This window comes from Bufo bufo, chromosome 4 (genome assembly GCF_905171765.1).
Source record: "Bufo bufo chromosome 4, aBufBuf1.1, whole genome shotgun sequence".
NCBI classification, from domain to species: domain Eukaryota; kingdom Metazoa; phylum Chordata; class Amphibia; order Anura; family Bufonidae; genus Bufo; species Bufo bufo.
In genome coordinates, this window is record NC_053392.1 from 503,223,212 (window position 1) to 503,284,159 (window position 60,948).

The window sequence follows — 60,948 nt, forward strand, 5'->3', positions numbered from 1 at the left end:
AAAGGAAGTTGTGCCAAGTTTTGAAGTTATCCCCTATCCATAGCCCAGCCCACTCCTACCAAGAGATGAGGAATGGGATGGGTAGCCCCATTCCTGATGTCAACCATACCTCACCTCCTGGTTTACAGGCCAAACATTAAATAACATTACAAACCAAACATTTGCAGATACCTCATGTACTGGGGTACTGTACTATTATATGGTAACAGGGCAACATAATATGTTGTCACCAATGCAACTGTACAGTCTTGTCACCTGGGTTTTCCAAGACCCTTAACAGCAAGTTGATCTAGCTATATGAAGGGATTTATCACTACATAATTAGGCAAAGTCAGCAGTCTGGGAAAGCTGGATAGCAACCTCTGCAGAGATAACCATGACTATATACTATATACAGTACAGACCAAAAGTTTGGACACACTTTCTCATTCAAAGAGTTTTCTTTATTTTCATGACTATGAAAATTGTAGATTCACACTGAAGGCATCAAAACTAGGAATTAACACATGTGGAATTATATACATAACAAACAAGTGTGAAACAACTGAAAATATGTCATATTCTAGGTTCTTCAAAGTAGCCACCTTTTGCTTTGATTACTGCTTTGCACACTCTTGGCATTCTCTTGATGAGATATGCGATAAAATATACACCATAGGATGCATCAACAATACAAAACATATATAAGGGGTTTCTGTGATAGATGCCCCACTGCTGGTAAAGCTAAGGTAAGCAATAAAACTGCTGCGTCTGAGTGGACGCACGCAGTCTTACCTAAAGCAAAGGTAAGTATTAAACCGGCCGCGCTCTGTGGACGCAATCAGTCTCACCTGACCAACAACAATACAAGACATAAAATAAAGGGGTTCCAGGATAGATACCCCACAGCTGATTGATACAATGGTAAGTATAGAACACTGCTGCGCCTGTGTGGACGCGAGCAGTCTTACCTGACCAACCAGGTGACCAGGATCGGCATGACGGGGAATGATGCTGTGATGGAACTGGGTGTAGAACAGAGATGCAGTCACGGGAGTGTGAATACTGTGCCCTAATTAGCCCTATACACTTGGTAGGAAGGGGGCTGCTCCCATACTGCCTGTCTACACAGAGCACCCGTCCTGAAAAGGACGACCCCGTCAGGATACCTGTCCCTAGTTATGGACCTGATCACTAGTCTAACAACAATAATTATAACTACAGACCTCCCGACGTGGCACGTTTCTGTCGTGTCGACTCCTCAGGGGGATTCAGTACATGTAGAAAAAAGAGACAGTGTGTACCACCTTAAACTGCAGATAGCAGGTAAGCATATCCTGCAGTAAAGTGGTTACACTACAAAGGTAAGCTCAAGCACTCAATATAGGAGCCTGAGGGCAGACATACAAGGTGCAGGATTGTCATGCTGCAGAGGGATAGATGCTCCTCCGCTTGTTGGTGTGTGAGGATATAGTGATCCTCGCCAAAGGTAATATCCCTATGGTTTAGGGGGTTCCTCAACCAATACCAGCCACACTGACACATACCTTGTTGGAGTTTAAATAGAGCCCAAACGCGCCTCTTCTTGGGAGACCGCCCTGTCAGCATCTGCGTCGGCGTCTGACGTCACGCGCATGCGCCGCGACGCACCAGACGCCGCCGCCCATACCACATGATTATGGCGACCCATCCGATCCAGGGGAGGAGGGTGTGAGCGGTTACGTAAGAGACTGTGTCAACAGGAAGTAACCACACAGCACGACTCATGATAGAGGCGTCTGTGATAACGCTATGACACAGAATCATAGCAAGATTAGACTGACATTTTTTGCAGGAAATACAAGAACACGGACAGGTTACAGAGAATTATAAACATGAGGCAAAGTGGGTTTGAATTAATAATGACATAGATGTTTCAGATGTGTTCATCCCATCACTTAGAACGGGATGTCACCGTTAACCTGGGATGTATCCTTTTTAAAGGGGCCATCACCGCAATCTATATGAAGCACCCATAATCAAGCCTTCATTAAGGCCACGAGGTGCAGATGTTTTGAGATGGAATATCCATCTGGATTCTTGTTGAAGCAACCGCCTATCCCAGTCACCCCCTCTCAAGGGGGGTTTGACAAGATCGATACCCAGGAACTTCAAGGAGGCTTTACCATTATGCACAGTATGTACATGTTTTGAAATTGGGGTATCTCATTTGTGTGAGATATCCCCTATATGCTCCCCTATCCGTCTCCTGAATTCCCGTATCGTCTTGCCTACATATTCAATCCCACATTCACATTGGATCCGATAAATGACCCCTCTAGATTTACAAATAATGAAATGTGGGATTGAATATGTTTTGCCTGTAACATTGCTCACAAAAGATTTGGTAACTTGTATGCGCTTGCACGCTATACAATCACCACATCTATAACAGCCCTGGATCCTACATCGCAACCATGTGGTCTTAGTGCGATCAGGTGCATAGTGACTGTGCACGAGTTTGTCACGGATATTTGGTCCCCTACGGTAGGTGATTTGTGGTTGATCACCCAAGACATCTTTCAAGTCAGGGTCCATTTTGAGGACTTCCCAATGACGTTTAATAATCTGTCTGACTTGTTGGGACCCCCTATCAAAATTGGTGATTATTCTCATGATCTTGGTTTGCGAGGTGGATGGTGGGTTAGGGGTGAGCAACGAGCTTCTTGGACGAGACAGGGCTGACTGGAACGCTGCTCTCAACACATAGTCGGGGTAGCCCCTGGACAGAAATCTCAACCTTAAATCAGCTGCCTGGTGAATAAAATCATGTTTGTCTGAGCAGTTGCGTCGTAGTCGCAAGTATTGGCCCCTAGGAATTCCTCTCCTGAGTGGGAGGGGATGGTTACTCTCCCATCTCAGGAGGGAATTCGTGGAGCTCTCCTTCCTAAAAATTGACGTGTCAAGTTCCCCCCTTGCATTCTTGGAGATTTTAATGTCCAGGAATGGCAATGATGTAGGGTGCGACTCACACGTAAAACGCATGCCTATGTTATTCTGGTTGATATGTTGGACAAAGGTTTCAAAAGTCCCTTGTTCACCATTCCACAGTATAAAGATGTCATCAATGTATCGCGCCCACAAGCCAATTTCATAGGTATCCAACGCCTCCTCTTCCCTAAAAACAATGGTTTCCTCCCACCAGCCCAGGAATAAATTTGCATACGACGGGGCACACGGACTCCCCATCGCAGTACCTCTGAGCTGGTGGTAGGTCCTCCCGTTAAAGGTGAAAAAATTACGTGTTAGGGTAAACTCGAGAAGACGCAGGACAAATTGGCTGTGGGCGCGATACTGACATCCCCGTGATCGTAGAAAGTGTTCTACTGCGGTGAGGCCCAGATTGTGCGGTATAGATGAATAGAGGGCCTCCACATCGATGCTGGAAAGAAGGCATGTCTCCTCCAATGTCAGACCCTCCAGACGTTTAAGGAGGTCAGTAGTGTCCCTGACATGGGAGGGGAGAGCTGTAACAAAGGGTGCCAATACCTGATCGATATAAATACCCAGATTCTGGTTGAGATTGTCCACCCCCGACACTATGGGTCTCCCCTTCAGAGGACTAACCCCCTTATGCACTTTGGGGAGACTATAGAACGTAGATTTGCGGGGATGCAAAGGAAATAGAAAAGCAAATTCCTCGGCAGTGATGACATTGGAGGTTTTCGCCTCATCCAAAATATTTTTCAGTTCCCGCCTATAACCCTCAGTAGGGTCGTGATTCAAAACTTCATATGAACCTTTGTCTGACAGTATGTTCCTGCACATATTCTTATAGTGCGCCGAGTCCATGACCACAATATTTCCCCCCTTGTCAGCAGGTTTAATGACAACCTGGGGGTCATCTGCTAGTGAAGAGATGGCAGTGGTCACAGACTCGGCGCAGTTGGACTAATGTGTGGATACTTTAAGGTCCTCCAGATCCCTGGTGACCATGTTCAGGAACACATCAATACATGATAATTCGTTCGCAGTGGGTGGCATTGTGGTGCTTTTGACTTTTAAATTAGTAAACGGACCGTTACCCTGGGTTTTACCCTCCTCAGAATTCAAGGAATGTAGAAGTTGTACATCCTTCAGTAGGTCTGTCGGAATACCCAATTCGAGGCATTCGCGGCGGTCCATGAGTCTAAAGTGCTTATGCCACCTTAATTTGCGAATAAATAAATTAATGTCTTTGACAGATGAAAATCTATCGAATTTGGGGGTCGGTACAAAAGTCAAGCCTAGTTCTAAGGCTTTAGTCTCGTCACTGCTGAGTACACGTGAGGAGAGGTTGATGACTTGTGGTCCTAGAACTAGTTGGGGGGCTTCTGTGTGCGACTGCGTAGCGGATATTCCATTGTCTGATTGAACTGACCTAAAACTGTCCTGCGTCTTCTCGAGTTTACCCTAACACGTAATTTTTTCACCTTTAACGGGAGGACTTACCACCAGCTCAGGGGTACTGCGATGGGGAGTCCGTGTGCCCCGTCGTATGCAAATTTATTCCTGGGCTGGTGGGAGGAAACCATCGTTTTTAGGGAAGAGGAGGCGTTGGATACCTATGAAATTGGCTTGTGGGCGCGATACATTGATGACATCTTTATACTGTGGAATGGTGAACAAGGGACTTTTGAAACCTTTGTCCAACATATCAACCAGAATAACATAGGCATGCGTTTTATGTGTGAGTCGCACCCTACATCATTGCCATTCCTGGACATTAAAATCTCCAAGAATGCAAGGGGGGAACTTGACATGTCAATTTTTAGGAAGGAGAGCTCCACGAATTCCCTCCTGAGATGGGAGAGTAACCATCCCCTCCCACTCAGGAGAGGAATTCCTAGGGGCCAATACTTGCGACTACGACGCAACTGCTCAGACAAACATGATTTTATTCACCAGGCAGCTGATTTAAGGTTGAGATTTCTGTCCAGGGGCTACCCCGACTATGTGTTGAGAGCAGCGTTCCAGTCAGCCCTGTCTCGTCCAAGAAGCTCGTTGCTCACCCCTAACCCACCATCCACCTCGCAAACCAAGATCATGAGAATAATCACCAATTTTGATAGGGGGTCCCAACAAGTCAGACAGATTATTAAACGTCATTGGGAAGTCCTCAAAATGGACCCTGACTTGAAAGATGTCTTGGGTGATCAACCACAAATCACCTACCGTAGGGGACCAAATATCCGTGACAAACTCGTGCACAGTCACTATGCACCTGATCGCACTAAGACCACATGGTTGCGATGTAGGATCCAGGGCTGTTATAGATGTGATGATTGTATAGCGTGCAAGCGCATACAAGTTACCAAATTTTTGTGAGCAATGTTACAGGCAAAACATATTCAATCCCACATTTCATTAATTGTAAATCTAGAGGGGTCATTTATCGGATCCAATGTGAATGTGGGATTGAATATGTAGGCAAGACGATACGGGAATTCAGGAGACGGATAGGGGAGCATATAGGGGATATCTCACACAAACGAGATACCCCAATTTCAAAACATGTACATACTGTGCATAATGGTAAAGCCTCCTTGAAGTTCCTGGGTATCGATCTTGTCAAACCCCCCTTGAGAGGGGGTGACTTGGATAGGCGGTTGCTTCAACAAGAATCCAGATGGATATTCCATCTCAAAACATCTGCACCTCGTGGCCTTAATGAAGGCTTGATTATGGGTGCTTCATATAGATTGCGGTGATGGCCCCTTTAAAAAGGATACATCCCAGGTTAACGGTGACATCTGGTTCTAAGTGATGGGATGTACACATCTGAAACATCTATGTCATTATTAATTCAAACCCACTTTGCCTCATGTTTATAATTCTCTGTAACCTGTCCGTGTTCTTGTATTTCCTGCAAAAAATGTCAGTCTAATCTTGCTATGATTCTGTGTCATAGCGTTATCACAGACGCCTCTATCATGAGTCGTGCTGTGTGGTTACTTCCTGTTGACACAGTCTCCTAGGTAACCGCTCACACCCTCCGCCCCTGGATCGGATGGGTCGCCATAATCATGTGGTATGGGCGGCGGCGTCTGGTGCGTCGCGGCGCATGCGCGTGACGTCAGACGCCGACGCAGATGCTGACAGGGCGGTCTCCCAAGAAGAGGCGCGTTTGGGCTCTATTTAAACTCCAACAAGGTATGTGTCAGTGTGGCTGGTATTGGTTGAGGAACCCCCTAAACCATAGGGATATTACCTTTGGCGAGGATCACTATATCCTCACACACCAACAAGCGGAGGAGCATCTATCCCTCTGCAGCATGACAATCCTGCACCTTGGATGTCTGCCCTCAGGCTCCTATATTGAGTGCTTGAGCTTACCTTTGTAGTGTAACCACTTTACTGCAGGATATGCTTACCTGCTATCTGCAGTTTAAGGTGGTACACACTGTCTCTTTTTTCTACATGTACTGAATCCCCCTGAGGAGTCGACACGACAGAAACGTGCCACGTCGGGAGGTCTGTAGTTATAATTATTGTTGTTAGACTAGTGATCAGGTCCATAACTAGGGACAGGTATCCTGACGGGGTCGTCCTTTTCAGGATGGGTGCTCTGTGTAGACAGGCAGTATGGGAGCAGCCCCCTTCCTACCAAGTGTATAGGGCTAATTAGGGCACAGTATTCACACTCCCGAGACTGCATCTCTGTTCTACACCCAGTTCCATCACAGCATCATTCCCCGTCATGCCGATCCTGGTCACCTGGTTGGTCAGGTAAGACTGCTCGCGTCCACACAGGCGCAGCAGTGTTCTATACTTACCATTGTATCAATCAGCTGTGGGGTATCTATCCTGAAACCCCTTTATTTTATGTCTTGTATTGTTGTTGGTCAGGTGAGACTGATTGCGTCCACAGGGCGCGGCCGGTTTAATACTTACCTTTGCTTTAGGTAAGACTGCGTGGGTCCACTCAGACGCAGCAGTTTTATTGCTTACCTTAGCTTTACCAGCAGTGGGGCATCTATCACAGAAACCCCTTATATATGTTTTGTATTGTTGATGCATCCTATGGTGTATATTTTATCGCATATCTTATAAAAGCTATATTTTAAAAGGATATTTCCCCACACTTCACACTGTGGGCCACCGGCAGCTTTGAATCTTGAAATATCGGTGAGACTTTTGTCACCATTAGTCCCACTCAGGTACCATTCTCTTGATGAGCTTCAAGAGGTAGTCACCTGAAATGGTCTTCCAACAGTCTTGAAGGAGTTCCCAGAGATGCTTAGCACTTGTTGGCCCTTTTGCCTTCACTCTGCGGTCCAGCTCACCCCAAACCATCTCGATTGGGTTCAGGTCTGGTGACTGTGGAGGCCAGGTCATCTGGCGCAGCACCCCATCACTCTCCTTCATGGTCAAATAGCCCTTACTTTCAAAGTTTTCCCAATTTTTTGGCTGACTGACTGACCTTCATTTCTTAAAGAGGACCTTTCACTTGTAAAAACAATGTGAACTATGCTGACATGTAGAGCGGCGCCCGGGGATCTCACTGCACTTACTATTATCCCTGGGCGCCGCTCCGTTCTCCCGTTATGCCCTCCGGTACCTTTGCTCTGTAAGTTATAGTAGGCGGTGTCTGCCCTTGTCCTGTGGGCGTCTCCTTCTCCTAGGCTGCAGCGCTGGCCAATCGCAGCGCACAGCCCACAGCCTGGGAGTTTTTTTTCTGAAAAAATAAAGAAAACTCTTTGAATGAGAAGGTGTGTCCAAACTTTTGGTCTGTACTGTATGTAGTTTGGTCTCCAGCTTACCTCCACATGCTACCCAGCTTTCTAAAGCTGCTGAAAGTCAAATCTGCACAATTATGCAGTGAATGGAGAAATTATCACTGCATAACTGAGCAGATTAGCTTTTCAGCAGTATGTACTGTATGAACTGTGGGTGGTACTATATATATATACTACAGCTGGTGCTGTGGCTGGTGCTGTTATCAAGTCTATTTTGTACTATTAGTAGCTAGAAGATTTCTTCCAACAAAATGGCCACACCCACTGTGTAGAGAAAAATTACGCAGACTAAACCCGACCCCCTCCTCCTGAACTTCCTGGCTCACGTGCCATGGCATCAAAGGGGAGGAGAGATGGGGGAGAAGACATGATATTACACAATTGCAGAGCAATTTAAAGGGTGTGGTGTGTCTTAGATGGCTTCAGCTGGGCACAGCATATTGGACACTAAAATGCGTAGAAAACTTGCAATTGTAATTTTGCCCTGCTCCTTAAGTTCTTCAAAACACCTCTGGTGCCAGATTGCTCACTCCTCGCTCTACTCGCTCAAACACTTAATAAATAAATTGAGGAGTTTAGTTTCCAAAATGGGGTCACTTATAGGGGGTTTCCACTTGAGGTAATAAATATTGAGGTTTGTTTGGCTGTTAGCCCTTGTTGTGTTACAGGAAAAAGGTGATTAGAATGAAAAATCTGCAAAAAAGTGACCTTTTGAAATTTCAGCTCCATTTTCCATTAATTCTTGTGGAACATCTACTGTAAATGGTTAACAAAGTTAGTAAAATCAGTTTTGAATAATTTGATGGGTGTAGTTTCTAAAATTCTGTCATTTTGGTGGTTTCTATAATGTAAGCCCCACAAAGTGACTTCATAACTAAACTGGTCCTTAAAAAAGTGGGTTTTGGGAATTTTCTTGAAAATGTTAACAATAAATGTTAATAATTGCTTCTAAAACTCTAAGGGGGTCATTTAGCAAACAGAAATACGCCTAAATTAGTCATATTTCTGCCGCAGATTGCAGCGCAAAGGTCCTTTGCGACTTCTCCCTGCTCACACCAGGTCTAAAAAAGTGGGTGCGGCATGGGTCTCATTTACTATATTCTACGACTGTTTTAGGCTTAAAAAAAGGGTCTAAATGTAAGACAGCAAGGAAGCTGTCTTACATTTAGAAGTGGCGGAGGATCCGCCGAAGTTATGTAGAGGCCGGTGCCTCTTCATAACATCGGCGGATCCACCGCCAGGTATACAGGTAATTAAAACCGGCGTCTAAAATGCTGGTCTTAATAAATGTGCCCCTAATCCTTCTAAAAACCTAAAAAAAAATAAAGTGACATTTACAAAATGATCCTAACATAAATTAGACATATGATGAATGTTAAGTAATAACTATTTTATGAGGTATCACTATCTGTCTAAAAAGCAGAGAAATTCTAATTTGAAAGTAACTTGTTCTAAATTTACTGTAAATTTGGGTAGCTGTTTTTTTGTATGTTTGTTTTTGCAAATAGATTGCCACCAACATAAAATATGTTACGAGAAAACATTCTCAGAATCAATAAAAGATAAGTAAAGCATTTAAAAGTTATTACCACAGGAATGTGAAAAATGGCTGTCTGGGATGAGTTAAAGTGATACATATCCTTCAATATGGCTGATTTCTGCTAACACAGCATCAGTCATACCAGTCGTTCAATAATCAGCCATTCACATGATCCTTCATAGCTTTGTGGTTTTGGGGTTTTTCCTTGGATTTCATTTTGGAAGTGTTAAAAAACGGATGAGTCATAAGGTATTTATAATACAAATACCAGAGTGCACTGGCTTTAATTGCTGAAATGGGTAAACATGGAAGGGATGGTCTGTTTGCGCTCACTTTCTTAAGTACACACATTTATTGGTTAGAAATCAGTTCTGGCATTACAGTGAAAGGAGAGGCTTCACCAGCCTTAATGTCTCTGGAATTTATTAAACAATATTGTGACACCCAGGCCACATATTCTGCAAGACATTGTTGTAAAGAAGAAGCACTCCGGGATATTTCTCTTTGTCTATACAGTGCAGAATAGGCCATTCTTAAAAAATATAATAGAGGCTCCTGTGTATGCCTTGTGAATACTTGTTTTATTTGATGTATCTTGATTCCTTCTTCCCCAGATATGGTTTTGCTATTGAATCCTATATTCCCCATTGTTCCTGGCTCTGCTGAGATAGAGGGGCGCAGTCCCATCACAATCCACTGCTCTGTGTAAGGGTAGCAAGTAAAAGATCAGTGACACAAAATTTCTGTCCCCTTACACTTCAGGATCTCCATGTTCTCCAATGTGATGCAGGTTGAGCCTGTCTACCTTCTTATCTCTCCCTCCCCTGTCAGCTTTCACATACGGGAGACAGGGAGAACAGTGTGAAGATACATCTTATAGAACTATACTGGAGGGTCAGTGCAGCGGCCGGCCGACCTAGGGGTGATGTGTGAGCGCAGTGGTGGTAATGATCCGAGTGGGTGTAGTAGTACTCACAGTTCAGTTTTCCCCTGGGGCCGGCGTGCAGTGGATGGGAAGACAGCACTAAATCCTCCGGGGCACTCTCGGTTGCAGGGAACACCAGCCAGATGTTGATTGAGGTGCCCTTGATGGTAGTGGGTATGCTTAGGGTGCTTTGGTTGGTGGGCCCCTGTGTTCGTGACGCCAGCACCGTAAGGTGCAATTAAGAGATGGAGCAAAAGAAGGAGGAATGAGGCAGTAGTTAAACCAAACAGGATCTTTACTTGTCAGATGTAGTAAGGCATCCAATATCATCACTTTGTCTTGCATACAGATGGCAAAAATGGTAAAGCTGCAAATCCAAATCAGCAGGCATCTTGAGGTGAAGTGTAGAGGTTAACTCCAGCTCACTTTAGTAAAGGTGATGTTCTTACTTATACTTGGTTCCTGAACTTGCTCTGATCACTCAACCTTTCAGTAGTAGTTTAGATCCTCTGTAAATAAGTATTCTGACAGATGGCCTTTCTGTCCTTAATTATTGTGGGGCAGCCAGTAGCTTAGAAACTCTCCACCTAATGCAAAGGTGACTAAAACCTGATAAACGGCAGTTATCTTCCTTCGCCAATAGTCTATAATTCAGTGATCCGACAACCCAAGGGCAATCTTCCTCACGGCAGGCAACTCTCTGCTTCATTATTTGAAAAGGTTGCGGTCCTCAAAGTGATAATCCCCTTTATACCCCGGAAGGGTAACTTACAGTGTAGGATCAGATAGTCCTAATCTTGGACTCCAAGGTTGAGGTAAATTGGTTGCCCTGGGCTAGTCTCCTCTCCTTCCTCCTAACTCCCAACTCCTAATCTCAACTCCCTCTAACTTCCTGTAGCTGCAGTATATTAATGGTGTGATGGAGATCTCTAGTGGTATAAGTATGTAGTGCATGTTACCAGCCTGTAATGTGGACTTAGCAGCATAGTCAAAGGAATAGTGCAAAATGACATCATACTATACAGGTAGTGTGAGTTAGGGTGAGTTAGGACGTTTATATAACTGCAACTTATCACAGTATACACTTAACTACTATGGTCCTTTTTATAGGGGAGACATTATATCTTCAACAGAATACAGGGTATACAGAAGAACATGGAGGGTGCGGAGGGGCCTGAGAGCTTCCAGGCGGGATTCGATTAGTGATGATGTTATCCTGTAGTTCCCAGGAAGTCAGTCACATTGGATAGACAGAGTTTCTGTTTACACGTTAGAGCCGCTAGTCAGACTTGAGATCCCATGACCAGGTCCCCATAATGAAAAGGTTTAATATTTATAGTGGCATGCAAAAGTTTGGTGTGGATGGACCTCAAAAGAGAAGTGCATGCAAGACAGCCCAGGAGTCTTACAGAACTGGAAGACTTTTGCAAGGAAGAATTGATAAAAATCATTGGCTACAAACAGCATTTACAAGCTGTGATATTTGCCAAAGGGGGTGCTACTAGGTACTAACCATGCAGGGTGCCCAAAGTTTTGCTTCAGTCCCTTTTCCTTTTTTGCTATTTTGAAAATTCAAATACTGAAAATAAAAAGGTCAGGGTGTAACAAATTAAACTGCTAGAATACTGGTGGTGAGTTAGCAACAAAAAGAACAGAATGCTTCTTTAAAGGTCACCTGGTTTAAGCTTTGCATTGCTGTGGTAGTCCCTCAACAAATATTGTTTCTAAAGACTGTTCACTTTATAATTAGTAAGAGACATTCCATTGGTGTGCTGTTGTGCCTGTCATGCTGTGGGCTGTATTATACTGTTCATGATGAAAGAAATGTCTATTGCACAACCTACCTTAGTGTCGCCAACCACCTGCATTATTCCACTCTTGCTGCCAGAGTCTTTCTGCTGCACAAGGTCAGCAAGGACTGCAGTATTAATGTTCATTTTCCGTATTTTGCCTCTACAGGGAGTGCAGAATTATTAGGCAAGTTGTATTTTTGAGGATTAATTTTATTATTGAACAACAACCATGTTCTCAATGAACCCAAAAAACTCATTAATATCAAAGCTGAATATTTTTGGAAGTAGTTTTTAGTTTGTTTTTAGTTTTAGCTATTTTAGGGGGATATCTGTGTGTGCAGGTGACTATTACTGTGCATAATTAGTAGGCAACTTAACAAAAAACAAATATATACCCATTTCAATTATTTATTTTTACCAGTGAAACCAATATAACATCTCAACATTCACAAATATACATTTCTGACATTCAAAAACAAAACAAAAACAAATCAGTGACCAATATAGCCACCTTTCTTTGCAAGGACACTCAAAAGCCTGCCATCCATGGATTCTGTCAGTGTTTTGATCTGTTCACCATCAACATTGCGTGCAGCAGCAACCACAGCCTCCCAGACACTGTTCAGAGAGGTGTACTGTTTTCCCTCCTTGTAAATCTCACATTTGATGATGGACCACAGGTTCTCAATGGGGTTCAGATCAGGTGAACAAGGAGGCCATGTCATTAGATTTTCTTCTTTTATACCCTTTCTTGCCAGCCACGCTGTGGAGTACTTGGACGCGTGTGATGGAGCATTGTCCTGCATGAAAATCATGTTTTTCTTGAAGGATGCAGACTTCTTGCTGTACCACTGCTTGAAGAAGGTGTCTTCCAGAAACTGGCAGTAGGACTGGGAGTTGAGCTTGACTCCATCCTCAACCCGAAAAGGCCCCATAAGCTCATCTTTGATGATACCAGCCCAAACCAGTACTCCACCTCCACCTTGCTGGCGTCTGAGTCGGACTGGAGCTCTCTGCCCTTTACCAATCCAGCCATGGGCCCATCCATCTGGCCCATCAAGACTCACTCTCATTTCATCAGTCCATAAAACCTTAGAAAAATCAGTCTTGAGATATTTCTTGGCCCAGTCTTGACGTTTCAGCTTGTGTGTCTTGTTCAGTGGTGGTCGTCTTTCAGCCTTTCTTACCTTGGCCATGTCTCTGAGTATTGCACACCTTGTGCTTTTGGGCACTCCAGTGATGTTGCAGCTCTGAAATATGGCCAAACTGGTGGCAAGTGGCATCTTGGCAGCTGCACGCTTGACTTTTCTCAGTTAATGGGCAGTTATTTTGCGCCTTGGTTTTTCCACACGCTTCTTGCGACCCTGTTGACTATTTTGAATGAAACGCTTGATTGTTCGATGATCACGCTTCAGAAGCTTTGCAATTTTAAGAGTGCTGCATCCCTCTGCAAGATATCTCACTATTTTTGACTTTTCTGAGCCTGTCAAGTCCTTCTTTTGACCCATTTTGCCAAAGGGAAGGAAGTTGCCTAATAATTTTGCACACCTAATATAGGGTGTTGATGTCATTAGACCACACCCCTTCTCATTACAGAGATGCACATCACCTAATATGCTTAATTGGTAGTAGGCTTTCGAGACTATACAGCTTGGAGTAAGACAACATGCATAAAGAGGATGATGTGGTCAAATACTCATTTGCCTAATAATTCTGCACGCAGTGTATGCCCTCCTTTGTTTTCAGTGCTCTTCAGATTCTCCAGTGCTTGAACCTTTACGGTATGGTCACATGTAGCGTAAATGTTGCAGATTTTCCACAGTGGATTTGCATGAGAAATATCTGCAGTATTTACAGTACCAGTGGAGCAAATTAAATTTTCAAAAATGTAATCCACATGCTGTGGACATTTTTTTTTTATCAAGAAAATCAGGGCCTAAGGCTAGTTTCACAACTGTGGCTGACCTAGAATGCCAGGAATCGGCCGGACAAAAACCTTTGCATGCAGCTGCATTTGTCCAACCTATTTCATGTTTGCCGGGTAGTGGCCGGATCTCTGCCAGACCCCATTATAGTCAATAGGGTCTGGCAGGCAAGTGGCGGATCTGGAGTATTCTGGCAGGCTGTTCTATGCCAGAACAGCCTGCCGGAAAAGGCAGTCACAGATGTAAAACTAGTCTAGCTTCAGCTAAAGTGATGAAGGATTGTCAGTAATTTAGTCTACCCTAACCCCCTCCCCCAATCATGAGCTAGGAGCGTAAGTACATATGACAAGACGTCTTTTCACCGAGTAAACGTAACCTAACAAGAAATCTAAATAACTGACGACTTTATATATCATTTTCTGATAGCTTATGTTTGTCCATCTAACATAAGACATGATGTAGCCATAAAAATACAGGCAATTCAGGTTAAATGTAAGTTAAAATGTTTTATTGGTGAAGACGACAAGGATGCATCATGATGGCTTTTTTTGGAGACATTGAAAATAAATTACTGGATAGATGCCATCAAAATTTCCCACTTTGATGCCTTTATAGGGCACCTAAACTTTTAGAAATCCAAAACTGTAAAAATCCAGCACCGATATAAAAACAATTATTTATTTCTTCATGTAACCTAAACCTTTTGTGAAATCATGATCATGCAGCAGCGCTTCTCAGATCTCTCTTCACTGTTGGTTTCATCTACTGTACACTGATTGTCTTTCCAGCATGCGGAGTACGGATCCTATATACTTTCTATGGGTCCATATTCCACATACTGGATAAGCCACGTAGAGCTGATGAAACCCAAACGTTCTGCGAAGAACTGCTGTATGATCGTGGTTTCACCAAAGGCTTAGGTCCCTTTAATGTGCAGTTCAATAGGAAATTTGATTACAGTGAGCCTACCTATAAAAGTAGTATTCCACCAATCATAACAGGAGAATAAATGCTATTGTTTGGTGATTATAACTTATAGGTAGGAAAACCCCTTTTATTTCACAGTCCAGTCCTATCTTACTATACTCCACCAAAATTATTAACTGATCTTAATTCTACACCACTGCAGTTTTCTGAAGTCATAAATTAGGGGCTGGTTGGACATACAGTACAGACCAAAAGTTTGGACACACCTTCTCATTCAAAGAGTTTTCTTTATTTTCATGACTATGAAAATTGTAGATTCACACTGAAGGCATCAAAAACTATGAATTAACACATGTGGAATTATATACATAACAAACAAGTGTGAAACAATTGAAAAAATGTCATATTCTAGGTTCTTCAAAGTAGCCACCTTTTGCTTTGATTACTGCTTTGCTCTTCATGAGCTTCAAGAGGTAGTCACCTGAAATGGTTTTCACTTCATAGGTGTGCCCTGTCAGGTTTAATAAGTGGGATTTCTTGCCTTATAAATGGGGTTGGGACCATCAGTTGCGTTGAGGAGAAGTCAGGTGGATACACAGCTGATAGTCCTACTGAATAGACTGTTAGAATTTGTATTATGGCAAGAAAAAAGTAGCTAAGTAAAGAAAAACGAGTGGCCATCATTACTTTAAGAAATGAAGGTCAGTCAGTCAGCCGAAAAATTGGTACAATATATAGGGTTCGGACCGCGCTTCTGGTCCAGGTCAGTATGCAAGTTCTTTAATCCTTCTCACTTCCTCGTTTGCAGAGAGAGCCTGAGGGCTGCAAATATCCCTCAAGTAGATATCCTGTAACCAATGGAATTATAATATTGAGGAGAAGTCAGGTGGATACACAGCTGATAGTCCTACTGAATAGACTGTTAGAATTTGTATTATGGCAAGAAAAAAGTAGCTAAGTAAAGAAAAACGAGTGGCCATCATTACTTTAAGAAATGAAGGTCAGTCAGTCAGCCGAAAAATTGGTACAATATATAGGGTTCGGACCGCGCTTCTGGTCCAGGTCAGTATGCAAGTTCTTTAATCCTTCTCACTTCCTCGTTTGCAGAGAGAGCCTGAGGGCTGCAAATATCCCTCAAGTAGATATCCTGTAACCAATGGAATTATAATAGTGTAAATCCGTATGTAACAGTAACCTGCATTGCACTGATTGTACTCACACACTGCGTATCACACAAGGCGTAAATGTAATCTCTCCGTGGTAGGTTGCTCTTATTCTGTCGAAACAGCCACATTTCCATACAATCTGGTTCAGTCCAGTCCACGGACTCAAATGGTATATACCACAGACAAATCTGTATATCTTTTCTTCAGATTCCTGGAAGTATTCTGTGGACACTGGGAATTTTATGTGTTTTAAAAGCTGTTTTAAGAAAGTTGTCTTGTGAGTATGGACAAATAAAAAGTTTTAAAGAAGTATTACGGAGCTTCACTATTGCAGAAGCCATTCTTGTCCACAGAATACTTCCAGGAATCTGAAGAAAAGATATACAGATTTGTCTGTGGTATATACCATTTGAGTCCGTGTGGGGACTGAACCAGATTGTATGGAAACGTGGCTGTTTCGACAGAATAAGAGCAACCTACCACGGAGAGATTACATTTACGCCTTGTGTGATACGCAGTGTGTGAGTACAATCAGTGCAATGCAGGTTACTGTTACATACGGATTTACACTATTATAATTCCATTGGTTGCAGGATATCTACTTGAGGGATATTTGCAGCCCTCAGGCTCTCTCTGCAAACGAGGAAGTGAGAAGGATTAAAGAACTTGCATACTGACCTGGACCAGAAGCGCGGTCCGAACCCTATATATTGTACCTGTTTATAACGTGATTGAACCCACATCACTTTTCGGACCTGCTGCATAGCATTATTGCGGACTGGTGATATATTTATTTCTTTAGCTGAAAAATTGGGAAAACTTTGAAAGTAAGGGCTATTTGACCATGAAGGAGAGTGATGGGGTGCTGCGCCAGATGACCTGGCCTCCACAGTCACCGGACCTGAACCCAATAGAGATGCTTTGGGGTGAGCTGGACCGCAGAGTGAAGGCAAAAAGGCCAAAAAGTGCTAAGCATCTCTGGGAACTCCTTTAAGACTGTTGGAAGACCATTTCAGGGGACTACCTCTTGAAGCTCATCAAGAGAATGCCAAGAGTGTGCAAAGCAGTAATCAAAGCAAAAGGTGGCTACTTTGAAGAACCTAGAATATGACATATTTTCAGTTGTTTCACACTTGTTTGTTATGTATATAATTCCACATGTGTTAATTCATAGTTTTGATGCCTTCATAGTCATGAAAATATATAAAACTCTTTGAATGAGAAGGTGTGTCCAAACTTTTGGTCTGTACTGTATAGTAATAGAGTCTATAAATCTCACAAAGACTGAGTAGATACATAAAGGGAGTCTGTCAGCACTTTTGCCCAGACTAAAATGCTATATAGGCTGGGAAGAGCAGTACAAACATATCTTTTTGGGGCCTTTCTTATCAGGAGGAATGTGAATATGAAAGTGTAGTCTGCCATATTTTGTTCTCATCATTGCCCAGGGGAGGGAGTTTAATGTAAAGTGCTCTCTGTGTTGAGCTGCTTCACAGCCCTTACCCACTGCTCTGAGTCACAGCTGTAGTGGTCTCCTGTTTGGACGATACAGAGCAGAGATGATACAGCACAGATGATACATGGCAGTAAAGCCCCACCTATTGCATTTGAGAGCAGGATCTAGCAGAATTGAACTTCATATTCAGAATACTCCTGAAGTTCAACAAATTGTACGGTATGTTTGTACTGGTGATGTCCCCTGCCCTTACCTAGTGCTGTCAGCAGGATAGTATGGTCAAAACTGCTGACAGTCTCCCTTTAAGTAATTAAATTGTGTCCTTAAAACATATCTGAAAATGACTCAAATAGCAACTCTATACTATAATCTTTTTAGCAAAATCAATAACAGCAAGCCAATTACACTGAAAGGAAGCTACAGGAGGCTACTATTTCAGCCTGTCAGTGGCACGTATCATATATAGGACTGAAATATCAGCAAGGCAGACTTAAGAATCCCAAATCGCCTTTGACTGCAGTTGTGCATTAAATGGAGATAAATTCTGCAGCTAATATAGGATATTCCAATAATAACTTACTATTTGAAAGGACAGAATTAGTATACTGCAGGGATGGCCAACCTGAGGCTCTCCAGCTGTTGCAAAACTACAACTCCTAGCATGCCAAGACTACCTACAGCTATCAGCCTACAGCAGGGCATAGTGGGAGTTGTAGTTTTACAACAGCTGGAGAGCCGCAGGTTGGCCATGCCTGGTATAGTGTATATAGTGAATTGGGAGTGGTTCTTTTATACATTCTCAATGGCACAAAGGTAGTTGGCAATGGTACTATCACAGGGATATATCAAGTTCTCTAATGTTCACATTGGACAGATACAAAAGGAAAATAAAGCACAGGCTACAAAATCCCTTTATTGTGTTCAAACCCCCATAAACAATACCAATCTTCAAATATACTGTAATTACTTTTTACCATGCTCTAACTAGGTACAATGTTACTTTTAGCTGTGATTTTGGGAATTCAAAATAAGTTATTATATTAATGGAAACAGTGTAAAAAAAAAAACTGTTCCTTTTGCAGGGAATCTGTCACCAATTTTATGCTGCCCTGTCTAAAGTCCTGATTATTACTTACTATTTTTTGGCCAGTTGTCTTCTTAACCCTTAGAGGATCTTGGGATTTTCTGCTTTAGTGTTTATGTTTTTCACTCCCCGCCTTCCCAGAGCCATAACTTTTTTATTTTTCCATGCCATAACTTTTTTTATTTTTCCATTCACTTAGCCTTATTAGGGCTTACTTTTTGCTGGACAAGTTGTACTTTCTAATGGCACTATTTAAGATTGCATATGATGTAGTGGGGAGCTGGAAAAAAAATTCACATGGGGTGGAATTGGAAAAACACAATCCTGCCGCAGTTTTTCGGGGGGAAGGGGTTACGGTGTTCCCTATGCGGTAAAATTGACCTGATACCTTAATTCTCCAGGTCAGTACAATTACAAAGATACCTCACTTTGTTTTTCTTGAGTTTTAATACTGTAAAAAATAAAAACCTTGAAAAATATATTTTTTCTTTTCATCGCCATATTCTGACGCCTCTAACTTTTTTTTGTAGTTATGTGTACAGAGCTTTTTGAGGGCTAATTTTTAGTGGGCCAATTGAAGTGTGTGCAACTTTTTATAGAATTTTTGGGGAAAAGTGAAGTGACAAAAAATGGCGAATTGGCCACTTTAAATTTTTTTCCATTACGCCTTTGCCGTATGGGATAAATATTGTTATATTTTTCCATAATGTGTATTTTTTTTATTGGTTATGTATTTTTATTTTGGGGAAAGAGGGGTTGTTTTTAACTTTTTTTTTTTACTTCTATTTAAGTCACCCTGGGTGGCTATAACTGCCATTTATTAGATTGCCCATTGTGTTCTGTGATGGCTTCATAGCCACTATCGAACACTTCATTGACAATATACCAATACAGTGCTTTCACCTGCTGGCCTGTATTGATATATTCCAGTAATAGCTATCGGAGCCTGCTTGAGGCTTAGGGCTATTGCTGTAATGTAACAGGTTCCCTGATCTCAGCCACAGAACGCTGTTATGGGCATGGGAACGCATTGCTCCCCCTTCCAGACCACTCAGATGCCATGGTCACATTTCACCACAGTATCTCAGGGGTTAAATGTATGCAATCATCCATAGGGCTGATCGTGTACATCCACCCAAGGTCTTGCTGTTTGAAACAGCAGAAATCTGGTGGCTACAAGGACCATGGGCACGAAAGAATCATTTCCTCTGGTGGGCCCAGAAGACTTCAGCCTGACGCTGCCCCTGGGCCATACTTCCGATATAGGAAGAAAGCAGTCATCATCCACAGAAGGGTAAATGAGCCATAGACCATCAATATCAGGACAGCGAACAGATCCCACTGATTTTTAAAAAATGACTGCCCAAACAAGTGTCCCTGCCTTTCAATCAATGTCTTTGTTGATAGTTTATCCTGCCCCTAGATACAGCAGAATAAAACTGATGACAGATTCCCTTCATAAAGGCTTTGAACCACTTTGGAGGCATTTCATTTTACTCATTTTGGGTTAAAACTCATATATTTTAATTGGACTTTACTAAAAATGTACAAGTTTTTGTTCTACAGCCTTCACTTTCAGTATATCTGCAGGCTTATTTGCTTTCTGTTTTACACTGAATCTGTCAGACAACAGCTCTGAAGGCTCCATGTGTAGCCCTTATCTCTGAACTCTTGACAGCTGATAAACATTAAATTAAACCATATTCTTAGCAAGCTGATAATGATTTAGCAAAAATGAATGTTTATGAGCTGTCAGGAGTTCAGAGATAAGGGCTTCACATGGCGCGGACAGAGAAGTTCTGTGACGGGATTCACCGTAAAAAAAAAAGCTTGCTAGTCTGCAAATACATAGAAACTGAACGATGTACAGGAAAAACTGTTGAACATTTTTAATAAGGACCAATTGAAAAATTGTTTTTATTTTTAGCCCAAAATGAGTAAAATGCATAAATAAAAAATTATTGCTCCCTGAAGGTGTTCATAGCCTTCAAGGATGGTACATGATAACATTTTGGAAGTCATAAAAATATATTACATTTTTGTTATTATTACATAAGCTGAAGAAAGCATAATAAGAGCATGAAGTATGAAAAAATAAATATAATAAACATTTCAAAAAGAGCAGGAGACAGCGAACAGTGCTCATACTAAATAAAATCATGTCATGTAAACTTTTCATGTAACAATGCTATAAATGTGTAATGGCATTCTAATGGATCTGTCATAGCCTGGTCTATACTATGAATGAACCTAACTCATGGATTAGGAGGTATTACTATGGCCTACTTGCCTTAGAAAACAAAGGATTCACCCCCACCTCTGTTAACACCCAAAGAGGGGATGTTCATTCCAACAGTGGTCTAATGTAACGTTAAAAAAATATATATTCTGAATTCTAGACATTTACATGGGCCATGGCAATGTGAATTATTGTATATACTCTAGGGTTGATGAGGAAGTTTCAAGTTGTCACATTGAAGAACTCTGTAATCCCATCTAATCTGTACATTCACAAAATAATCTAAGAGTCTTCTTGGAAGCCTTTAGTGAACGTAAGACTGGAAGCTGTGTAGGACATAGAACAGTGTTGTCAAGAAAGCAAAAACCTGGAACAAAAAGAACAAGAAGATATTAGCAAACCAAACTGTGTGAAAGTATCTGCCTCAAGATCCAATTTATCTCAATTTTCTATAAAAGTGTCAGCTATAACTGAAAAATGACTGGGCTGGTTGAGTATCTGGTGATCAAATCTCTACAACCTTGGTCACTGAAAAGGCTTTCCACTTAGAACACCTAGATAAAGAACAGCTAAAATTCATTTCCACATTGCCAATCTAGGTTTGATCTGCACATAGAAACATAGACTGTGTCGGCAGATAAGAACCATTTGTCCCATCTAGTCTGCCCAATATACATGTAGGTTGATTAAATCTGTCTGATACCACTCAGGACCTCAACTCAAATTCAATAAACTCAGAAGTAGAATCTTTGACTTTGAAGAAATATAGAGAAACCTCAAGTCTCAAGTCTATTTTTGAAAAATGTTGGCATGTTGCATGTGAGCATGCATTCTCATCTTCCAAATATTCAGTTTTTTTGTGTTTTTTTTGCAAATTCAAGAACATTGCCTGATAAGGTTTGATCCTGCTGACTACATCGGTTGTGTCATTCCTGAGAAAAAAACGTATTTATTATGCAAATGAGGACTTGTATGCATTATGTTTCAAAAAGCATTTCTGCAATTGCCTTAGGCTACTTTCACACTAGCGTCGGGGCTCCGCTTGTGAGCTCCGTTTGAAGGGTCTCACAAGCGGCCCCGAACGCATCCGTCCAGCTACCAATGCATTCTGAGTGGATGCGGATCCGCTCAGAATGCATCAGTCTGGCAGTGTTCAGCCTCCGCTCCGCTCCGCTCAGCAGGCGGACACCCGAACGCTGCTTGCAGCGTTCGGGTGTCCGCCTGGCCGTGCGGAGGCAAACGGATCCGTCCAGACTTACAATGTGAGCCAATGGGGACGGATCCGTTTGAAGTTGACACAATATGGCTCAATTTTCAAACGGATCTGTCCCCTATTGACTTTCAATGTAAAGTCTGGACGGATCCGGTTGAACAACTTTCAGACTTAGAATTTTTTCTAAACTATAATGCAGACGGATCCATTCAGAACGGATCCAAACGTCTGCATTATAGGAGCGGATCCGTCTGTGCAGACACCAGACGGATCCTCTCTGAACGCTAGTCTGGAAGTAGCCTTAATAAAATCATTTTTTTTTCAGTTTTTCTTCTGCTCCTTGTATGTATTACAGCAGGCTGCTCAATTCTGTTCAGCCTCATTCTCAAGTGGCAGCTCCCGGCTGGGTTAGTGTTCAGTGCCTTCTGAATGCTCACAGTGTCTGGAAACTGAATGGAGCTGAGCAGCTTGAAGTGTATTGTAGGACATGCAAACTGCAGAAAGCAAACTTTAAAACATTTCCAGAAATACAGTACATATAATGTCGTAAAACAACAAAGGTGTCCATAGTCTTTACTAAAAAATATTAATAATTACAGAATTAGTTTGAAAATAATTTGAATTTATTTAATATATTTTCTATATGCAGCTAATTTCTACCAATCTTAAAAAGGCTTTATCACCAGGATCAACCCTATTAAACCTCATCATGTTGATTATAAGGGTCCATTCACATGTCCATAATGTGTTTTGCAGATCCACGGATCTGCAAAACACGGACACGGCAATGTGCGTTCCGCATTTTGCGGACCGCACATCGCCGGCACTAATAGAATATGCCTATTCTTTTCCGCAATTGCGGACAAGAATAGGACATGTTCTATTCTTTTCGGGAACGGAAATGCGGACCCGGAAGTGCGGGTCTGCATTTCCGGAGCTCGGCCGCACATCATGCGGCCCCATAGAAATGAATGGGTCCGCAATTCCGTTACGCAAAATGCGGAACGAAATTGCGGACATGTGAATGGAGCCTTACTACACCTTTCTTTTGTCTGTTTGTTAAATAGCTGCTGAGATATCAATGTTTTTAGTCAAATGCAAATAAGCAAGTTCAAGGACCAGGAGGAAGGGCTGAATCTTTTGAGCATTGCTTTGTAACACCCCTTGTGCTCTGCACACTTCCCTTCCCTCCTCCCGATTGACAGGGCTAGACATGCTGAGGGCAGAGCTGTGTCCTAGCATCTATATATCATATACTCTTTGTACTATAGCTTTACCATACTGAGATCTGCTCAGAAAGCTAATCTACATATTACTGCTTTATTTATAGGCACATTATATGATTAGAAAGACACCAGTGATATGTGTTATCTTATAAGCATAGAAAAAAAACAGTCTTCTCTATGTGGTAATCCTATAGCTTAGTGCTTGGATTTGAATAGAGAGATCCCAAATTTAACCCAAAAGTATATATCCTTATCATATTGATAATCATGTTTATAGGTTTAAAAAGCTAATAAATATTGCTGTTTTTTTTATAATCATATATTACGCCTGTGAATAAACCAGTAATTGGTTTTAGGTTTCTGAGCACAAAAAAACACTATTCTCAATATAGTAAGGCCTTTTATTATTATATAATTATATATTTTTATTATAGTGTAGTCTTTTCTATTGGTTAAATGAGAGAAAACAAATAACAGATAAAAAAAAGTTTATGTAAGGCTACTTTCACACTAGCGTTCGGAGCGGATCCGTCTGATGTTTCATCAGACGGATCTGCTCCGATAATGCAGACGTTCGCATCCGTTCAGAACGGATCCGTCTGCCTTAAAACTTAGAAAATTTTCTAAGTATGAAAGTAGCCTGAGCGGATCCGTTCAGACTTTACATTGTAAGTCAATGGGGAACGTATCCGCTTGAAGATTGAGCCATATGGTGTCATCTTCAAGCGGATCCGTCCCCATTGACTTACATTGTAAGTGTGGACGGATCCGCTCGCCTCCGCACGGCCAGGCGGACACCCGAACGCTGCAAGCAGCGTTCAGGTGTCCGCTCACTGAGCGGAGCGGAGGCTGAGCGCTGGCAGGCGGATGCATTCTCAGTGGATCCGCCTCCACTGAGAATGCATTGGGGCCAGACGGATGCGTTCGGGGCCGCTCGTGAGCCCCTTCAAACGGAGCGCTCGAGCGGACACCCGAACGCTAGTGTGAAAGTAGCCTAAGTCTCTTCTAGGACTTGAATTTAGGATTTACATGCATGGCAGACCATTTACCACCAAGCTATAGCATTACCACATAGAGATACGTGTTTGTGTTTTTTCTATGCTTATAGGATAACACAACACATATTACTGGTGTCTGTATAATCATATATTGTGCCTATAAATAAAGCAGTAATATGTAGATTAGCTTTCTGAGCAGATCTCAGTTTTGTAAGACTATAGTACAGGGTGCAATAAAATGAAATAAAATGAGTCACTAGGTTTCAACGGTACTTGCGCTGCTGGTCTCCCGAAATAAAGTGGGTTCTTCACAAATGCAAAGTGTTAATATAGTGGGACCGCGCTGCTCCTTGTTCACACAAGGCGTTTTTCCAGGAATGCAGGTAATCACTTTCTCTGGCTCAAGACAGACACCCTTCAGTTGAATAGTGGTGTGCTTCAACCCAGATTGAAGCTCAGCAAATCTATGCTGGATCGTTAAAGGCTTTTCTGCAAGATGTCATAAATCACACAATAGTGAGAGTACCTCCGGCACAGTAAAAACTTTCTGTTTTATTATACTCACAGAAGTAAAAAGGTTATTCAGCATATCAATATGATAGTATTCTTTCCGCACAGCCCGACCCGGGTTTCACATAATAACCTTTTTACTTCTGTGAGTATAATAAAACAGAAAGTTTTTACTGTGCCGGAGGTACTCTCACTATTGTGTGATTTATGACATCTTGCAGAAAAGCCTTTAACGATCCAGCATAGATTTGCTGAGCTTCAATCTGGGTTGAAGCACACCACTATCCAACTGAAGGGTGTCTGTCTTGAGCCAGAGAAAGTGATTACCTGCATTCCTGGAAAAACGCCTTGTGTGAACAAGGAGCAGCGCGGTCCCACTATATTAACACTATAGTACAGGGTGGGCCATTTATATGGATACACCTTAATAAAATGGGAATGGTTGGTGATATTATTTTCCTGTTTGTGGCACATTAGTATATGTGAGGGGGGAAACTTTTCAAGATGGGTGGTGACCATGGCGGCCATTTTGAAGTTGGCCATTTTGAATCCAACTTTTGTTTTTTCAATAGGAAGAGGGTCATGTGACACATCAAACTTATTGGGAATTTCACATGAAAAACAATGTTGGTGTGCTTGGTTTTAACGTAACTTTATTCTTTCATGAGTTATTTACAAGTTTCTCTTTGTTTACAGCCATTGACATGTCGCCGAGGTTAACACGTGAGGAGCGGATAGAAATTGTGTTGATGTCTGGTGAACGCAGTAACCGGGTCATTGCAGCAGATTTCAATGCAAGACACCCTACGAGACCACCCATCTCCCATGCTACAGTTAGCAAACTGCTTGCTAAGTTTCGTGAAACTGGTTCAGTGTTGGATTTGCCAAAATGTGGACGCATGAAATCTGTCTCTAATGAAGAAATATCAGTGGCTGTCCTAGCTTCATTCAGCAAAAGCCCACAGCGTAGCACTCGCCGCATGTCACTGGAGAGTGGCATTAGTCGAACATCCCTTCGGCGGATATTAGCTACTCACAAATGGCACCCTTACAAACTCCATCTACTGCAGCATCTCAACGAGGATGACCCAGATCGGTGCACAGAATTTGCAGAATGGGCAAAACAAAAATTGGAACAGGACCCTCAGTTTACGCAGAAGATTTTGTTCAGTGATGAGGCAAACTTTTATGTGAATGGGAAAGTTAACAAACAAAACCACCGCTATTGGTCTGACACTAACCCACATTGGATAGATCCCTCCAAGACTGTTGGAACAAAAAAAATGATGGTATGGTGTGGTATATGGGGTACAAAGATAGTGGGGCCATTCTTCATCAATGGAAACCTCAAGGCCACTGGATATGCGAAATTGCTACATGATGATGTGTTTCCCTCTTTATGCACTGAAGCTGGCACGTTCCCTAAGTTTTTCCAACAAGATGGTGCACCACCACATTATGGGTGTCAGGTCCGAGCCTTCCTAGATGAACAGTTTCCTGGAAAGTGGATTGGTCGTCGTGGGCCAGTTGAATGGCCCCCAAGGTCTCCCGATCTGACCCCCTTAGACTTTTATCTTTGGCGTCATCTGAAGGCAATTGTCTATGCTGTGAAGATACGAGATGTGCAGCACCTAAAACTACGGATACTGGAAGCCTGTGCTAGCATTTCTCCTGCGGTGTTGCTATCAGTGTGTGAAGAGTGGGAGAAGAGGGTTGCATTGACAATCCAACACAATGGGCAGCACATTGAACACATTTTATAAGTGGTCAGAAACTTGTAAATAACTCATGAAAGAATAACGTTACGTTAAAACCAAGCACACCATTGTTTTTATTGTGAAATTCCCAATAAGTTTGATGTGTCACATGACCCTCTTCCTATTGAAAAAACAAAAGTTGGATTCAAACTGGCCGACTTCAAAATGGCCACCATGGTCACCACCCATCTTGAAAAGTTTCCCCCCTCACATATACTAATGTGCCACAAACAGGAAGTTAATATCACCAACCATTCCCATTTTATTAAGGTGTATCCATATAAATGGTCCACCCTGTACATAGAGTTTATGATGAGTGGGGAGTGTGCAGAGCACAGGGGGTGTTACAAGGCAGGGCTCAAAAGATTCAGCCCTTCCTCCTGGTGCTCAAGCTTGCTCATTAGCATATGAATAGACACACAGATTTCTCTGCAGCTGTTTATCATACAGACAAAAGAAATGTATAGTTTTAATCAGTATGGTGAGCCCTACCAGCCAGTATGTATGGTTTAACACTTGGAGGACAGGCGATTTTCCATTTTTGCATTTTTGTTTTTCACTCCCCACTTTTCTAGAATCATAACTTTTTTATTTTTCCAATCACATAGCTTTATGAGGGCTTATTTTTTTGCAGGGCAAGTTGTATTTTTTTAATGCCACTATTTTAGGTTGCATACAATGTAATGGGAAGTGAGAAATAAATTCCAAATGGGGTCAAATTGGGAAAAAAAAAAACACAATTCTGCCACAATTTTTTTGACATTTTTTTTTTTACAGCATTCACTATGCTGTAAAAGTGACCTGTTTACTTCATTATCTACGTCAGTATGATTACAACAATACCACACGTATAGTTTTTCTTGCATTTTAATACTGAAAAAAAGGTTTTTCATCACCATATTCTAATTTCTTTGTTATACTTTTTAGATATGTGTACGGAGCTATGTGAGGGCTCAATTTTTACAGGGCGATCTGTACTTTTCAGTATTACAATCTTGAAGTGTTTGTGACAAAAAATGGCAAATTGTCCGTTTTTTTAATTCTTTATTCCATTATGCCATTCACCGTATGGGATTAATATTGTTATATTTTAATAAAACTGGTGTTTTCACACACGGCACCTAACCAGCACTAAATTGTAAAGAAACGGGTAGCCTACCACATCAGAGGCATGTTCTGGTGTCCTTCAGGTATCCATGATAAGTATTCCTTGCAGATTGATGGGGGGGGGGGGGTGATCTCTCCCTATTATGCCCCATAGGGGGTACTAACACTGGCCCTGATAACCTAGCCATGGTGATCTATGGCTAGGTTATCAGGGCCAATGTTAGCACCCCCCATAGGGCATAATAGAGAGAGATCACCTCAACCACCCCCCCCCCCCCCCCCCCCCCCGTCTTTCTGTTTCTCCTTCTAACCCATTTCTAGGGATCAACAACGGATACCTACCATGGATACCTGAAGGACACTAGAACATGCCTCTAATGTGGTAGGACACCCAATTCTTTACTAGTGCTAATTCTGCAACGGATTCGGAATCATTGATATTAAGGGTAATTTTGGTGTTGGATAACTATATTTTATGAGACATACGGTATATTAAAAGTTGAGTTTTAATAGGCTATCCTATCACATTCATGATTAATCACTTCTTTAGTACATTGATGGCTATATAGCTATCGTTGAAAACTTCATTTTCAATATAAAAATACGGTGCTGCCACCTAGTGGCCTGTATTGGTATATTCCACTAATAGCTACCGAAGCCTGCTTGAGGCTTCGGGCTATTAGTGGAATATAACAGGTTCTCTGATCTTAGTGAGTGGCTTCCATTTTCGTCCTGCTCAAATGCCGTGGTTACATTTGACAGTCTCATGGCTGAACGCATACATATCCTGCGGATCTCTGCTGTTTGAAACAGCAAAAACCCGGCAGGGCACGGTGCCCGCTGCAGGCGTGAGCGGACGCCATGTCTAGAGTCCCGGCCAGCCCCATACATTTACGGCGCTGGTCAGGAAGTAGTTAATAGGGTTGATCCTGGTGACAGAGCCAATTTACAGCCCATCATGCACATTAGTATATTGTCGGCTGTACCCAACAAGAATGGTGGGCTCAGCCAGCAACCTAATATGTTTGGGGAGCTCCAAAGTCTCAATGACAAATGAGGACGGGGTGGAGAAGGATTGAAAATGATTTTTTTTCGCCTAATCCTTTTGTTTGCCTGTTGTTGTATGCAGCTATTGCAGTGTAAGTCCACCTTTTGTTCAGATATATGTAAAAGCACCTTAAAACATACATACCGTAGCTGCAGCATTTAGGTGATAATATACAACTGTGCATGCTCCTATATTTGCGTCACACATTATTGTAGCATTAGCTTGTAAGACAGCAGCACTGAGATAGAAAATTGCTGCAATTCCATGGTAGATAACGTCCTATAAGGTAAAGAAGAAATGATGTTTTATTTACATACACTAGTAGAAGTCAAGCAGCAGCCATAGTGTCAACAGACTCTTTACCCCAAAGAAACCCAGATCTAGTAACTCTTCTCAAGGTGTAGGAGCCTAGTTGGCTAGTCTATATACACTTTATGCGGAAAGAATATTATGCAGTATACGGCATCACTGCAGCCAGTGGCATATATACAAATGACTGGGCCCCACAGCAAATTTTTGAATGTCCCCCCCCCCTAGCAACTTCTTTGTAACCCCCAACTGATGTGCAACCCCACTCCTGTGGCTAGCCAAGTTCTCTCTCTCAGACAAAGCCCGGCAGCCGCTCCGTCCGCTTCCTACAGTGTCACTGCATATAATATCATTGTTGAGGGGAACCCTTGTAGGTCTGGGCCCCAAAGCAGCTGCTTTCCCCGCTTTCCCTATAGCTATGCCCCTGACCGCAGCACAAACTATGCAGATGTTGGTAGATGAGGGCAGGGTTTCCAGGTACAGGTAGGATTGCTTTCTTTTCCAACTAAAAAATACCAGCTAAATTTATACAGGTAAAAATTAATGTGTGGATTTAGGGGCATGACTTAACACAGGGTGTTAATTTGACACCAATGGTCTGAACATATTTTGAGTTTTGCAGTATTTGTCTTTTTTAATATCAGCCAAAAATAATGCCAAAGGCTTCATGTGTAAACAAGTGTAACTAAATGAGCTCTTATGGAGAAGCAAAAACCCCAAAAAAGTGGAAAAATACATCCCATACAGTTATGTGTGCTGACCCTGAACCATGCAGCACTATTCAGGAGTTGTTTGCCCTGGTTTGCTCTGCTGGATTGTTTTGTAGAACTAATTGAAAACGATAATTTATGGATGGTTGTTAACTTGTTATCATTATTGCTGTAGTATGTAATGGGTATCTCTAGACAAGCAGTCTACATACTTAATAGTAAAGATCCAGTATGTACAGGACAGTGTAAAATGTAAACTTTATTGATGTTTGTGTGTTTGGTGCAGCTAATTTGAGCCTATGATCCAGACGATGGTAAACACTTGGGTTGTGGAGTCAATAAAATGGGCTATTTGGGCACATAGGGGGTGATTAGATGGGTAAGTGCTCACTTTAACCCAGTTCTCCTTTCTTTTCAGGAAAAAAAAACCTTATATGTGACAATCAGAGAGCAAATATGTTCTCTGATTGTTGGGGGGACTGTTTAGGCTCCGTCCAGATCTGCATCGGAGGATGCATCAGAAGCCTCTGTTGCAGATTACATAAAAAATACAGGATATCACTGCATGCTGTGCTTTTTTGTCTGGTAAAATGCTGGGAGAAACCAGATCCCCTTATGGTGAATGGAATCTATCAGCTTTTGTTGGTTTTCTAATTTGAAGGATATACCAACTCCATTATTTTCATTCATTCTTCTGCTTTAATGGAGCAGAAAAATAGAAATAAAAATGCTAATGTTAAACCAGACTTACCCCACCCTTGGGCGTCATGTAGCTTTATACAGGGATAAGAGGATCTATCCCTTTCCTTATTCGCTGCAGCACTTCTCCCACTGGTCTCCCTTATCTACTCCATGCTGGTCAGCTGAGTGTGGGACTGCTTCAACCTGAAATATCTCAGACTGTATAACACCTAGAGACATGAGTCTCTACCTGCAGCTCTCACTCCCCGCCCAATTTCTAAAAGTTAAATCTTGCCTGTATGGTGGCTGTTGTCTTATTTTAAAGCTTAGATTCTTTCAGCCTGAGATATAGCACTCAATAGCAAGATGAGATCTCATACCTCCTTAGCTAATTTGATGTGCTGTAAAAAAAGAAATACCCCCAAGTCCTCCTGCTGGAAATACCAGCTAGGAGGTGGTTTGGCAGCAAGGTGGTAACCCTAGGTACAGACAAGACAAGATTTTGAAGCTACTGATTTTGCACAGTGTTGTGCTTTTACAAGCCAAATAAACTTTCTTACCACTAATCTCCATGTACCACAGTTGTTTCTGTGGAATCCGAACAAGTAGACCATCAGGAGCAGCAAAGAGAATAAGAAACAAGACACAGAGACATACATGACCCATCCTTGGCTAAGGGGATAAAATACTGTAGTAGCAGCAACCAGGATCCAAACCCATGCTCCAAGTACCTACAAAGATAAAAACAAAAAAAAAATGATTGTATAACATATAACATTATGAATTATAGATAGTATGTGATTGAGGCTCATGGGAAGAGCATCTCCAAACACCTATAAATAGTTTTATGTCACTACAGATGTTAGTGTTGTAGTATTATAAAATAAATCTATGTATTGTACTTCACTCCTTAAAACACAACACTAATAGGGTGGTTTATGTTTTTTAGGCTGGGTTCACCTACGGTATTATGAGTGGTGGATCCTATGTTATTTCTACACAGAGGTGATATCTGTCATTGTAAGGCTGCCTGTGGTGAAAAGAGGATAACTCTAGTAAAGTGATCTGTACAGACCAAGAAGTGGTGCCTATTATTAGGCTTAGTCACCAGTGCTAAAACTGCAGGATTTCATGTTTTTTAAGATAGATATTAACATAGAAAATTAAAAATAAAATAATGAAATGAAAAGGTTATTTTCTGATGACACATACCCTTAAATGACAAGCACAAAACAGATGACGTAAATATGAATTCATGTGCGTACTTTTGGGTGTGAGAACTTGGTAAGGTGTGACTATAAAAGCCTCACTTAGGGTGTGCACTCGCTGAACTATATAACAGGTAGAAAAATCCAGTTCAGAGTAGGTATCATACCACAATATTCACCAGTAATGTGCTGCTAAGCTACAAGCTTTTTTATTATTATTCAAGGTGGTTTAGTAGTTTGTCCATCTTCCTCTCCACTGGTTGACTCTGTTCACATATTTTGATAGTACGCATGAATTCATAATGCACATCAGAGGGGGCTTAAAGAGCATCTGTCAGCATAATCAACACCATTAAACCAGGCATACGGCATTGTAGGGTTGATAATGCTGATATAAACTATACCCTGATTATGACAGTATGTTGCCCCCATTGATGAGAAAACTGGATTTTTATTCATATGCAAATAATCTTACTGGAGCCCTCGGAGAACCAGATTGTTACACCCCTTGATATTTAGTCCCCCTGTTCTCCTGGATTGAGAAGGTTGCGATTGCACAGTGCATGTTCTTCTGCTCTCTAAGCAGGGCAGATTCCCACTAAGCAGGCACCGAGACCTGTCATTTCACGCCTGCACTGTGCCTTCCATCTTAGTGCTTGCGCTATAGATCTTCTGATGTTCTCCGAGCAACACTGAGGCTAGGATACACAGCACAAGCGTGAGATGACAAGTCTCTGCACTTTCTAAGTAAAAATCTTCTCTGCTTGGAGACCAGCAGAAGATGCACTGTGCAAGCATCAAGACTTGGACACATGGCACAGACCAGAAGTCAAGCCCTGTCAATCCAGGGGAAGCGTGGAGGGACTAAAGCTAAAAGTGTATAAGAATCTGGTGCTCCGAGGGCTCTGGTCAATCCCTTGGTGCTCCAGAAAGCTTATTTCCCTATGAATAAAAATACATTTATCTCATCAATGGGGCAATGTACTGTCATAATCAGGGTATTGTTTTTATCATCATGATTAACCCTACCAGGCTGGTTTAATAGGGTTGAACATGATGACAGATGCGCTTTAAACCATAACCTTGACCGTTATGAAAGGAGATTCAGAAGTGATTCAAGAGAGTATTTCCTGTGCATGCACGTACATGCAGTTGTGAAGGCCAAGTAAAAGGGGAAGCAGGAAACACTGCAGCCTCAGGGTCTGAGACCATAGGGGTAGATCATAGACCAGTGTTTTACACCAGTAACTGCTGAAGCACGTCTCATCATAAACTAGACACATCTCCGGCAGTCAGTGCACCTAAACTGAAATCTATGCCAGCCCCTGGCTGACATAGATTTCACTCTTCTTTTATGCCTGCTGTCCCTGCCACCCTCTTCATGCCTCTTTTCAGGAAAGTAGTGAGGGCAGCAGAAAAACTCAAGTGCCAAGTGCCGTTTAAAAAGTTGCAAACACAGCATTTACAACATTTTTTCAGCCAGAAAACTTGTTTAAAGGGGTTGTGGAGGCATACTCTCCGGCACATACTCTCCGACACAACTGCACAGTGGATGGGACAGTTGCCAAGGCATTCACCTGATACCCAGTGAGTATCGTGTACAGTCCTTTTCTAATTATTGGAACCTAATAAACACCAATCGTAAATGACTCACAAAGTGAGTATGCGTACTAGGCCTATATACCAAGTATCAACACCAAAAGGAGAGAACAGGCACAGCACGGCTAACAATATATATAAACTTTATTATGGTTCCCGAAACGGGAAAATCAAATAAAATACAATGACAGACAATACAGAACAATGGTGGATAACACACAGGGTGGAAGGATCACAATTGGACAAAGAACAGCATTAAAGAAACCCTTGGATAAGGCCAAAGAGGTGCTGGATAAAAGATAGATACCCCAGTGGGGAACATGTATAGATGACCTCGCTAACCATGGACAAAATATTGGAGCCAAATTCAGTACATACATTTAAAGTTCAAAGTGCATGAAATACAATGTACATGGACAATAAGTTGCAGTATAATAAATAAGTAATGCCATCAATAAATACCAGAATAGTGATCCAATAAGCCCTAACGCACGTTTCGCGTAAGCTTCCTCAGGGGGGGATGTATGTCAATTTTCTTTAATGCTGTACTTTGTCCAATTGTGATCCTTCCACCCAGTGTGTTATCCACCATTGTTCTGTATTGTCTGTCATTGTATTTTATTTGATTTTCCCGTTTCGGGAACCATAATAAAGTTTATATATATTGTTAGCCGTGCTATGCCTGTTCTCTCCTTTTGGTGTTGATAATTATTGGAACCTGTACATGAGTTTTGCTAGGCTTCAGATAGATGTCTTGGCAACTGACCAGCCCAGCCTGCCGTTGCATCTCTTCAAATTGTGACTTGTTCCATTGGATGCTGTTTCATGGAAGCAGTGATCTAAGTTAGAAAACCTCCATAAAGCCACACAGAGGCACCATTGAGAGCTCATAGAGTGCCTACAACTTTGTGTAGAATTCAATGTGCTTGCCGTACAGACCCCTTGAATCCAGTCATGTCTATGAGTCCTTAGATATAGTCAATAATCAAAAATCAGATATGAATACATAGTTGAACTAGGTATGACTCCAGTGATTACCTTAAAAAACACTAAAGACTATTTACCCTTAAAGATAATGTCAACAATTGGTCACTCCTTTACTCGCTGGTATGCAGCGTTGCCCTGTTTAAATGGCAATTTCACTTGAAGGTGTGTCTGGTATTTTCTCAGTTAACACTATACTAAAATCTATACTTCAGCAGAAAAACACAACAAAATAAAAGAATCTGCTGATCAACAGAAGGGGGCGAGAGCAGATGCTTATCTTTATGGGAACCCCTTGTTACTGTGACATTGTTTCCAAGTTCATTTATTTATTAGTCGCATAAGGTGAAGCAGCTGAGAGTCTGCAGCATTCCTGGACTGTTTGAACATGAACAGATTTCTCTGAAGGTTTCTTCATTTAAAAAAAAAGCATATAATCTAGCATAAATGCCTGGGGTAAAGCTAAAAGCTATAAATATACATTATAACTTGAAAAATTCAACAACAATAAAATACCTACCCAGGACCCCTTCTGATAAGTCTTTGGAGGAAACTAGAGCAACCGGAGGAAACCCACTATGTCTTTGGATTGTGGGAGGAAACCCACACAAATATGGAGAGAGAACATACTAACTCTATGCAGATGTTGTCCTTAATCACATTGAAACCTAGAACCCAGCACTGCAAGGCACGAGTGCTAACAACAGAGCCCCCATGCTGCCCATCTGCTTTTATATGGAAGAATCCTCCTGATCTTATATGGGTCCCAGAGGTCAGACCCTCACTAAACAAGCATTGATGGCCTATACTCAAAATCATTCATTAATGTTTTGTCTCTAAAAATCCCTTTAGGGTATGGCCACACATTCAGGTTTCTTGATCCTGTTTTGGAAGCCAAAACCAGAAGAAAATTCAGAAAAGAGGACAAGGGGTATCTGCCTTTTATATTTTCTCCCCTTTTATGACCCACTCCAGATTTTGGCTTCCAAAACTGCATCAAGAAACCTGAAAATGTTGCTCTACCCTACATGTCTACAATCTACTACAAAAGACAATCCCATCTGAGATAGCTCTTAGTTCTATAGAGTAGAGAGGGTCTTATTATGGAGCTCTATTAGCTCATCCTGTTCTCAGGAGATCAGTAGGCCTTCACTATACTTCTGCTAATTTCAAATACTTTTGTTAAATAGCATTCCATGGCACACTTCGTAGAGGATAACCCCATCATCTCCTATGGGTGCCATGTTACAGCTACATAAAACTCAAAGCTAGTACAGATCCGTGAAATAACTACAGGCATGAGTTTTTAAGGTTCCAACCCGAACAATCTCCAGAGGGCCAACCAACTATATGAAGAGTATAGGGATGTTGAATTTTACATGCCAAATCCTTTTGTTTCTCAGGGGAGATAAGTCACCACCAGAGGTATCTTCAGTAGCCTACTGTCCTCCCCTGACATTAGGGATTTTGCTAAGAGTAGATGTCAACAAACTATTGGAAACATATGGGCCACTTGTGTGCAAACAAATGCAAAACAAAAAAGACTGATTAATACTTAACGCATGTCATTGACTACAGTGTGTCTTAATTAAAAACAATTCTGTTGAAGTTTTAGTAATGTAATTGTCCAACAGAATTCATGCATATTATAGATTAACATTCCTTTGTCATTCTAGCCATCAATTTTAATTGCCAGGAGGAATCAGATCTATTTTGTAGCATTAATGTATATGCAGTTAGCATCAAACCTCTCTCCGTTATTTATATGGAAATAATATGGTGAATGAAGCCATATAGGCGAATCCAAAGGAATAATTGGTTAGCACCTAACAGTAAATGAAGGTGAAGGTATATGGTAATCTTAACAGATATAGCTAAACATTCTGCAACTGTGGCCATACACATTCAATAATTGTCTGCTAAATGCTTGTTCATCTTTCTGACCTCCACATACACATACAGGCTCAGTTTATCTGAGTCTACAAGTGTTCTCAATATAGAAAGTAGAACAAGCTCTACTGTACTTATTTACAACCCATCAGATGTCATAACTTGGGTTAAAATAACATTGTGGTGAACAGTTTACTCACTCAGCACCACCCCTGAGGATTGATCTCCTCAGGAATGCACTGGGAATGCCAAAATACAATGATTTGGTTCAGGACAAATAGTTTTCAAGGAGGAGGAGTACCCATCTAAAGTTGTGAAACATTTCCTCATTCAGATGTCTTCAGCTGGCATCCGAACAAGGAAGATCTTCAAAATCCAACATCTATGCGACATGTAAACCAGTGTATGTGGAAATTTATTTTGTAAACAAGTGATTAAAATCATGTTTAAACAATTATGTATCATTGGATTAATTAAATCAAAATGCAATGATCTGCAGGGGGGGAACTTTGAGGAAAATGGGAGTGGAGTGGTTGTGGTGGCACAGATAGGAGTAGTAGTGTTTCATGGTGGCTGTCCTTACTCTAACACTTCCTTGGTCAATGCAGGATTTTCGGGGATAGTTAGCTTGCCCTTAATGGTGTACAGTTGGCAAGGTGCAAGACATTAGGGCATGTGCAGGGCCAGTGAGAGGTTAATGGACTTAAGGACATGACCCATTTGGTTGCAATAAATAAAGTCTCTCTTAATGAATAGATAATGGAACTTTTTGTTCCTACAGAAACAAAGGCACAGTTCTGAAGTACATTACAGAGTCTCCCAATAGTTGTGTATAGGTAGTAGCATTGATGGTAGTAGTAGTCCACCCTGAATTTCATTCTAAACACACTTTAAAATCTTTCCAAGTAACCACAGGAATGCAATTCTATGCTGATTTACCCCTGCAATTCCCAGTCCGAGGGTTGCAAGTGTGGTGGGTGCCAGAGGCAGTTATCCCTTTCCATAAGCAGTAAAGTCTTAGTGCCATACTTTACTGTCTTGGTCCAGTGTATGGTCTTGATGGTTCTAAACTTTCTGGGGGACATTAACTAAGCACACTGCACCAGAATTATGGCATAAAATGCGCCAGAAAGAATGGCGTTTTGAGTTGTGCCAAAAATATCAACTGTTTTCCCCAGAATTTTCACCATAAATAATGCATCATGCCAGAAATGAATTATAAATGTCAAAGTGGGCGGGGCTATTACATTGGCGCAAATTACACCTCATTTGTGATTCTCCTATAGGCAGAAATGGCTCAAATTGTTGCGGACAATTAAGCCAGCTTATGTGGTGGTGTTTTGTGTAAAAAGTCCCATTTATGGCATAAAGATGCGACTTTTTGTCAAAAAGTCGCATTTATGAAAAGAATACCAACTTCTCGTGGGAACAAGTGATAGGTAAGTATTAAAACAGGATGCATTCATTTTTATTTAATATAAATGAGCTAAACAGCAGAGTTTTGTCAGCAAATTTACATTTAACAAAACAATAACAAAAACGTCCCGAGTCTGTGACAAAAGTCGCAATTTACCACTGGAAATGTCGTAAATATGCTTCAAAATTCGCAAATGCATTTCAAAAGTCGCAAATATGTTTCAAAATTCGCAAATGTAGTCTGGCAAGGGTTGGCTGAAATGGTGCATTTCGGTTTTAAAAAAGTCGCATTTTAGTGCTATTGGCATTATAATGTCGCAAATTGAGTGAAATAGGCGGATAATCAAGTTTATATTTAAAAAAGTCACACTTTAAAAGTGCCACACGCCTTTTGATATATGAGGTGAAACAAATGACCACTTTTGATTTGTAATGTTAGTATTTTTTGGCACAAATTAGGCCATTATTGATAAATGTCCCCCTCTGTGGATGTCTGTTCTCGTTCCCTCATATGGACTCTTTCGAGGCAATTTTTTTAAAATAATTGCATTACTCATTTTGATCTAAAAAAATATATTTTCAATTAGCCTTTATTAAAACTTTTTAGCAGTTTTTGAGATACAGGGGTTACAAATCAGTCTGTTAGCAGAGTATCACTTCTCAGTCCTGTCAGCTAATGGCTCATGTAAAGCCTTATCTCTGATCTCCTGACCTCAAAAAAACACTTATCACATGTAAACTATTATCAAATTGATAAGAATATTGCTTAAAGAGGACCTTTCATCAGGCTAGCTCTAGTCTAATTATTATCCTACCTGTTAGTCCGCTGTTGGCCCGTATATTTTAGCGCCTTATATTATAATGAGGCGACTCGGTTATACTAGTCGGTGACTTGTATTCTCGGTTATACTAGGCGGAGACTTGTATTTTCCCTGGGAGTGGTTATCTTCTCCCTGGCTGTGAGCGCATCCAATCAGAGTGCCTGCTCTTAGCCAGGGGGAATGAGCTCAAGGATGTCTACACTCTCAAGTTCTCGCGGGGCGCTCTGATTGGATGCGCTCACAGCCAGGGAGAAGATAACCACTCCCAGGGAAAATAAAAGTCTCCGCCTAGTATAACCGGGTAGCCTCATTATAATATAAGGCACCAAAATATACGGGGCCAACAGCGGATGTACGGGGGGTTCTGTAGAAGAAAAAAAAGTGCCATTGTATCAGTGGGGGCCACCCTATAAGGTAGGATAATAATTAGACTAGAGCTAGCCTGATGAAAGGTCCTCTTTAAATGAGTCAAAATAAATAAAATGTAGTAATTTAAAAAAAATTGCCCCAACGGTGTCCATAGCCTTTAAATTGTCCTTTTGGCAGCTTTTTAATCTCCAGAATGGTGTTTTCTGGATGAGGCTTCTCTTTGGGCCTACTTGGCAGAAGCTCACACATGTACTGTAGGTCTTGTCTGCAGCTCTGTTCAGAGGAGGACAGACCAGCTGGTCTCCACAGCAACCTAACCAAGACTGCCAGTGTTAACTGATTTTATGTCCATACACGGCTATTTGGAATACATAGTGCATAGTGAGATAGGTGCTTTTACATTAAGGCTACTTTCACACCTGCGTTCGGTGCGGATCCGTCTTGTATCTGCACAGACGGATCCGCACCGATAATGCAAACGCTTGTATCTGTTCAGAATGGATCCGTTTGCATTATTCTTTAAAAAAAAAGTCGAAACTGATCCGTCCTGACTTACATTGAAAGTCAATGGAGGACGGATCAGTTTTCAATTGCACCATATTGTGTCAGTGAAAACGGATCCGTCCCCATTGACTTACATTGTAAGTCAGGACGGATCCGCTTTTCACCGCATCGTCAGGCGGACACCAAAGCGCTGCAAGCAGCGTTTTGGTGTCCGCCTCAAAAGTGGAATGGAGACCGAACGCAGCCAAAGTGATGCAACCTGAACGGATCCTCATCCATTCAGAATGCATTGGGGCTGAACTGATCCGTTTTGGGCCGCTTGTGAGAGACCTGAAACGGATCTCACAAGCGGACCCAGAAACGCCAGTGTGAAAGTAGCCTAAGTCACAATACTTACATTTTCGGAAACAATTAACTATCAGCAGTGATCCTCTGAGTCACTACAAAAAGTGCAAAAAATCTGAATGAGTCACGGAGGCGAGAATGCAGGGCAGCTTTACAATTGTGACTAAATATCTGACCAAAATTAGGTGGCTTAAAATTAATAAAATCACATGTGTTCTGCATGGTTGCACATCAACGATATTGTCTTTGCAGGGTTCCTGAGTAGACAGTGACTAGGCCTACAAGTCTTAACAGGAAGTTCTGTCTAATAAGTTCCCTGCTAACCTACTTACTCCTGACTCACCAAATAAAAAAACATATGTAGAAAACGTAGACATTTTATAATGAGTCCTCTCATTCATCATTATCAGATCAGTAGCTGCTTGAAGGGGCCGCGGCACTCCTCTTTAGTATTTACCTGCACAACGTCTATATCGTAGCTGCAGGGCAGTGGAATTACAGCCGTTCGTCCATTCACTTGAATGGAAGAGGAAGCTGTCATTACCCTGTACGACGGTGATAAAGTAAACACTGATCATTAATATCATGAAACCAGACAGCACCTAATACGATCAGGCAGCCACCAGGGGGCAGAAACAAAACAGTAGATGATGCCGGAAGCAGAAGGTTACATTAAGGGTCCATTCACACGTCCGCAATTTTGTTCCGCATTTTGCGGAACGGAATTGCGGACCCATTCATTTCTATGGTCCGCAATTCCGCATTTCCGATCCCGAAAAAAATAGAACATGTCCTATTCTTGTCCGCAATTGCGGACAAGAAAAGCCATTTTCTATGAGAATGCCGGCGATGTGCGGTCCGCAAAATGCGGAACGCACATCGCCGATGTCCGTGTTTTGCGAATCCACGGATCCGTAGATCTGCAAAACACACACGGACATGTGAATGGACCCTCACTGTGTAGTGGCTATGCCAGCATCTTGCAGCTCAGCTCCCATTCACTTCTGCCTCCAACCCTTTTAAGATCAATAGGGGAGACTTATCAAACTGGTGTAAGGTAGAACTGTCTTACTTGTCCATAGCAACCAATCAGATTCCACCTTTCATTTTCCAAAGGAATCGGATTTGGTTGCTATGGGCAACTTAGCCAGTTCTACTTTACAACAGTTTGATAAATCTCCCCAAATGTCTTTAAATATATTTTTTGGGTGATATGTCTATAGGAATCCCATGTCAACCCATTTTTAAAGTTTATAAGGCTTGTTTCACGTTTGCGTTAAGCAGATCCAGTAGGAGGTTCTGTCCGGCCCCATTCACTATAATGGGGACCAGCAGAGATCCAGCCACAACCTGGCAAATATGCTGAGGAGCTGGCTAGGCAAATACCACTGCACGCAACTGTTTTCGACCAACCGCTTCTCAGCATATTTGGCGGGTAGCGGCCGACTCCGCCAGTCCCCATCTTAGTGAATGGGGCTGGACGGTATCTCAACCGTGCATGGTATTCACAGATCCTGCAGGCTGTTCCTGGCCAGAACAGCCTGCTGGATCTTTTCAGGTTCTGAAAAACCTTCTCTTCTGAAGTCATTGAAACTGCAAATATGATGGTGCACATGCACATTGGCACGTCCCACCAGATCTTATGGTTGGTGAACATCTTCCATTTCCAGTTTCTGCGCAGTTATAGTGGCACGATTGTAAGATAATAATGCTTCTGTTCATCTGACTCACTCTATGGCTCATCACACAGGTTGCAAGTATCACCCCAATCATCCCTTAGGCCAAAATACTGTGCCATGTATTTCCAGTTTTATCTTGTCGTTGAGTCCAATTATAATCTATAAAAAATGTCTATGTTATCATGAAGAGTAATATTAGTATCCTTAAGAACAAGTACAAAAAAAAAAAGCTTCCAGGATATATTGACTTGTGAATAGAAAGATGACAACTACATTTCCCACATTGTAGCTGCAGCAGTGGTTGTCATCCAGTTGCCTTTTTATGCAGCAATATGGGAGTGGTGAATGTAACTATTGTGATTTGCATAGTTTTGAATCGTTACTCATTGATAAAGCTGGATAAGCTTAGTGACAACCTCTAAGACCACATTGTTGGTCACACTGGTTGTCATCCAGAAACATGCAAGTAGTAATGACTGAATGTAACTAAAATATCATGAAAGAAAAGCAAAACCAAAAGATGCATATTTACACATGAGATTGTTCAATTTTACAGGATATTCCCAAAGTGTACCTGAGTTTTCAAAAAAGTTTGCATAATGGCTGTGCTTCTTTGTACAATCATAACTGTGAAAAAAAATGGTATTTTTTGGGCTTCCCTAATGTCCCTTACAGCCATATTATTCCCTGTTTCAGCTGCACAGCTAGATGTATTTCTCTCAGAAGCAGGGGCCATCTCCCTTCTGTAGAATCTGCCATCATTGTACTGCTAGTGATATCCTTTCCCTTACTTCCGACTATGTTTGTTTTCAGCTCCAGAGCTCACAGAACAGATAAGGAGGGGGAAATCACACTTACGGACACATAGGAGGCTCCTATAATCTTCAAAAGCTGGGTAGAAGCACTTCTTTTATCAGGCTCAGGATCTCAGCTAGCTCTGACACCCCCCACTTCCTATGAGCTGGCTTCTATGCCTTTGTTACTAGGGACGGATCTTGTCTGACAATAGGCAGCTGACTACATATTAGGTGGAAGTGAGACCCCCTAGTGGACATGACTTTACAGCTTTTTTTTTTTTTCAGGTGGATGCAGGCATATTTTTTTAATGAAGCGATTTTGAAATTTACTAATTACACCACTCTCTATTAAATGAAATTAAATAGTGTAAAAAATTAGTGACTCTTTAAATAAAACAAGTGCTCGAATGTGTCAGATGATTTCATTTGTTGCTGAAATGCACTGTTCTCACAAGCCTGCCAATAATTACATCCACGGTTCCCCCGACACACCCATGATTGTAATTTGTCTTGTACCTGACAAACTGGCTGACAATATTTGAAACTAATTTCTAAACCACTCACATAATAACAAGAAGCAAGAAAGGAAAATAAGGACAACTCAGCACTACCGAAAACTAAAGAAGCCATAATAATTGGATAGAAGGGTGAACTCTACCAAAATGCCTAATAAAAGGATTTTTTGCACATTAGGATATCCAAGTGCCATACACTATTGGATTTTATCAGTACCTGTTTTTTCAGTTTAGTTTCATTTTCATCAATTGTATACATGTAATGTTATTAGCTAGAATTGGAGGAACATATATCATGCAAAGCTCTTCAGGCGCACAAGGGCTCAATGGTCAAGGAGTTTGCTGCCCTCACTAACCCAAGTAAGAGGCTTATGCTTATATACAAGGCCGCCACTGGGGCCTTCTATTGTCTATTCTCACCTTGGAATCTCAGAAATCATTAATTGATGCCTCTAAGTACAACATAGTTCTATTCAGACCTTTTTCCTACTTTACATTGTATATGCACCGGATAAGCTCCTTGAACGTACGCCAAACATATCCTTAAGGCCCTCATGCCGTATGTCAAACAAGAGCTTCTTTGGCAGAAATGCATTGACATACCTTTGCTGCGCTTTTTAAAACATAAAAAATTAGATATCTCGGTATATGCTTTTTTACGATAGGAGCCAATGTTGTATACATTCTGCTGTATGCTTATAAAATTGCGTATGACGCAGCCTTCCATTGGAGGTATATGTTGGGAAATATATGGACAGAAGGAGAAAAAATTTGATTTGGAGCCTATCACCAACAAAGTCATCAGTACATATTGGTTTTCTTGGCCAATCTAGACATTTACTGAAAATCTAACATACACTATATGCGGGAAAACTAAAGGGAATGTGTCACCAATTTTTGTTTCTGCCAGTTAAAACCAGATCAGGGCACATATCCTTTTTTCTAATCTGTTTTGGGGGCTGCCATCTTGCCTGAGCTGTTGTTAAAGGGATTCTGTCACCTCGTTTTAGCTTATAGAGCTGCGGACATACACGGCTAGATCGCCGCTAGCATGTCCGCAATATACCTGGCCCATAAAGCTTGTCCTTTTATTGTGTTTAAAAAATGATTTTATAGATATGTAAATGACCCTGGTAAGGAGTCCAAGGGGCTGTACTAACCTTTCTGGTGCCCAGCCATGCCCCCCTGTGAAGGAGCCCAGCACCGCCTGCGTCCTCCGAATCTCCTCCTTGCTCACAGTTAGATTGCCGTAATCTCGCGATGCGCGAGCTTGCACATGCGCAGTTCCTTCCCTGAGGCTGATGCCAGCACATGGAAGGAACACTATACCGGCACTGCGCATGCGCGAGCTCGCGCATCGCGAGATTACGGCAGTCTAACTGTGAGCAAGTAGGATATTCGGAGGACGCAGGCGGTGCTGGGCTCCTTCACAGGGGGCGTGGCTGGGCTCCAAGAAGGTTAGCAGTGATGGCCAGTTCGCATTGTTCGCCCGCGAACACATGCGGGCTGCCATCTTAACTCACAAGTCCGGCGAGGCACAGGTAAGCCCTTATGCGGTCAGCGGGAGCAGGCAGTTCCGAAAAACAGCCCGATGAAGGCCCCGGCGGCTGTTCTCAGAACTGCCTGCTCCCGCTGATGTGAACTGGCCATCACTGAAGATTAGTATAGCCCCTTGGGCTCCTTACCAGAGTCATTTAAATATATATAAAATCATTTTTAAACACAATAAAAGGACACAGCTTTATGGGACAGGTATATTGCGGACATGCTAGCGGCGATCTAGCTGTGCATGTCCGCAGCTCTATGAGCTAAAACGAGGTGTTAGACTCCCTTTAACAGTATTTAGATATATGCCTTACAGCAGCCACCATAGCCCATAGTCACTATGGACAAGAGCTGACTTCTATGGGAGAGTTTTCTACATATCTTCTGTGCCCTGTGCAGAGGTCAGGAGGGAGCTGATAAGCTGTGATATCACCTATTGTGGATGATGGATGCTGTGTTATCTATACAGAGGTGATTGTCACTGTATTATTGCCTGTGATGATAAGCAGATAACTACAGTAAAGTGACCTGTACAGACCAAGAAGTGGCACCTATTATTAGGCTTAGTGGCCAGTGTGAAAACTGCAGGATTTTAGATTTTTTTATATAGATATTGACATGGAAAATTAAAATTAAGAAAAAAAATCGAAAAATTCTTTAAAAATATGTTTAACATTAAGATGTCAATGGGTCATTTTCTGATGGCACATTCTATTTAACCCATAAAACTGTGGCAGAATTGTGACCTTTTTCCAATTTCATCTGATTTGTAATTTTTTTTCCAGCTTCCCACTACGTCATATGCAATATAAAATAGCGCCATAAGAAAGTATAACTTGTCCCACAAAAAAAACAAGCCCACATAAATTTCTGTGAACAGAAAAATGAAAAAGTTATGGCTCCTGAAAGGGGGGTGCAAATGAAAACATAAAAATGGACCATCGTCCTGTCCTCAAGGAGTTAAATATTCTTCAGGCTGCACATAGCCAAGATTTGTCATAAATCTTCTATTGTATTCTATTGTAGAAATGTCTTAAACACCCTTCCGTGCTAGATGAATGAGGAGTTCCTAAGGGAGGGGCAATGACAAGTATATTAGATGTTTGAGCAGACTAAAGCTTAGGAAACTGTGGGGTAATATGGTACACAAGACCCCAGGAGGCCTAGGAGACTAAAAGCTATTTTTTCCATTCTGTGTTTAAAGGGAACCTATCACCGGGATTTCGTGAATAGAGCTGATGACTCCAGGACTCCTCTCAGGTTAATTTGCATATGTATCAAATCGATTTGTTTACACAATAAAAGCACACAGAGCTATGGGGACTGGGTATTGCGGATGTGCTAGGGGCCATCTAGCAACCCATGTCCTCAGCTCTATACACAAAATCCCGGTGACAGGTTCCCTTTAAAGAACATCGCCACCCATATACTATTTTTAGGTGGGTGTTATCATATGTGACATACAACATAAGGCATCACATTCACATTTCTCCTATCTTCGGCAAGTTTATTTTTGTCCTGGACTAGTAAATTCTGTCCCCGTATCTTAGTACAGGGAAAGGAGTGTGAAACTGAGCACACACCCAGAGTTCAGAGTACAGAAATGTGCATACTAAATCCTGCATTGTAACGCTCTGAATGCTAAAAGCAAAGCCAAACTAAATAGAAGCAATGAAAAAAATATTAGTATTGTTCAGGAATATGAGAAAGGACCTGTCACCTCTCCTGATATCGGTCTTAGCAACTAATTGCATCCCCCTTTTAATAAAAATTCTGGAGTATCTATTCTTAGGACTCTATGTTGTATCATTCCTTTATTATTACTGCTAGAAGTTATGAATAATGTGGCAGCAGTTTGCAATAAGGGTCCAGATGGGTGTAACCAGTTGGGGTGTGCAGGGACAAACCCCCAAATATTCTTGGATGTAAATGAACCTCTCAATTGCTTGGATAATGTAAAAATCAGGTCACAGTTAATGTCAATCTTGGTCTGGAAACAGGAGCACAACGAGAACTAGCTAAATGATTCTACCAAACATTCCACTCAGGATAACATCTTAATAAACCTTAATATGCTCAATTAGCATGCCATTTATGTACTTATATACAAGGTATTTGAAATGATAATTACAGAATATAAGCAGACATTATTTTCATTCTTGCCTTTCCAATAGATGTTGGACAGATAGTAGACAAATAACAGGGGAAAGGGGGGGGAAAAACTAAATTAAAGCATGTATGTTGATTCAGTATTTCATCACTCCCAAGCACAAAGAGCATTCCATATGATAGAATACTATATAGAATCACTATATAACAATATATTGCTTTCCATGGATGGTTGACTGATGCCTTCTTCGGAACGAAGATACAAGATTCCCTTCTAATTCATCTTCGTTAAATCGTATAGGTGGAAAAAGGGCTACCATTTATCTCGATTTCATGGACTCTTTTAAAGTGGTTATACTTATTAGAGAAAAGTTGATGTTTGACCAACCATTGAAAGAACAGTCATCTGGTGAATGCAGCAATAAACATTTGATGTTGGCCATTACAATCGTTTAAACTGTCCATACATGTTGAAGGACAACGGGCAAAGGATGAAACATCTTTCTGTTGAAAGATCTTTTGTTGGATTATTGGAAGAAAATTTCAAACATGGTTGACTTCTTTCCATATGATAATGGTCTATCATTGGTTGGCCTTGTTAAATTTTAACTAAAAAATGTTTTAGCTGAAATTATCCATTTTAACCAACTTCAGACAAATGTTTATGGGTAGTTTTAGAGTAAGACTCTACCATAGACAACTTCATTCTGTGTTACGTTACTGAATCACAGTCGACCAATCTTACTGTATTCATCAAAAATCTCAGGAGAAGCTAAAAATACCATTATCTTGTGCCAGCTAGGTTATATGTTTTATGGCCTCCTTGTCTAAACCAGTGTGGGTCAAGAACATACGCATCTTCTGTAAGTGGAAGGGCAATGTCAATCTAGGTTTTGTAACGCATCTTACAGCATGCAAAGTACAGCAAGAAACACATGGTGTTTTAAGATGTGTTAACCAATCACTTAATAAACTTCTAGTAGTATAATATACACTGTGTATGGCTCCGGCATAGTGAAGCTTTCTAGCTAGTATTTAAGTATAAGAATTGGCTAGTGCGCTTGCAATGTAATTGTGCATAAATGTAATTAAAAAATACAAATGCCCAAATGCACAATAATCTATACAGAAAAGCACAATTTTAGAAGGTGTCTAAGGTACTTGTCTAGTATATGTAAATTATACAATAGAATCTACAAAAGGAGCTCTTTGAGAAAATCACCCCCGATCTTAGTGCTTTAGAATTATTTCTACGATGGATTTTTACATTTCCATATTTCTTATGCACGCTGGCCTCATCTTTGATATGACTCTTCTAGAAAACTTTTTTTATTTCAATTTTGGAGGTATATTTTCTTGTAGAATATATATCAAATCTTGTCAAGGTGTTGCTATATTATTACATAATATAGCCTTTTCTCAATCTTACAAAAAAGACCATTCCATCAAATTCCTGGTCCTGGAAGTTTCTAACCTTACCCAAAGTAAATGTAGACTATATAGTGCGTATATGCTCATGCCATTTAACTCTTGCCACCAATGGTGATCTCTGTTTTCTATGTTGAACTTATTCCTTATGCCTTTTCTTGTCTGCAATTGCGGACAAGAATAGGACATGTTCTATTTTTTTGCGGAACGGAAGTGCAGATCCGGAAGTGTGGGTCCACAAATGCGGATGCAGACAGCACATTCCGGCCCCTTTGAAAATGAATGGGTCCGCACCTGTTCCGCAAAATTGCGGAACGGATGCGTACCCATTTTGCGGAGGTGTGAATGGACCCTTATGCTGGTTATTCTGTTCATGGTTAAAATATTTTCAAGGGTAGGGGAAATAAGATTGGGCGCAGCCAGTAGTTTATACTGTGATATAGATTCAGCTATGAGGGTGGCTACCATATTAATCTTAGCTAATTTGGTCTCTTTCTGCTAACAAAATTAAAACATCTTGGGCCTTGGGTTCAAGTAGGATGGTGTCCCATTCTTTAGTTGGCTTTTCTATTCATTCATTCATTCTGGTACAATTCTACGACTGCATGCTCAGATGCAAAGAACCAGAAGTCGACAAACCTATATTTCATATATTTGACCTTAGAGAGGGTTGTCTCACTTCAGTAAGTTGCATTTATCATGTAGTGAAAGTTAATACAAGGCACTTACTAATGTATTGTTATTATCCATATTGCCTCCTTTGCTGGTTGGATTCCTTCTTCCATCACATTATACACTTCTCATTTCCATGGTTACAGACCACCCTGCAATCCATCAGTGGTGGTCGTGCTTGCACACTATAGGAAAAAGCATTAGCCACTCTGGTGGCCGGGACCATGGGAGTGCACATTGGCTAGTGCTTTTTCCTGTAGTGTGCAAGCACGACCACTGCTGCTGGATTGCAGGGTGGTCTGTAACCATGGAAACGAGCAGTGTATAATGTGATAAGAAAAATGAATCCATCCAGCAAAGGAAGCAATATGGAGAATCACAATACATTAGTAAGTGGCTTGTATTAACTTTCACTACATGATAAATGCAACTTACTGAAGTGAGACAACCCCTTTAATAAACTTGTACTTCTTGGGTTGTATAACACAATTGTTGGATGTGTGATTCTAGAGTTGAATTATGGCCACCTTTGGCTGTATGGAATGTTGCTGTGTTGGTTTTTGTTATGCAAAACATTTTGAGTAAAACATTTTGATACTCACAAGCTAGTCATTAGGGTTATTATTTCTGCCAAGTTTAAAAAGGTGTGGCATTCTTACCAGACTCTGTATTTTATTTCATCACCTCACACACATTTACACAGCGGTAAAACTAACATACTGTACTTCTGAAATATTTTCAACATAAATAGTGCAATAATTGGGGAGAAAACTGGAGAGCTGGCCATGTAAAATGAGCAAAAGTCCTCAATATCACACAAAAAAAAATCTCCAACAAAACGGAAGGTAATCTTAGAAAAGTTCTAAGAACTTTAGTAGTCATAGTAGTCATTGAGACATCTTAAAGTGTATGGTCAACTTAAAGGATTTGTCCATGATTTTACAAGTGATGGTCTATCCTCAGGGTTCCACATCCCCACTGATCAGATGTTTCAGAGTAGTACTGGCAGCTGAAGACAGCGCCAGATTTAGACAGACCCGTTCATTGTGTAATGTACAGAGCTGGTTACTGCAGAACTGGTAATTGGCATGTATTCAGGGTGTCGGACTGCTGCCATCAATAGTGAAATCCTGGACAACCCCCAATTAAAGAGGTTTTCTGGGTATTTGATATTGAGGACCTATCTTCAGGATAGGTCATCAATATCGGATCAGTGGGGGTCCTACACCCCTCACCCCCGCCAATAAGTTGTCTGAGGAGACCCCAGCGATTGGCCTTTTTGCAGCTTACCTGGCACTGCGCCATCCACTGCATAGTGGCTGTGTTTCGTATTGCAGCTCAACCCCATTTGCTTAAATGGGACTGAGCTGTATCACGGCCATGTGACCAATGAACGTGACATTACTGACCTAGGAAAAGGTCAGGCCAAGAGTTGGACCTCGCCAATCTGATATTGATGGCCTATATTGAGGATACGCCATCAATTTCAAAATCTCTGACAATCCTTTTAAGGTTGACCAAACTACTGTCAATTAATAAAGTGAATTCTAACTATTGCCATTGCCAAGACAAATAAACACACAACATGCAAATACCAAGCTGTTTGCCTGCTGCTTGAATTAACTTAGTTATTTCTCTTTAGTTAATTTCCTCCATCATCAAAAATAATAATAACATGGAAGGAAATGAACCTTGCAGTGATATCATCTAACCTGTGACCCAATGATATGCACACATCTCAAATGAGGTCTTCAACCAGCATTCTTCAATTAATATTCCTAACATTTAATAACACGTCTATGTTGTCCACAATGCATCCACTTATTTACTGTAGAAAACTGTAGCCACTTGAACATGGTCATACACCGATCCCACAGGGCCCCACAGTAAAGCTTAGTATGGGTCCCCCTACCCCACCAAGTCACCCAGTACACCTGTGTCATACTCCCAGGCAATGTGGAATGCAAAATAGCATAAAAGTCTCACACACTATATCATTCTGAAGATCATATTTCTAAATGTATTTCAAACTGGTGGCATAATACATTGATACATCTCCCCTTATAGCTGTATGCCTGCAGCTTCCTTCCTTCTTAGAAAATTGTCTGCTAGAAGTCACCACTAGGGGGAGCTCAGTACATTGGAATATATACAGTTGCCATTGACTTCAATAAAAACGAAATGAACATACAGTGTTTTCACGTTTTCACCTCGGGGACAGAAAGATCTCAATCCCAGCACTCCCCCCCCCCCCCCCTCCCCCAGGGACTCCATAGCACTCACTTGGTCTGCCTTTCACCTCGGTAAAAAAAACATTCAACCACAGGCCCCCAACCTCCCCAGTCATGAGGTCTGCCTCCATGAAAGGTACACCACTGCAATTGAGTATTTCAAATATTGAGCAGACTCCATTTTCTAAACCTAATTTCCACATATACAGTACATTTGCTTGGTGGGACTGATGTCTATTTTTAGATATTTAGAGATTTTGGACTAATAGCTATGTCAGTCCTATTATTTGATGTGCACCCTTCGTCATAGAAGAATATGGTACTTCATGTCCTCCCACCCCATTTCACATTATCAAGAACACCTTGGTAACCCAACTAGTTTCCTGGTACTAATAGTTGGCTTTTTGCCCACCTCTTCTGTCAAATTCCATAACCTTACGCATGTGTCTTCTCCACTAATATTCTCTATGCTTCACCAGTTCCTCTAGACTGCAAATGTGAAGCATGCAAAATGCTCCTTCAAATTATCACCATTACACTTGCTGCTTCTATTTGCTTTACTGTGCATACACCGACTTCCTAATCTATACCTAGTTCTGTCTTTTATTCTTTGATTTTATGTGTCTGCTGGCGATGCTTGAGAATTTTTAACCTATGTGAATCCAAGTTATCTTATCCTAAGAATCCCAAAATTTACTAATGAATTAGAAAAAATATGACTGATAGATATTCAGAAAAAAACAAGCTTAGACCAACACCTACAAAGAATGTAAAAAAAAGGTTTCAGGTGCACACTAAAAGTAAGGAGCTTCTAATTTTCATATAGTAAGTATAACCTGGGAGTAATGCAATTTAAATTTTTTCATGTTTCCAGTGTTTGCATGTGCCTTGGGCATGGCAGTGTGCTGCTACTTGTAGTCCTTGTTTGTAGATAGATAGATATAGATATTCCCAGAGAGGTATAATCATCTGCAATATTTGCTCACACAATATATAAAGAAAACTTCAGACTTGTTAAGACTTGCTGATTATTCAGAGAAGAATTTAAAAAAAAAGTCAAGTCCCGGTAAAACTAGAGTAAGTAACTTACCAGTTCAGGAACTATAAATGCATATGGAAGTGTTCTAAAAACTCCAAGTCCATAGGGAATATCCGGCACTTCAGAAGTGGCCGGTATCTGGATTCCTTGTGATGCCATGTTTCCCCCTTAGTTCTCTGCGCTGTGTACAGAGGTGTCTGCTTGGTCTCTTCACCTGGCTATCTGCACCAAACAGATCAATCAGTTAAGTTTAAGATGCTATACTTCACAGGGACACGCCTGCACTGACGTACAGTACGAGATTGAAAAACCTGTTTCATCCCTCTCAGGCCCATCGAGATAACAAGGGCAAGGTGATCTGTGGTTAATCTGTCAGGCAAGGAATGACTATGAAATATGCAATTATATGATGACTTTCTCAAGTGGCTCTTCTTTGATGCAGATATTTAAGGAATGATTCAGAGGACGTAGCCATACAATGCTAGAAAACTTGCATGCTTCTTTAATTTGACAGTAGTAGTAAATTAATATTATTTAATTACATATTTCATTAATATGCAAGCAAATAAACTAAGAATTTTCAGGAATTACTCAAAAAAATGAAATTGTAATTTTGTATATTAAAGGGACACTCCCATCACATGGGGACATTTATCAAGACTGGCACTTTCTGCGCCTGTCTTGACATCCCCTGTGCCTAATTTATAACAAGGTGCAGCTCAGAACTGCTGTAGATGACGCCATAAAACTGGTGTAAATTAAGATAAATTTAACGCTGCAGCTGGCCACACTTCCTTTCCCACCCTTGCCACGCACCCTTTTAGAAAAGTACCAAGGACGGCGAAAAAAGGAGAGATGCAACAATTTTTTTAAAAAGTCACACCTGGTACTTTTTAACGTCACTTTTCAGGTGCAAAGGAAATGATAAGTCTCCCCCTGTAGTCTGTCTAATTTTTTACAAAAACAAAGGTGGAGTTTTTTTATATATAATTCATTGAAGTGACTCCATGTATCCTACTTCCGGTCGTGGCTCTTTAACTTCCTCTTTGTTTGGAATTTTAGCACTGCAGCTTCTCTTGAATTTCCCAGTCAGACCATTTACTACGGTCAGAGAGGGAAGGGGATGAGTGACTCAGCGAATAACACATTACACTACCAAGCACAATGCTCCATCTTTATCTAGGCCTATCAGAAGAACAATAGAGCTGTCATACTGTTATCCTAATTCTACATGTACAGTACAGACCAAAAGTTTGGACACACCTTCTCATTTAAAGAGTTTTCTTTATTTTCATGACTATGAAGGCATCAAAACTATGAATTAACACATGTGGAATTATATACATAACAAACAAGTGTGAAACAACTGAAAATATGTCATATTCTAGGTTCTTCAAAGTAGCCACCCTTTGCTTTGATTACTGCTTTGCACACTCTTGGCCTTCTCTTGATGAGCTTCAAGAGGTAGTCATCTGAAATGGTCTTCCAACAGTCTTGAAGGAGTTCCCAGAGATGCTTAGCACTTGTTGGCCCTTTTGCCTTCACTCTGCGGTCCAGCTCACCCCAAACCATCTCGATTGGGTTCAGGTCCGGTGACTGTGGAGGCCAGGTCATCTGGCTCAGCACCCCATCACTCTCCTTCATGGTCAAATAGCCCTTACTTTCAAAGTTTTCCCAATTTTTCGGCTGACTGACTGACCTTCATTTCTTAAAGTAATGATGGCCACTCGTTTTTCTTTACTTAGCTGCTTTTTTCTTGCCATAATACCAATTCTAACAGTCTATTCAGTAGGACTATCAGCTGTGTATCCACCTGACTTCTCCTCAACGCAACTGATGGTCCCAACCCCATTTATAAGGCAAGAAATCCCACTTATTAAACATGACAGGGCACACCTGTGAAGTGAAAACCATTTCGGGGGACTCATCAAGAGAATGCCAAGAGTGTGCAAAGCAGTAATCAAAGCAAAAGGTGGCTACTTTGAAGAACCTAGAATATGACATATTTTCAGTTGTTTCACACTTGTTTGTTATGTATATAATTCCACATGTGTTAATTCATAGTTTTGATGCCTTCAGTGTGAATCTACAATTTTCATAGTCATGAAAATAAAGAAAACTCTTTGAATGAGAAGGTGTGTCCAAAATTTTGGTCTGTACTGTACATTACTATTATATTAACATATAGTATCTTCCCATATGAGTTTTTTCTCTCTGTGCCGACTGTGCAGAACAGCAATATTTTATAGAAATTTTCCATGGTATAATACTGCTGAAATAAAAAAGAAAAACAGACAAAAATTATTTAAAAAATGTTTTCTATAAATATTGAGCTACAAAGTTCCATTTCCAATAAATGAATATTTTAGATCATCACTAGAATATACCAAGACATTATGATCAGTGGGGTTCTGGGATATATCAGAACGGGGCGACTACACTGAAATCTTCACTGCACCAGCACATGTGCAAGTTTTCAGTTTTTTTAAGATCAAGGTCAAGATCTATGGTTCTTTTTTGCATTGCTACGCTAATGTCTTTGACCTGCTCAAGAATTTGAACGCCTCTGGATGTATGTCTAGCATAAATAAGATCACATGGTCAAGGGGCACAGTAGTTGACTGATCAAGTTCTACAATTTATAGAGGGTACAATCTGAAATTTCTCATTCCATGAGGAGTCACAGAATTTATCAGTTTTGGTCATAAATCTGCAGGCTTAACAATCAACGTAAACCGAAAAAACCCTATTTGGTGCCAAGTGACACAAAAATGAAAGTACATCTATGTGGTACATAGTGGCTGTGTACCAGTCACCCAGGATTTAGGTACATTTTGCAGAGACTTTTGTCTGGTCAGGAAAAAACTTGGATAGATCAAGATCTTGCTTTAATACACTCACATACTGTTCACATCATCTCATCCATTATTGTGTGTCTTCATCCCTTTTTGGTATTTTAACTATTTTATGGGCAATTGATAATATACATTATGTGCAGTTTGATATTATAGAGTAACTTGTTTGTTCTTTGTAGAGATACATAGCTCTGTATAGGAGCTGCTAGAGACATTGTAAAGTTTCCTCATCTTTCATTTTGGATACATTGGGACTAGAAATGAGCGAATCGAATCCCACAAAGTGGAATTCTATCCGAATTTCTGGATAAATTTGATTTGCCTCGAAGCCGAATTTCCTTGTGCGAATCGATTTAACCTGAAATAGTGTAAAAAACAAAAAAATACTTACCTCCTCCATTTGCCCGCGATGGGCCGCCACCCACCATCTTGATTGAAGATTGCAGCTGAAATCCCGTTCTTGGTGACGTATGACGTCACCACGCCGGCCAGCATGATGACGTAATCTCGAGCCGCACGAGATTTCGCTACAGATCTTCAAACAACATGGCGGCGGCCGGCCCGTCGCGAGCAAATGGAGGCGGTAAGTTTGATTTAATTTTTATATTTAATGTTAATTTCACACTCAGGTGCCACGATCATGTACGAATGTGGCATCTTAGGGTTACAATGACGGGGGGTGGCGCTATCGCAGCTCCCTGTCATTGCATTCTTTACTTACAAAAAAATGCGCTTCGTGACAAAGTAATGTCACAAAGCAAATTTTTTAGTAAAATTCAGCGAATCAGCCAAATCAAACTTTTCATAAATTCGCTCATCTCTAATTGGGACAATTGGCTGTAAAGGTGGGTATACCATTTACATATTGATCTCACCATAAATTAATCCTATTTCTTTGTTTCTAATTTTATAAACTTTATGTCTAGCTTTCACTCTTGGCATTGTTCGGATAAAATTGGACAAAGTAGAAAACCAAACAGAATATATGTGTATATAGGTCAGAATGTTGATATGAACACAATCAGAATGTACCTTGACCTGAAAAATGATAATAATTACAACCATAATAAACTGCATGGATTAAAAAATAAAATAAAATCATGCACTCATTTATTTTTATTTTTATTCTGAACACTAGATAAAATTCTCTAATATGGCATGGCCTAACAGGCATTCACAATGACAGTCCTGGGGGGGGCGTTGTAGGTCCAGTGATGTCACTTAAAACTAATCAGGGGCAAAGAGCAGGGTTGCCAACCGTCCAGAAATTTTGGACAGTCCATAAAAATAGGTGACTTTTTTTCTGTCAGTGAAAAAAATTTACATGTCTGTGATTTTTTTTAGGCTGGTGCTACTTGACTAGGTTATTAGGTGGTGCAGTAAGGAAGTCGGCAGCCAGTGAGCATCCTTCCTTCACTATGCCTGCGCCAAATACTGAACTGCACGGTGCAGGCGCGAGATTTAACATTCACTCAGGGCCGGCAGGAGTATGCGAACGCTGCCTGGCCCTGTCAATCAAGACTTGGAGGGAGGTGACAAAGGTGGGAGAACGGAGTCTCTATGAGCAGGAGCAACGCCCCCTCCCCCTGCTCCTAGAGGCTAATTTGCATATTATAAAAGTGACATTTATGGAGTAACGGGGGCATGGATAAAACTATAAATAGGCTAGTTAGGTTCAGCTGACATTAGTACAGGGTGAGCCATTTATATGGATACACCTTAATAAAATGGGAATGGTTGGTGATATTAACTTCCTGTTTGTGGCACATTAGTATATGTGAGGGGGGAAACTTTTCAAGATGGGTGCTGACCATGGCGGCCATTTTGAAGTCGGCCATTTTGAATCCAACTTTAAATAGGAAGAGGGTCATGTGACACATCAAACTTATTGGGAATTTCACAAGAAAAACAATGGTGTGCCATCATCTGAAGGCAATCGTCTATGCTGTGAAGATACGAGATGTGCAGCACCTGAAACTACGGATACTGGAAGCCTATGCTAGCATCTCTCCTGCGGTGTTGCTATCAGTGTGTGAAGAGTGGGAGAAGAGGGTTTCATTGACAATCCAACACAATGGGCAGCACATTGAACACATTTTATAAGTGGTCAGAAACTTGTAAATAACTCATGAAAGAATAAAGTTACGTTAAAACCAAGCACACCATTGTTTTTCTTGTGAAATTCCCAATAAGTTTGATGTGTCACATGACCCTCTTCCTATTGAAAAAACAAAAAGTTGGATTCAAAATGGCCGACATCAAAATATCTTGCATTTATTGGATCAATAAAAACGATTTGATTTAAAAAAAAAAAAAAGGTGAAACTAGCATATGAGATAGACTCATTATATGCAAAGTGAGATATTTCAAGACTTAATTTGTTATAATTTGGATGATTATGGCTTACAGTTTATGAAACCCCAAAGTCACAATTTTGAGGTACCCTTTGCTCAGGGGATATGGATTAATTAGCTGACTACTGTAGAGTGTGATACTTTGAGCCTAGAATATTGAACCTTTTCACAAAATTCAAATTTTAAGCTGCATTATTGCAATTCCTTTTAATTTGCATGACTGAAATAAATGGACTTTTGCACGATATTCAAATGTTTTGAGTTCCACCTGTATATTCCCAAGTACCTCTTGTGAGGAATGTGGAATTATGATCTAATGCCAGCCATGATCTAATTCCAGTCATTTGCTGTCAGATAGCAGAGAGAGTGAACTCCGCAGGGGTCCTGGCTTCAAGCAGGCCACATGTGTACAAATTCACACCTCACTCAGCCAGCACAGAGGCAAACTAATACTACAGGGAAAAAAACCTGTAGCGGGTCTCAGCCAATACCCAGATCAATCAAATCCATCAGACATCATGGAACCGGGGATTCATAAGGAATCAGGAATTGCCCATCCATCACAGGCATAAACCAGTTATATATCTGCGACCCTGGGGTCAAGACGAACATGCCCATAGTCGTAGTTTGGAGGTCAGGTGTCGGGAAGGGGAGATACAGAGATCTCCCGCAGGAACCTAATAACGGCGCAATGTTTGGTCTCCACCTGTAGCTGGAACCCAGGCGGACCTGTTGGTCCCAGAACCATCTCCCTGTGACCTTCTGGTCTGGAGTTATGGGCCCTAATGGGTTTTGTGGGTCTTTGGGTACCAGAACCAGCAAGGAGGAGTGGACTCCCCCCAGAGGCAGGGAGGGGAGTGACCGACTACAGGTGAAAAGGCCCATGCAGGCCAGAGGCCAGAGTCTTTCTCTGAAGGGGGTCACATCGAGTACTGTGTTTGGAAGGACTGTGGACAAACTGCTGACATCACTGCCCCCATGTGACTACAGCCAAGCATTACAGCACCCCAGAACTCATTGTAACCCAAAGGACTACTCATCCATCTGGTAACTGACCCTTGCTCTGTTTAACTCTGTTGTATCATATCACCTGTATTTGCACATCCGACCACTGTATTCTCTGTTTATATTGTGTATTGTCTGGTGCGCCCTTAAGGCAATTAAATATATCATTTAATCTTGTGCTGTCCTTGTATCTCGATCATGAATCCCCACGTCCGTGTTTCAGCATAGTTATATGCTACTGCAGGTTAGTTTCTCACCCTATATAATCCCGTTAGCGGACCAGGCTTATATCAAACAAGGAACTGGTGGCAGTCTACTGGGCTGAGAAATCTCTGTATCACTAGGGCAGTGAAAAGGCTCTCTCAGCTTGTCAGGGTTATGAGCGAATGTGGAGTTATGCCGGAGGCCACGTAGACCACCGTCCCTCACCCCTATGGCTCTCTGTGCCTGTGTGGACAGGAGGCGTCTGTGTAAACTGTATCAAGCTGACCTTACGGGCTCCCACAGAGGGCGTAATGTCATGTCTTGGAAACCAGTGACTAAACCGTATCTCGTGGGCTCGACGTAGTTGACGTCAGGCGGGGCCGCAAGGTGCGGTATTCGTCACATATTAGTGGCAGCAAAGTGGGATCGAGATACTAGTGCGTGTGAGTGTTGGACCCATACTCCCAGACAATAAAGACTACCAGCAGTAGCTTTTGCCGCTGGAGTCTTAAGATCAGCTCTACACTAGACAGTCTGAGTTCAAATACAATAAGGTATGTGTGTGCATCAGGTTGCATTCGGTGTCAGTGATCATCCATGGCAATGATGGTCAGTATCACAAGAAGCAAGGCTAAGGAGATGGCCGATGCTATGACTAGTGGCGGGGAGGACGCAGTCCAGATACGGGGCCAAGAGGAGGTGGAAGGAAACTTTCTTCAAGGCGAGGGGGAGCACAGCCAAAGCTCCCAAGGAGCCAGTTGCTAGCGGTCAGGCACTCCACCTGCCCATTCCCCCAGCCAGGCAGGCTCGGCTGCTCTCCTACAAGCTGCCCTGGACCGCCTCGAAGCCAGAGACCAGACTGCCTACGAGATCCTCATGGCAGCTGCAGAATGTCACGAGCAAGCCGAACGGGAGCACCAACTGCATGTGCTCCAGCTCCAACTCCAGTTGCCCACCCCAGCCAGATGGGAGTCTTCAGAGATCCGGATTCCAAAACTACGGGTGGAGGACTTCCCCCTGCTGGACAAAGATGGGGACTTAGACACCTTCTTGCTGGCGTTTGAGACAGCCTGCCATCAGCACCAGCTGCTGGAGGACCATTGGGTCCGATTCCTAACGCCACATCTCAGGGGAAAAGCCCTGGAAATTTTCGGGTACCTGCCCAGCGAGACCATCCTGAGCTATGAGGACATCAAGCAGGCTCTGGTCCTGCAGTATAACTTGACCCCTGAGATGTACCGGAAGAAGCTCTGGAGTTTTCAGCAGAGCCCTACCCAGAACTGGGCCGATCACATGAGGGCCTTGCTGAGAGCGGTCGACCAATGGACCACAGGATTGGAGCTCACCAACGTCCAGCAGCTGAAGGAACTCATCGCCACAGAGCAGCAGTATTTGTGTAATTGCCCGGAGGACCTCCAGCAGTACCTCCGTGACCGGAAGCCAAAGGGGGCCTCCGCCACAGCAACCCTGGCCGATGAGTACACCAACAACAGGACTTCAGAGGCCCGGAAACCTGTCGGCTGGAGAGGGGGTAAGACGCACGCTGCACCTGCTGTCCCTTCCCCTAGGCCCAAGTGGGCACAGAACCCTGCTTCACTTTCCACGTTGGTGGGGGAACCCCGACTTTGCCACCTGTGTAAGCAGCCAGGACACTTCAAGGCCATGTGTCCGCAGCGCCTGAGGGACCCGTCCCAGTCATTGACACGGAAACCATCCACTGTGTTGTGCCACCGTGGGCCAGGCTGTGGCAATGGGACTTAGAGACATCGGCGCTGAGATAACTCTGGTACGGCCTAAACTGGTGGCACCGCACGATTTATTGTCTGGGAGATCCCTTACTGTCTCCGGGATAGGGGGAGTAGAACCGGCACTGCCCGTCGCCAACGTCTATTTGGACTGGGGCGCTGGCAGAGGAGTAAGGGAGGTGGGGGTATCCTCAAATATCCCTGCCAGTGTTTTACTGGGGACGGACTTGGGGCGGCTTGTGTCTAAGTATGTGGCCACTGACACCTCAAGGTTCGGTCCCCCAGAAGGTGATGCCATGTCCACCCCTGTTGGTACTGATAATGTACATAACATGCCTGTTAATGGTGATGTGGGGGATGTAATGTGTGCCTCTTCCCTCAGTGGGGAGGGGGTCATTCACGCTAGCTGTGCTGAGGCCCCATAGTGTGGCCAGCAAGAATACTGGTACCTGTTATCCTCAGGTCTGGCTACTGAGGGGACAAGCAGAGGGCAGACAGCTGCGGAGGAGGAGGATGCAAATGAGCTCAGGGCTGTCCCAGGAGAAGTAGGGCTCCCAGGTAAAGCCTCAGTGCAGGGTTCCTCCACAACCGGAATGTCAGAGGGCCAGGTTAGTCTATCTGGACTGGCGACTTGGTCGGAAGCTGAGGGGAAGCAGGCACGACCAACAGTGGCAGCGGACATAGCTGCTGTCACATGCAGTGGGAGTGCTGGGGGTCTAGGGGCCCCTCATGGGTCTGATGGCTTTCCCCCTTCTGATCAAGTGGCTGCCAAGTCAGATGGAGGACGGGGACCTGACAGAGGACGTGGCAGTCTCGTCTATTCTGGTCACGTCCAGTCAGGGGTTTCAGGCGGCGTTAGTGGCTGACGCCAGCCTGAATGCTCTCAAGGAGCAGGAGGCACAGCTTTCCTGAGACTCAGACCTCAAGCGGGCGGTCTGGGACCAAGGACGGCTGTACCGGATCACGGTCCTGCCGGGCTCACCGGAGGCGTGGCCTAGGGACCAACAGCTAGTGGTACCCTATCCGTTCAGGCCGGAGTTGTTGCGGGTTGCGCATGAGATTTGATGGCTGGACACCTAGGGGTCACTATGACAAAGGCCAGATTAGCCCAGTATTTCTACTGGCCAAAGATGGGGGCCGATGTGGTTGCCTACTGCCGTTCATGTGATGCCTTTCAGCGGGTGGGGCTGTGCCCCAAAGCCCCACTGGTAACGCTGCCCATAATTGAAGAGCCTTTCAGGAGGGTGGCGGTGGATCTGATTGGACTGCTGTCCATTCCCAGCA

The 60,948-nt window shown here is 42.0% G+C and overlaps 1 protein-coding gene across 1 annotated transcript; it reads right to left on the reverse strand.

Annotated features, from left to right (window-relative positions):
* Positions 1–19,942: 19,942 nt before the first annotated feature.
* On the reverse strand, positions 19,943–51,743 carry MALL (mal, T cell differentiation protein like). The gene is made up of 4 exons (XM_040429632.1): positions 51,553–51,743; positions 30,911–31,081; positions 28,795–28,929; positions 19,943–21,158 (listed from the first exon to the last, which is right to left on the reverse strand). Exons 1-4 carry the CDS (start codon positions 51,658–51,660, stop codon positions 21,096–21,098), a joined length of 477 nt encoding a protein of 158 aa, XP_040285566.1. The 5' UTR covers positions 51,661–51,743; the 3' UTR covers positions 19,943–21,095.
* Positions 51,744–60,948: the final 9,205 nt, after the last annotated feature.

What these genes read in the sequence shown, in the direction of transcription:
- MALL (XM_040429632.1), bottom strand. Translation starts at nt 51,660, where the DNA reads ATGGCATCACAAGGAATCCAGATACCGGCCACTTCTGAAGTGCCGGAT. An exon ending in CATTTATAGTTCCTGAACTG is followed by an intron (nt 31,082 to 51,552) that starts GTAAGTTACTTA and finishes TTATCTTTGTAG; the next exon opens with GTACTTGGAGCATGGGTTTG. An exon ending in GTGGTACATGGAGATTAGTG is followed by an intron (nt 28,930 to 30,910) that starts GTAAGAAAGTTT and finishes TTTACCTTATAG; the next exon opens with GACGTTATCTACCATGGAAT.